The sequence below is a fragment of the Quercus robur genome, chromosome 6, assembly GCF_932294415.1.
Source record: "Quercus robur chromosome 6, dhQueRobu3.1, whole genome shotgun sequence".
In the NCBI taxonomy this organism is placed as follows: domain Eukaryota; kingdom Viridiplantae; phylum Streptophyta; class Magnoliopsida; order Fagales; family Fagaceae; genus Quercus; species Quercus robur.
Genome location: NC_065539.1, coordinates 15,999,478 through 16,071,566, shown reverse-complemented (window position 1 = coordinate 16,071,566; position 72,089 = coordinate 15,999,478). Strand labels below are relative to the sequence as shown.

General features: G+C 37.6%; 1 protein-coding gene and 1 pseudogene across 2 annotated transcripts; both read left to right on the top strand.

Moving 5' to 3' along the window:
• Window positions 1-28,509: 28,509 nt before the first annotated feature.
• On the top strand, window positions 28,510-32,340 carry LOC126732983 (transcription factor bHLH18-like). 2 transcript variants are annotated; one of them, XM_050436081.1, is made up of 5 exons: window positions 28,510-28,612; window positions 29,184-29,265; window positions 29,384-29,962; window positions 30,802-31,173; window positions 31,716-32,340. In XM_050436081.1, exons 2-5 carry the CDS (start codon window positions 29,230-29,232, stop codon window positions 31,788-31,790), a joined length of 1,062 nt encoding a protein of 353 aa, XP_050292038.1. In that variant the 5' UTR covers window positions 28,510-28,612; window positions 29,184-29,229; the 3' UTR covers window positions 31,791-32,340. The 2 variants fall into 2 exon arrangements, with proteins under 2 accessions (XP_050292038.1, XP_050292037.1); XM_050436080.1 differs by having other exon boundaries at window positions 28,578-28,668.
• A 20,881-nt stretch (window positions 32,341-53,221) lies between these two features.
• Window positions 53,222-70,588, top strand: LOC126689908 (hexokinase-2-like; annotated as a pseudogene).
• The last annotated feature ends 1,501 nt before the right edge of the window (window positions 70,589-72,089 follow it).

Genomic DNA, 72,089 nt, shown 5'->3' with positions numbered 1-72,089 from the left:
ATGGCATGACATATTTGAGAAATACGCTTTTATCAGGATTGCCCTTGGCATGGATCAAGTTGATTTTTGAAAAGATACACGATCGAATGCTACTGTAGGAGTAGGATCCATATGAAGTGAATTTTTTGGAGTCAATGAGTAATGCTTATAAGTTAAATAGGGTTGAGTTACCTTTAGCGTTTTGTATTTATTTATTCTGAATATAGTTTTCTATTTATTTGCTTTATTTTAAATGAATCAAATTATATTTAAAGGATGATATATAGTATAATGCAACAAATCTTAATTGGATAGCTTTTTTATAGTTTTCAAAATTTTCTTTTTCATATTTTATTTGTGTTCTCACTAATATCAACTTTAGGTTTTGTTCCCACAAAATAAAAAAAATGAGGTCCACACCTTTAAGAAAATTTGTCTGGCTATGAAGGTCAGCAATGGATTAGTTAGAATGCTAGTCCAAAAATCATGTTTTATTAGATGCGTTTTGGGCTTTTAATTATATGCAAATTTCGTTTACACCTGCCAACTTGCATACTAAATGTCAAAGAAACAAGGCAATATTAAACAACCACGAAGTTTGAAAAATAAGCATGGGTTTCCAGGATAAATAAGTTTAATGGATTTCTCAAAAAAAAAAAAAAAAAAGTTTAATGGGTGCGAATTATATTACACTTGACAGGAGGCGCTAGGAGAACAAATCAAGGAGAACAAATCAAAAACGAAAGTGACATCCTGGGATGTTTTTTAAGTGATGATTACTTCGGCTACACGTATAATGACTTCACCATCATTATTTTACATTAATAATTAGATATAGAGTTTAAATTCAATCCGAATGTGGAGTAAAACAGAGATTTTACATTCTCCAATTTCAATATGTCACAATAATATTTTATAAATTAATGAATAGGTAATGCCACACACAATCAATGCTCATCAACCCACTAACTCATCACAAATTTGCTCCTCTCTCTCATTCTCTCTCTAAAACTGTACCTCGATGGTCAAAGCTCTCTTTGACCTTTTTAGCATCACTCACCAATCCTCACTGCTATTCTATGGCGGTGATGCATTCTCTCTTTCTCTTCCTAACTTTTACCATCTCACTCGAGTCTCTACTCCCCTAGATCAAAACATATGGCCAAAATTATACTGTAAGCTTCTATTACCATCACTCACCACCGCCACTGCCACTACTAGTGGTGGCTCCTAAGTTTATGCCTTTCCATATCTTGGATTCATCTCTCTCTCTCTCATAGGTAAATTTAAGTAGGTACTGGAAAGTAAATATTGTGGGAACTAAATTTATAAATTCAACATCAGAGAAATATTGTGAATTTAAGTAAATATTGGTGACCAAACACTATGAAATGGAAAGAAATAGAAAAAAAAATTGTTGAAAATTATATGAGATGATAAATAAAATAAAAAAAAAAAAAAAAAAAAAAAAAAAAAAAAGCACAGTGAGGAGGAATCAATGACAATAGCTATTCCAATAGCAAAGTGGCGGTGTATCATTCTGTAACTCCCGTTCTTCTTCACTTTTTTTCTTTTTAATTTTTTAAAATTTCTTTTAAAGGGAAAAGGGCTTTTAATTCTGTGTGATGTTCCTTATGTTAGTGTTTTAAAAACACCACCCACGTTTTACGCCATATCTATATCAAATTTGAACTCTTATATGACAGGTATTTAAGTAATAATCCACTAGTAATAATATCTTTTTTTGTCCTCTGTATTTATTCCATGCATCCCCTTGACATATATTTAATGGGAATTGATTATTCAGAGTGTTAGCCCGACTACTTTAGCAAAGAGTTATTAGAATTTACATTTTATGAAATTAGCTTTCATATGTATAAGAATAAACAAAAGATTAAATCATTGACTCAACGACTTAAGATGTAGTAACTTATACAATGAAAATAATCTTTAACTTTGTTTCACACTGGATAATTTCATAGAGGGGTTAAAATGCAATTTTAATAGAGTCTTGGGATACTTATTTAATTAAATAAAAGCCTAGAGTGCAACCATACTTTTTTAATAAATTATGGTTAATTAATGGTAACTTTGGTTCTATTATGAGTTAATAGGAAGCTCAAGACTTATTGGAGCTAGTGTTTTTATTTTCCCTTTGATTCTATTTTAAGTTACTTGTGCTAGTAACTCATTAATTGATCCATTATGTGTTAGACATATAAAACTATAAAAGAGATTAGTCAATTGATAAAACCCTAAGCTTTTAAGAGAAAGAGAATTGTTCTCTCTCTCTCTCTCTCTCTCTCTCTCTCTAATTGAGCTACATTATTGCATAAGGGGGATAAAAAAGAGTTTTTCAAGTTCTCCAAGGGTACTACATAGCTAGGGTTGGAATCTCAACTAGGAGAGTCCACACTTACGAAAATCTAGTGGTCATTGAGGTGAAGATTTGAGAGTTCTCAAGCTCGATATAGTTGCTGCAATCTTGTTTTTGTTTTGAGATTTACTACATCAAAATGAGTATCCTATAAATTAATACAAATATTTTTTTTTTCTTTCAAACTTATAGAAGCAAAAGTTGAGCATTGGGTAAATTTTCCAAAAAAATAAAAAAATAAAATAGAGAGAGAGAGAGAGAGAGGCCTACTAGGAGTTCTGAGTCTTTTTGACCAGAAAAAGTGAACATCTAAATATTAGGTGAACTAGGGTTTAAAGTGACAAGAGAAAGAGAAGCCTTTTTTCCGCTTGCATTTGTAATTTTGGTTAAATAGATAACTATGAGAGAATACGTGTTTGTGGCCCCAATAACAAATTTAATATTTTTCTCTATTTTTAACCCTATCATTTATATTAAATATTTGACTATAAAAGATATGTTTTATCTCACTTTCTTTTTCAGTATTAAGGCCATTAACAATTATCAAAAATCAATGAACAAAGTAAAAAAAACACAAATTCTCTGCCTTATTTGAGTTCAATCATCAACCGCGTTTCTTTTCGGTACTCTATTGAAAGAAAATATCAACCACGTTTATCACGAGATTGCACCATATTTCTCCTTGTTTCTTATTGTTAAACGAATGAACGTCTCAATTCAAAGCTTCTTTTGGACTTCGCAACTCGCTAAGCTTTCTGATTTGGGTTAGATCCAAATTTGGAAGTTTTGATTTTGCCTTTCTTTTATATATATATATATATATATATATTTCCTTTCTTTCCTTTCTTCTCGGCAGAATACCATTAAATTTCAACAAGCAATATAATATCATCCTTGACTAAAGATGATTATAATACTGACAAGTGCCAATCACATATTTAAAATTGATTATTAATTCTTGGAATTGTTAATTAAATTAGGCACAGCAGCGTCGTCATTGAGGCATCAGGATTGTGACATTTAGATCTTCATGATCTCCTGTTAATCATTTGCTTCTGAAAACAACAGCTTGTCGTAAAAGACAACAAGTGACAAAAAAATAAATGTATAAATAATATGAGTGAATAGAGATCGAAGAAAAAGAAAAATTAAAGGGTCGTACCATAGCTGAAGAGAATTAGATTCTTTGGCAGCATTGTGTTACAAACCAATCCTGAATCAATTTCCTAGTATTGCACTGTTAATTTTGTACTCTTGTTGCCTCTAATGAACTTATTATTTATTACTATCCATCCATGCAATGAGTTTGCCTTGGCATCCCTATGATTTTAAGGAATTAATGCCTAGCAAGCGTTTAATAAATCGAAACTACAACACTTAACAAGAAAAAATGCAGCAAATCACTTTTGGCTTGTCATTGTGTCCAAAAGACACAAATTTTCTTTGAATAATTTGATAGTTGAAAGAAAGAAAATTTGAATCTTAAACATTTTTATTACAAACACTAAATATCAATTGGTTGAATTACAGAATTCTTATTAATAGATATGAGTTTTTCAGACTTCGAACTTTAGATTACAAGTTATACTAAACTCACTTTCCAAAAATAGTTAGGGTAGATTCCTTTACTTAATTCGTCACGAGAGAATATATAAATGCTTTGCAATTGTTATACAGAAAAGTGTGCAGTATCAATCTTAATCAGACTTTTGGATTCAATTAAGTGAATGAAAAATCTTTAATTTGTTTGTTTTTCAAATTAAAATTATTTTTCCATCTCCTCCTTATTTGAGTTTCTCTGTGTTGAAAGAGCATGACGTAGGAGTGATGTGATTGATTGATAATAGGGAAGGAGTAGTAGTGTATATATATAATATAGTAGGGAAGGTGCCAACGTGTCGAATCATGTTTGACTTGCAACAAAAATGTGCCGAACCATGTTTGACCATCCTCTTTCTCGTACCTGGGCAAGGGCCAAGGAGCCATATTTTGACTCTTAAGACAACATGGCTGCGCCTTCACTTGAGTTTCCAATTTCGCCTGTGCCCCAACTGACTCCATGGATAAATACTTGCAGCTTTAGTGCCAGACACGTTTACAGATCGTTGCCTACGATGTTGTCTACTGTCTACCATTTCTTCCGTTTAACCTTTTATTTTATTTTATTTTTAAAATTTTTTTTACAGACTTTCCCACTTGACTGGAGCCTTGGGGGCCAAAAAAAAAAATGTGCAGCTGGCTTTCTAAACTCAATACTCAAAAGGCTGCAGGATGATTAAGGTTAAATACAAATTTGGACCCGTACCCAATAATCCGTTTGAACTCTTACGTGGAAAAAAAATGTTGCAATAAGTAATAGAAATGATTAAGAGGGCGTTTGGGCTCTGCGTCTTACGTCTGTGTTTTCTCCAAAGCACGTTTTCTCTTTTTTTTTTTTTTTTTTTTTGGCCCGCATTTATTGACTTTGGGAGACAAATTTTACTGTTATGAACAGTGTATGCACTGTTCACGCACTGTGCTGACACTGTTCACGTATTAAAAAATATTAAAAATAGGTCACACGGTACTATTTACACATTTAAAAATTATTGTGCTATAGTGTTTTCAGTTTTCAGTTTCAGCAACAATAAGTTCAATCCAAATGGACCCTAAGAGGGCGTTTGGGCTCTGCGTCTCACGTCTGCGTTTTCTCCCTTTTTTTTTTTGGCCCGCATTTGTTGACTTTGGGAGACAAATTTTACTGTTATGAACAGTGTATGCACTATTCACGCACTGTGCTGACACTGTTCACGTATTAAAAAATATTAAAAATGGGTCCCACGGTACTATTTACACATTTAAAAATGATTTTGTTACAGTGTTTTCAGTTTTCAGTTTCAGCAACAATAAGCTCAATCCAAACGGATCCTAAGTCTAAAGACCATCCCAAGTAAGGGTTTCAAAATTCGACACAACCTACAAATACGATACGATACGAAATTAGCAAGTTATGAATTGAAGTATAATGGGTTTATGTCATATTTGAGTTGACATAACTGACTCGATAATAAATGTGTTTTGTTCATGTCCCACCCACAGAACCCATTTGATCTGTCCAACCCGTTTAATTAAATATCATTTTACCAATATACACTTCAAAATCCTAGGTTTATAAGATTATTAGTTTTTATGGTTTATTTTCTTTGACATATTGTGATCGATTATTTGTGATATTGAGATATGATTTAGTTTTGAATAATTATTTGTTATGCAATTATTCGTTAGTTCTGAATTGTATTTAAAAAAAAAAATCTATTTGTTTGGTTTTTTATAATTCAAATCAATTTGGTCAATAATATTTTTTTCGTTTTGATAAAATCTAATAAATGGGTTAACACGACTAACCTGTTTAATAAAAATGTTGTGTTAGGATTAAGGAAACTTAACCCGTTTAATAAATGTATTGGGTTAGTGTCGACCCATATAGTCGAATACTCATGAATTAACACAACATGAACCCGACACACGAACATGAATTGTCATCCCTAATCCCAAATACACATCCAAAGCTAAGTGTCACCTGGTAATTGGTATACCTTTTTTCTTTTCTTTTTTTTAACAAGTACCTATGGTAGTCTCGTATGTAAGTACTAAAATTCAATCACAAATTAATATCTAAGTAAGTTGTGAAATTAAGTGTGAGTTTGAATGCATTCGTAAGTGACTAAATAGAAATACAAAACCATTTTAAGCCAACTCGTTCTTTTACAAATAATAGATTTTGACTTGATCTCGTTGATTCAATCTAGGACTTGACCTAATTTGGCTCAATTACCAAGTCTTTTTTATAACATTTAAAACTAACTTTTTTTTTTTTTTTTTTTTTTGAAAATGAACTCAATTTCAATTAACCAACAAAGAAACAGAGTCCTCATACAAAGCTCTTTGAGCTGGTAGAGGGGTTTCCTCCAGCCATATACAATCATCGTTAATTTGTCTAGCATAACGGGCAAGAGAATGGGCCACTCCATTTGCGGATCGTCTAATGCATTTGAACTCCACAAAGCGCAGCCTAGCAGCCAAGTATCGAATGTCATCGTAAATGTTTCCCAGTCTTGACCAATCCGGCTGAGCAGAGACAATAGACCGCAACACGTTTGAGTTATCACCTTCCACAACTAAATCAGCAAAGCCGGCATCAATTGCAAACTCCAAGGCTCGCCGGCAAGCTAGAACCTCTGCCTCTTCACTATCCATAACAGCAGGACCCCTTGACGCCAACGCTGCCATCACCTGACCATCCCCGTTCCGGATCACCACTCCAACACCAGTAGCAGGCAACTCATTGAACACTGCAGCATCATAGTTCATCTTGTATGTCAAGCCTAAGGGAGGTTGCCACTTCTGGGATGGACCGCTTGACACATGGGGCATGGAAGAAACCAGCTGAGTCCGAGCCCCCAGATACTCATCTAAAAGACTGCTTGCACGTCCAACCAGAGCCCCAGGTTCCTGCAAAATTCCCCCATGAACAACTCGGTTGCGGCGATGCCAAAGAAGCCAGCAAAGCACCAGCGAGAAATCCAGCACATCCGGAGGCAGCTTATGCAGAAAATCCTCCACCAAATTGAACACAGAAGCATGGACTGTCAGCCCCTTTTGCAGCAAACGATTGGAGCAGCCAGCCCACACATCTTGGGCTGCTGCACACTCCCACAAAGAATGCAGAATTGTTTCGGGGGCTTGGTTGCAGACAGGGCAGAGGTCAAAATCAATGATTCGTCGCTGCCTAAGCTTATCATAAGTTGGGAGAATATCGTGGCAGGCTCGCCACACAAAGACTTTGATCTTAGTTGGGATGTGAAGCCCCCAAACCTTAGCCCAAACGTCACTGCCAGCCCTTGGGTTAGACCCCTCACCCATATGTTTTGACTCCCTAGCCAACAACCTTGCTGTATAGTAACCAGACCGCACCGAGTATCGCCCATTTTTGTTATGCAGCCAGACCAACACATCTGAAGTATACCTTCTGCTCAGGGGGATTCGATAGATAGCTTCAGTATCAAATTCGCTAAATGCCCTGTCAATGATAGAGTGGTCCCATTGGAAGTTATTCCCATCAATTAGCTCTGCCACATACCAATCTTCCTCTACTTCATTCGGTGGAGCCAGGATTTTATTTGTTGGGTGGTGAGGCAGCCACTTGTCAGTTAACACCCGGATAGAAGAGCCCGAACCAACACGCCAACAACACCCCTTTCTCAAAATAGATTGCGCCGCAATTAAGCTTTTCCAAACTAAGGAGTTGTTAGGATGATCAGCCGCCTCCAAGAAGGTGCATCGGGGGAAATATTTTGTTTTAAAACATCGATAAAGAAGAGAGTCATGGTTGGTCAACAATCTCCACCCTTGCTTTGCCAACATGGCTAAGTTGAAACTCCGGATGTCTCTGAAACCCAAACCTCCCTCCTTCTTTGACTGGACAAGAGACTCCCAACTCTTCCAGTGTATCTTTTTTTCATCCCCACTTTGGCCCCACCAGAACCTAGCACACATCATGTTCAATTCGTTACAGAGTTTCACTGGTAGTAGAAATACTCCCATCGTGTATGTAGGGATTGATTGGGCCACCGCTTTTATTAGGACTTCCTTCCCCGCTTTGGACAGTAACTTCCCCTTCCACCCTTGGATCTTCTTCCACACCCTCTCCTTAAGAAAAGCAAAAGCATGATATTTTGACCAGCCAATCAAAGTGGGTAAGCCTAGATAGGATTCGAATTTGTCCACTTCCTTCACCTTCAACACACTCTTTATCCAGTCCCTATGCCCCTTTGAAGTATTGCTGCTGAAAAAAACTGAGGATTTTTCCAAGTTTATACATTGACCGGAAGCTGCAGCATACAAGTTTAAAACATCCGAGACCACTTGTACTTCCTCCTGTTTAGCTTGACAAAACACAAGAGAATCATCAGCAAAAAGCAAATGGGAAATAGAAGGAGCAGACCGACAAATGGGCACTCCATGAAGCCGGCCCACAACCTCTTCCCTAGTCAACAGAGATGAAAAAGCCTCAGCACAAATCAAAAATAAATAAGGGGAAAGCGGGTCTCCTTGGCGGAGTCCCCTAGTAGGTCTGAAATTACCATAAGCCTTACCATTGAGGCGGACGGAAAAGGACGGGGTAGTTACACAACCCATGATCCGGTCAATCCACCCATCCGGAAAACCCAATTTGTTCAACATTCCTTCCAAAAACGGCCATTCGACCTTGTCGTATGCCTTACTAATATCCAATTTTAGTGCAATAGCCCCTTTCTTTCCCTTTTTCCGGCCATGCATAGCATGCAAGGTTTCATAGGCCACAAGAACGTTATCAGTTATTAAATGACCCGGCACAAAAGCGCTCTGAGAGGGAGAGATTAATTGAGGCAAAATCAACTTTAATCTATTAGCCAACACTTTAGAAATTATTTTATATATAACATTGCACAAACTAATAGGTCTAAAGTCGGACATTTTTTCTGGGTACTTTACTTTAGGAATGAGAACAATATGGGTATAATTTAATTCAGGCATCATAAGACCAGAGTTCAAAAAATCTAACACAGCATTAGTTACATCATAGCCTACAATATGCCAAAACTTCTGATAAAAGAGAGCATTCATATCGTCCGGTCCAGGAGCTTTAGTCGGGCCCATCTGAAATAGCGCCGTCTTCACCTCATCAACACTAAACTCTCCTGATAAAATATTTAGCATATTAGGTGACATCCTGTGATTGACCGCATTAAGACATTCCTCCACTCTGTGACTTTCCCCAGCCGAAAACAAATTTTCAAAATATTGGACTGCCACCCCAGCCACATCCTCAATCCTGTCAACCCACGCCCCTTCAGCATTTTTTATCCCCTGTATGAAATTTCTACGGCGTCGTTGCGAGGCCTTGGAGTGAAAAAATTTTGTGTTTTTGTCCCCCGACTTCAACCAAGCCAGCTGGGACCGTTGAGCCCAATAAAGCTCTTGCTTAAGCAGAAGATCATCAAGCTGTTTACTGGCTGCTAAAAACTCAGACCTGGTCGCTTCGTTTTGAACGCCGTTATGAAGCCTTTCAAGCACTTTTTTCAATCTTTTTATTTCCGCCACCTCAGGCTTTGTCCTCGACGACCCCCACACATCTAAAGTAGCCCCACAGTGATTAATTTTAGCACTAACAGTGGCCATAGGAGAACCGGCCCCACCCATCTGAGCCCAAGCTTCATCAACCACATTTCCACAATCCTCTTCTAAAAGCCACCGTTCTTCAAATTTAAAGCCTTTAGCTATTCTACCATGGAAATTACATCCGTTCCTGTCTGTAAAATTAGCGGCATATGATCCGAAGCATGTGAAAAAATATGAGACACACAGCTAGCCGGAAACATATCACGCCACTCCTTGTTTGCGACTGCTCTATCTAGCCTTTCTCTAGTATTTGCTGTACCAGGCCTTTTGTTATTCCAAGTGAATTTATAACCACAAAAACCCAAGTCAATCAAATTACACTCTTCCAAGGCAGCCCCAAACTCTTCCATCTGTTTAACCGAAGGTGGGTGGGAGCTAAGTTTTTCAGAAGCATGTAAGAACGCGTTAAAATCACCAACACAACACCACGGACCATCAACAAAAGAAGAAATGTGTTTTAAAAGTGCCCATGACTTACATTTTTTATTTGCTTCCGGCCAGCCATAAAACCCCGTTAAAAACCATTGGAAGCCATTATCCTCCACTACTTTTGCTAGAATATGATTATCAGTGTAATTTATCACCTTTAGCCTAGTCTCTTCTTTCCAAACTAAAGCTAACCCACCCCCAGAATCAGGCTTTTTAACGATCAATTTATTCGGATAAGCTAACTCTCTACAATGATGCATAAACCCTTCTTTGTCAAGTCTAGTTTCCATAAGAAAGTAGACAATGGGAGCTTGATCCCTCACCAAATCATGAAGGCTTCGAACTGTCCAAGGGTTCCCAAGCCCTTGGCAGTTCCAACTTAAAAGCCTCATTGTGCTCGGCAGAGGTGTTCCGACACCCCCGCCGCTTCAGTTGAATGTGGAGCAATATCAGTTTTTTGTTTCTTACCTGTTTGCTCTTCTGGACTATCACTTCCCGCCAGCTGCTGTGTTGTGTTCATTCTTTTGCCCAGAGTTAACTTTGCATTCTCCTTTAAGTTCTCCATAGGCCCATAATCCATGCGGGCTCGCCTGGTCCATGTCCGTTGCTTCTCAACTCCTTGAGACTTATTTTTCCCACTTTCATCTATAAGCCCATTTGATGCTTTCAGCCCATCCAAGTCTGGCCCAACTAAATCATCCAGCGTGTTCTTCTCCATCACATCCTTGTCCGTACTCTGCACTGCCTGATTCACGGGATACGCCAGCGATACTTCCGGACCAGACCCCTGATTCACGTTAGCCTCATTAAAGCGCATGTCTCCTCCATCCTTGATCACTGACTCATCCCTTCCGCCATCGCTTACCATCCCAAATAACTCATTCTGATGTTGCTGCATTGTTCTCCTCTCAGCGTTCCCTTTGTCATCTGCCTCACGAACTTGGTCTCGTCGATTTGGAGACCGACCACGACTTCCTGAGGCCTTCAGCCATTCCCCATACTGGCAAGGAACTTCTCTACCTCCCTTTGTTATCGCGAAGTGTTAAGCACAATGCTTGATGTCGTGGCCAAGCAAACCGCAGTGATGGCAAAACAGAGCAAGCCTTTCGTACCTAAATGAGACCCATGTCCTCTGTCCATTTGATCCAGCAACAAACGCCCCTCTTTGAAGCGGTTTTGATATAGTCAGCGCCACTTTAACTCTCATAAACATGCCTGGAGTATCCTGTTTCAGCCTCTTCTCCACTTCTTCAACAACTCCCAACCGACTCCCTATTTCCTCTGCTACTTTTGGAGAGACCATATCAAACGGGGCTCCCCAGATTTGCACCCAAAAGGACGCATACTCAAACTTGACATTGCTAGCAGTCATCCCAGCTCTCCATCGAACTAGTAATAAAGCTTGGTTGTCGAAAGTCCACGGTCCATTCTTCAAAACCCTTTCCAAATCAAATTCAGTCGGAAACTTGAACTGAAAAAGATTTGCTCCGACGTCCACAACCTGTACTTTGTTTTCCAATCCCCACGCCCTCTTCATTGTGCTTAGAGCAGCTCTTTTATTAAAGGGTTTTCAGGTGAGGAATTTACCGATTAAACTTAGGACACATCTCTCAATCTCTTCTTGCCTACCCTCATCGGAGATAGGTATAACTTCCTCCTCTTTTGTAGTCAGTTTCATACCCTCCAAGCTGTGTATCACTTCATCTGCCATATCCAGGACTAACTAAGACAGCACCCAAATGGAAAGTCAAACCCTTAGTGATAAACTAAGGGAGAAAGAGACTCGTACCCCAACAAGAGAGAAAAGCTCCTACCCTAGAGGAGAGAGAGAAAAGCTAAAATAAAACTAACTATTTTTATTAACTCATTTTTAATATATATACTAGAGTGTAACCCCGTGCATATGCACATGTACATTTAAAAACAATTACAATTATAGATATATATGATTTGAAATCTAATTGGATCTAGACTCTTTGGTTTTTGCCCCCAATAATTTACTTGCCACAAAATTTAACAAATTAGATGGGACACATGACGCAAAATTGAACTCCAATTAAAATTCAATTTAAAATCTAATTGAATTTAGACCTTTTGATTTTTGCACCTAATAATTCACTTGACACAAAAATTTAAAAATTAAATGACACGTGACACAAAATTAGACTCAAATTTAGAATTTAATTAAATTTTCTCTCTACTTTAATTAGCTATTAATATATATATATATATATGACTTATAAATTTGAATTTTTTTAGTTATATGATTATGTTTTTTATGATTTATTATATTGGACTTCTCGTTTTCTACATTAAATTAACTAATTTGGCACAAAAATTTAAAAATTTAGATTAGATGGAACACGTTGCGCAAAATTAAACTCTAATTGAAATTCAATTTTTATCTAAATTAACTCACTTGGTACAAAATTCTAAAATTTAGATTAGATGAGACACATGACGTAAAATTAGACACTAATTGAATTCTAATTTGAAATTTAATTGGATTTTCTTTCTACTTTACCTATTATTATATATATAGATTTGTGTACTAAAGTTATATTATATTTTCTATATTATAGATGAAAATATCAATAATATTAGTTGTCAACTTAATGTGAAATTTCCAAATATAAATATTTTTAGTATTAGATCTGTAAGGACCAGATTTGACTTCTTAGCCCAGCAAATAGATGGACTTAGGCCCAAAAAACCCAAAACAATGAATTTATAGAGAGTGAGTTGGAAAAAATGAGCTTTAATGGATTAGACAAACACAAAAGCAGATTTGGATGACAAGAAGATGTAAATGGACAGGTTTGTAATGAAGAAAATCGTCCTCGGCAAAGTCTGCGGAGATCTGTTCTTATATATTTCTTTCAGATTTGATTATAAAGTCAGTTCTTGATGCTATTGTTATTTTCTCTTTTTCTTCTGATCCTCTTGTCTCATTACCCTTTCTTCTTTTATATTGTCTCCTCATATCATCTCCACCTTCCACTTGCATGCCCGATGGTTGGTGTTGATACTTGTCCCATTAGCACCTCCCATAATTTTTCATGTAGTAGCTGTAAGGCTGATAATCACTTTTCAGGTATCACCTCCACATTAATGCGGCCAGAGAGTTAGCTGCAATACATTTAATGCGGTGGTAACAGTTTTCTCCTTAGATATTTTAGGACTTCTCCCTTTCCTATGTCTCTACCATGCCTATCTATACTGACCGAACTTCCTGGAACGTTCCCTTGAACAATGGATCACTCCTCTTGACCTCGGTCTCTATTAGCTGAGAAGGTATTCATCCTCGGAAAATCCTCCCGAGCCACTATGACCAAAACCAACTTCTTTATTTACTAACACAGTCTCTTTTGTTAAAGATTCTTCCTCCTCAGACAACTCCTAGTCCTCAACTTGGGCTACAGGCCCAATATACAAATAGATACTAGACCCCTGGGCCCAATGTCCCTACAGGATCCACTAAGTAGTGTTTTAAAAGTTCATTATAAATTTTTTTTCTATACTTGCGTGAGTTTGTTGTTTGTTTTGTTTTTTTTTTGTTTTCGTTTTTTTTTTTTTTAATTTCTAGTTTATTTGCTTATATATAGCTTTTTATAACCTAAATTTTTTACGTGAAAATATACTTTTGCCAACTTTAAATATATAAGCAAATAAGGTTTTAGTCAAATGAACTAATATAATGCACACTTATTTTTATAGGTGATTTAACTTTATTTCATGTTTTATATATAACATTTATATGAATTTTCTTTTTGTAGAATTATTAAATTAGTATATTATTAGAATTGATTGGCGAACTATAAAATTATGATTTATATATTGTACGACACCTAACATCCAAGTCCATTTGGGCCTTGGGCCATGGATTAATAATAGGGGCCAGGGTTCCAACCTCCGCACTGCTAAGGATCCCGCCCCAAGCCCACAATAACTACGAGTCTAAGCTGGGTGTTGTCTGAATACTTGAAAAGCAGATTGTGGGTGCCCCGCTCACATACTGCTTGGAAAATCATCCCCGGACAATATACACATGCTCGGTCATATTGCCATTTGAGTGCTTGGCAGAACCCTAGGAAACTCCGCTGCCGAACACACTTGCTGCAGTGGGAACCATTTTCAAAGCCACTCATACCTAAACATCCACTTAAATTTATCAACATTGGACCTCTCTTTTCACTAGCTAAAAAGATAATGATGATCCCCTCATTAACAATGGGCTATAAATAGGAGAAACTAATGAATGGTAAGGGGATGCAATTTTGTGAGGAGAAAAGAGAGAGAAAGAGAGGGTCTGAGAGGAAGAAAACATAGAAAAAGAGAGAAAAGTGATCTCATTGAGTCTCTAAACCTAGAACAACCCAAATTAGGATACCCAGACCCACCATACAAATAAGTTGTGAGCCTAAGTAGCGGTTTGGCCCAGCAAACCTGTCTTTGGTGCGCACATATATTATTCAACTTTTTATCTTTGAGTGTTTTCTTTTTTCCTTATATTTGTATTGAAAGAAACATGAAAAAAATATAAATTATACTATTTCCCCCCCCCCCCTTTTTTTGTGAAACTTTTATAGGTAGAACTCTACTTTTTATTGAAATCCCAAATGGGTATAACTCGTTGAGTTCTAACTAAAAAGATTTGTAGCATTTTGACTATTTGGCAAACTATAGTTAATAGTGTTTTAAAATTTTGGATTTTGTGTAAGCTACAGTGTTCCCCAAATGTAGGGAGACACTATAGCAGTAACTTATTTCAGGAAATGGGAAGGGAAACCATTGTGCGGTGGGTTTTTATTAAACTTCTTTACTTAAATTGATGTCTTATTCTATTTTAGGGAAATCAGTGTGAATACTCTAAATCACTTTTCTCTTTCTTGCATATATATATATATATATATATGTGTGTGTGTGTGTGTTATTTTACTAATATATACTGTGCGCACCAAAGACGGGTTTGCTGGGCCAAACCGCTACTTGGGCTCACAACTTATTTGTATGGTGGGTCTGGGTATCCTACTTTAGGTTGTTCTAGGTTTAGAGACTCAATGAGATCATTTTTCTCTCTTTTTCTACGTTTTCTTCCTCTCAGACCCTCTTTTTCCCTCTCTTTTCTCCTCACAAAATTGCATCCCCTTCTCATTCATTAATTTCTCCTATTTGTAGCCCATTGTTAATGGGGGGATCATCATTATCTTTTTAGCTAGTGCAATGAGAGGTCCAATGTTGATAAATTTAAGTGGATGTTTAGGTATGAGTGGCTTTGGAAATGGTTCCCATTGCAGCGAGTGTGTTTGGCAGCGGAGTTTCCTAGGGTTCTGCCGAGCACTCAAATGGCGATATGACCGAGCATGTGTATATCGTTTGGGGATGATTTTCCAAGCAGTATATGAGCAGGGCACCCGCAGTCCGCTTTTCAAGTATTCGGACAACACCCAGCTTAGACTTGTAGTTATTGTGGGCTTGGGGCGGCATCCTTAGTAGTGCAGAGGTTGGACCCCCGGCCCATATTATTAATCCGTGGCCCAAGGCCCAAATAGACTTGGATGTTAGGTGCCGTACAATAGCCCCCCCTTGATTCATTCATGACTCCTGGGGACGAATCAAGGAGCCAAAGAGGCAGCAGTTTGCCCGAGAAATCCAACGGGTGCGTTTTGGGTGGTTACAGTGGTCCATTAATGCGTTTCTCAAAAGGCGCATTGCTTCAGACCTTCTAGTTCTGCCATCATTATTATCTGTCGGTTCACAAATCGAGGCGCGCGTGTTGGTTACTCTGGGTATTTCTAAGGCCACTCCTTTTTACTTCATCATTTACTAATTAATACCAATTATTGCTTATTAACTGATGCTCATTTCCCTTGGTTCCTATAAATAGTTCATCATAATCCATCTTCTCACTTTTAATTCTTCATTCTTCTGAAATTTCTCTCTGCCGAGCATTCACCTGCGTACCTGTCCACAAACCCAGAATCCTCCTCTCCCTTAGAGCCAAAAGTAAGTCTTCTTCTCCTTTCCTTTGCTTTTATTTCCTTTCCCAGAGTTCTTTCTTAGTCTTAGGCTTTAGGATGGTTTTGCTTATCTTTTGAATGCCGGAGCGCCCTTAGTTGCTTTTAGGCAAAACTTTAGCGTCCCTGATGATGTGGAGATGGCGTATTGCCATGAAAGCGAGATCGCTCTCCACAAAGGGGAAGGCACGGCCTTTTTCCTGTTGATGTCTATTCTAGAGGGCGGGGTTAGGTTTCCTATAGACTCACTTTTACTTAATACCCTTAGATACTATCGATTGAGTTTCGACCAACTTTCTCCTAACTTTTTCCGGGTAGTGAGTTGTGTGAGTAGGTTAAACCAAACGTTTGGTTTGCAATTAGACCATCATGACATAAACCACATGTACAGCCTATGTGGAAAAAAGAAATCCAATTACTATTTAAAGACTAGAGACACGAGGGTACGGCTAATTTCATGTTTGCCGGACTCTAATAGGAACTTTGCCGGGGAATACATCTGAGTGCGTGACAATTGGTTTGCCGGTGGTATCCCACCCCCTTTATCTCAGCGCGAAATTGGTTCATTCTAATCTTTAATTTATTATATCCTTTCTGTTCGTAACTATTTTATTTACCCTAACTCTGACTCGCCATCTTTTGCTGCAGATGGTTCGGTGTTTACCTAGGACATCAGAACGATTCACATTCGGGACCTGAACTTTGTGCTCAGGTCTGAAATTTTTGTGCACCGGGATGGGCAACTCCGTGCATCTCACCTCATCCTCGACGTAGATCCGATGTACTCTACTTGGTAACCTTTCTGCCAAGCCCTTATTGTTGACAGTCCTTTCCTCTCCTACATAGACGTTAGGCATACGAACTTTCTTCCTCTCAATTTTACCGTAGGCGAAGCCCGAGACCTCGGCCCGCGATACACCTATTTGGATGAACTCGCGCCTATAAGGGACGAATCAGCCGAAGCAGCCTCCAGATATCTCCGGGAACGTGCTCACGAGGCCATTCAGCGTGCAGTTGTACTTGCAGAACCCGAGGCTCCTGTTCAGGTAGCAGAACAAGAAGCCGCAGAATCCAGTGACTCTTCCAGGACGCATTCTGTTCCTGAAGACATGGTGACCCATAAGACTTTGACCGTTAGCCGTTTTATTCTTGGGGCAAGTTAGGCCGTTCAGCAGCAGCCATCCCAAGGGCGTGTCAAGGCTCCTCCCTCTCATCCTCTACCTCCTTCTCCTTCCGAGTGGACTCGTAAGAGATGACGGGTCACTGACCTAACCTCCACTAGCCTGGGAGACGCTCAGGTTCAAACTCCCCACCAACCGTCCAGGGGTGTCACTATTTGGAAGCCCTTGGCCCAGGTTGGGATAAACGTGGCCTCATCCTCTAGACCGGCGCAGTTATGGTAACCCACATTTGAGTTAGATGGCATGCCCTTCCCGACTAGCGCTAGTGTTCGGGCATGGGAGAAAGGAGAAGGGGGCCGTGTTGCCCAAAGCTTGGTGCACGGTCTCCTTTTACCCAAAGACGTGAACGCTTTTGCTGATGGGACCGATAAGTCCATGGGTAGAAGACTCCTATGGCACACTATTGCGGTAACATCTCTTCTTTTGTACACTTGCTTTTTACACATATTCTTATTATTGCCGTATATGTTGCTCCTCTAAGTTACCGTGCGTGAGTAATGTCGTCTCTAACAGGCCGCTCAGCTAGCCCATATCCTGAACGAGAGGGTGAAGGACCTTACTGTGGAGGTTGACCGGGAGAAAGTCGGCAGGGAAGAGGCTGTAAAAAGGGCTAAGGAGAAAACGAAAACCGCTGAGTCTGCCGAGAAGAGGGTTGCTGCCGCGGAGAAATCCCAGGCGTCGGCTGAGAAAAAGGTCGGTGGAGCTGGTGACGTAGCAAAATGAAACAGAAGTGAAGCTGGCCAAAGCAGCGAGTTTAAATGCTACCTTGTCCGAAGAAATTGCTGATTTACGGGCGGCCCTGGAAGCTTGTGAGAGTAAGTGGTATGATAAGGGTTTTACCGATGAAGAGAAGGGCGTGGAGCCGGTAGTAATGCAAGATCTACAGTTGTCTTTTCAGGAGGGATGGATAGCTACCTTACAGGCCTTAGAGGTGCCCGAGGACTCCCTTCTTAGGGACCCTGGTCGGATCCCCTTTCCAGACCCTACCCCAGACGCACAGAACCTTGCAGGACCAAATGATGAGGAGGAGACGGATAGTTTGAGGGAGCTGGTGGGGCAGATTGACGCTTATGTGGAAATAATCGGGACAGAAGCCACCAGCAACCCCCCTACTGACGGCCCTTCTGGTGAAAATGTTCATCTCCAACCCTCTGTATCTAAGCACCATTCTACCGAGATGGCCTCTGAGACGCAGCCTGTGGATCTTACTTCCTAATTGCTGAACCTGTTTTACTTTATCTTTTATTTGCTTCTATTTAGTAACTTTTATTTTGAGTTGGTTTGCCCATGTCGTCGGGCTGTGGTGACTAAACAGTTAATTTCTGGTTTCTTTACTAAACAGTGTAGGGGTCTTTTTTGTGTATTGTGTGTTGGGCTGGGCTGCCTCCTACGGTAATGGGCCCGAATGTTTCTAAGTAAGGGAGTTGGGGCCGGTCTAATTGTAACTCAATTTGGGCCGGTTTGTGCACAAACTTATGCCTTGTCTACCAAGAGTAAGCTTACGGCAAGCAGAACTGTTTCAGACGAGTTACGGCAGGCAGATATAATAATAATAACCAAAACAAAGTATTTTGACTATTTAAATAAATGGCTATGTAATCCCTACTTATAAAGCACGATTACAGTCATGATGATGTCATTCACAGAGAAAGTAAAGGAGAAATAAAATAATACGAACTAATCAAATGGGCATAAATCAAGTTTTAAGTTTAGTCTGCCGAAGCAAAGCCAAAGAGGGGAGAACGCCTCTTCTCAATGTAAATAATCTCCCAGAAAAAAGATCCTGTCATGGGGATTAATGGCTTTGAGGGAGTCGGACCTGAATGGTTATTGCCCAAAAGAGGTCCTTGTTACGTTTTGGAAGAGAGCAGGATTTGAAGGGGGCAAGAGGGAAACCGATCTACTGGTGCATGCCCACTGTATTACCTCTCATTTTTTCCTTAATTTTCTCTCTTTTTTTCTCTGTTTTCTTTCTTATCTTTTTTTCTTTTCTTTTTACTCTGTTTTTCCTTTTACTCCCAGAATGCTTTGTTTTTCAGTCCTTTTTTCAGGGCACGGCAAGGGCCCTTTTATAGTGCCTGCCGTGACCAATGTTTTACCATTTTGCCCCTTAACCGCCTTTGTCTGGTCTGGGCGTACTTGCCGACCACCAAGTCTGTGCGACATTCACTCTTGCCAGACAGAGGCAGGTTTGTTTCGTTCCTCAGTATACCGTAGCACTTCTTTCCTGCCACGGTATAAATACTTCTCTCTCTTTCCCTCAAGGCATGCACCTAACGGTTCCCCCTCAAACTTGCCTCTTTTGGGTGGTTTATCATCCCAGCAAGACGTACCTTCCAAAAGGGCTTGGGCAGGAGCCGCAAAATAGATCTTTTCCCCTCTCCCCACCACCAAACCATACCCCTTTTATCTCTTACCTCTGGCCTATGGCCCCACCACGTCCTATATTGGATGGGTACAGGCTGGTGGTGCCTGGACCTTGCGCATGCTTCCTTTTCAGATATGTCCAAGAGTCTGCCTGCTGCTCATGCGTTTGCCGTGATCTGGAGACTCTCCGTCTATGTTTTCTGACCTTTCATGTGGGCTTTTCTTTGGTTTCCCACTCCATTCAGGAGCTGGGTTTTGTATGATGATGGGCCTTACATTTCTTTGGTCCACTCTTGATTTTCTTTATTTCCTGCAACGTTGGACTGTTACTCCTGCCGTAATAACTTAATCCTGCTGGACCTCTTTTGGGCCAGCCGTTTATTCCTTTTCTCAGTGGCTTGTCATGGGCACTGTTTTGCTTTTACTTATGGGCTCCTATGTCCCTTTGAGCTTTCTTTTGGGCATCCACGGCCCGATTGCTTTCTTTGGGCTTTCTCGACCCGTTTGCTAATTCCACACTCCCATGGGCTTTTTACTAACTTCATTAGGCTTCCCCGGCCTAATAATCTTATTCTTATCCTTGGGGTTCATGGGCCTGCTATAAACGCCTTACTCTCTTAGTTTGCATTGCCTTGGGCCTGCGGTGGCCCTTTCTCGCTTTTCTACCTCATACACTACCCATGGGATGCTATTTCTTTCTTTCCTGGCTTCTTTGAGCCCGCTTGCCTCTTTAAGACCCATTTGTTTATTCATTAGGCCTGTGATCCATTACTCCTACCGCTTGGGCCTAATGGGTTTTTACTATCTATTTTGTCAATTCTTTGTTGCCTTCATTATTGGGCTTTCTTTCTGTCTGCCTGGGCTTCCACAAATGGCCTTCAACAAACAATTACTTAATTTCTGGGTTTAAACTTAATGTCACCGGGTTTTGGTGATGAAGTAATTGATTTTTCATGCTTGATTTTGACTAAGGTTTATTTGCCGACCAGTTACCTTAATCGTTTTTATGACTATGCATCTATATTTTAACCTCTTTGTAAATACTTCAAAGTTTCCGTGCATGCATGTTTCACTAATAAACAGGGTATGTTTCCGCCCTGGAATATAATATTTTCTTTTGTAATACTTTTGTCCTTAGAACGTTTTGAATAAGGTTCTCACTTGCTTGGTGATAGGGATCGAACTGAGAAGCAGGCTTCTGTCTTTAGAAATTTTTGAATAAGGTTTCCACCTGCTCAGTGATAGGGATCGAATTGAGAAGCAGACTTCTGTTTTTAGAAATTTTTGAATAAGGTTTCCACCTGCTCGGTGATAGGGATCGAACCGAGAAGCAGGCTTCTGTTCTTAGAAATTTTTGAATGAGGTTTCCACCTGCTCGGTGATAGGGATCGAACCGAGAAGCAGGCTTCTGTCCTTAAAACATTTTGAATAAGGTTCCCACCTGCTCGGTGATAGGGATCAAACTGAGAAGCAGGCTTCTGTCCTTTGAATGTTTTGAATAAGATTCCCACCTGCTCAGTGATAGGGATCGAACCAAGAAGCAGGCTTCTGTCCTTAGAAATTTTTGAATAAGGTTTCCACCTGCTCGGTGATAAGGATCGAACCGAGAAGTAGGCTTCTGTCCTAAGAAATTTTTGAATAAGGTTTCCACCTGCTCGGTGATAGGGATCAAACCGAGAAGCAGGCTTCTGTCCTTAAAAATTTACTAACTGCTTGAATCTCTTCAGCTTCCTCCGTGTTTATCAACCAGACGTACTAAAAAAAATAGAATTGGTTAGGCCTACACGAACTAGTTACATCGTTATCATATTAGTTAGTACAAAGTACATTTTTTTGTGCATGGACGGTCATTAATAAAACTTCTTAAAATTATAAGCATTCCAAGGTCGGGGCAACGGTATCTCGTTCATTTCTTCCAGATAATACGCTCCTACACCTGCAATGACTGTAATTCTGTATGGTCCTTCCCAAGTTTGGGCTAGCTTCCCGGTGTTTGTATCTCGCATGCTTTCTACTGCTTTCCTCAGTACTAGGTCTCCGGCATTGATTTCCCTCACCCTTACATCTTGGTTATAACGCCGTGCAAGCTTTTGCTGATACTCAGCTAGTCGTATAGTCGCTATGTCCCGGTATTCTTCAAGTAAATCGAGACGCTCCATCAGATGACCGTCATTCTGGGACGTGTTGAATTCTGAAACTCACGCGTTACACAAATTAACCTCGGCTGGTATCACGGCCTTCGCCTCGTTCGTGAGAGAGAATGGGGTCTCCCCCGTAGACCTCCGAGGAGTTGTCCAGTATGCCCACAAAACATTGGGTAGTTCCTCGGCCTAGTTACCCTTTGCACCTTTCAGTCTTCTTTTCAAGCCATTCACGATTACCTTATTCACGGCCTCAGCCTGGCCATTACCTTGGGGATATGCTGGAGAGGAATATATGTTCCTGATATCGAGTTTGCTGCAAAATTCGCGGAAAGCTTGGCTGTCGAACTGCAGTCCATTATCTAATATAAGGGAGTCCGGAACCCCAAACCAAGTGATTATATTCTTCCATACGAATTTCTTCACATCTACGTCCCGGATATTAGCCAGAGCCTCCGCCTCCGCCCATTTGGTGAGGTAATCCACGGCTACCAAAACGAATCTTCGATTTCCCGTTGCTCGGGGAAATGGTCCGAGTATATCCAGTCCCCATTATGCGAAGGGCCAAGGACTACTAATCGGGTTCAAATGGCCGGCAGGCTGGTGAATCAGAGGGGTATGCTTCTGACATTGCTCACACTTTCGAATGTATTCTGCGGCATCCTTCTGCATTTAGGGCCACCAGAATCCCTGAGTCATTGTTCGGTGCGCCAATGATCATCCTCCTACATGACTACCGCATACCCCTTCATGCAGCTCGGCCAAGAGTTGGCCTACTTTCTCTGGGTGTAAGCACAAAAGATACGGTCCCCCAAATGACCTGCGATAGAGCTTCCGGTCTTTGGACAACCAATACCGGGCGGCTACCCTGCGGATCTTGTTGGCTTCCTTCTCATCGTCCGGGATTCGGTCGTCGGCTAAGAAGTCAATGATGGGATTCATCCAGCTCGGTCCAAGTGTTGTGACTGTTGTGACTTCGACCTTTGCAGCCCCCTCATCTCCCGCCACCTTAATGCTAGGCTTGAGGACAAGTTCCACTCTGATTAGTCGGGGAATTTCCTCGGCAATTGACGATGCCAGTGTGGCGAGGGAGTCGGCATGTCTGTTCAGTGCTTAGGCCACTTGGATCACCTTCACCGTACAAAAGTTACTTATGGTCTGCTTTACCAATTCTAAGTACGCTTTCATCCGAGGATCTCGAGCCTCAAAACTCCCCTGCACCTGGTTGACTACGAGTCGTGAATCCAAATAAATTTCCACATCCCGGGCTTCTAACCTTGAGACTGCCCTCAATCCAGCAAGTAAAGCTTTATACTCTGCCTCGTTGTTGGAGGCGTTAAACCCCAATCTAAACGAATGCTCCAAGAGAATACCCTTCGGGGTAATTATGACGATCCCGACTCCGGCCCCTTTGGCGCTGGAAGCACCGTCCACATACACCTTCCATGGGCAATGTTCCAACTGACAGACCATTTCCCCTTTAGGAGAGAATTCCGCCACAAAATCAGCTAATACCTGCCTTTTTACTGAACTTCTCGACTTATACCTTACGTCGAATGCCCCGAGCCGTGTCCCCTACTTAGCTATTCGCCTCATGAAATCAGATCTTTTCAATAATGACTGTAAGGGGTATTCGGTCAACACATACACGATATAAGCCTGAAAATACTGAGGCAACTTCCTGGTGGCATGTACTAGGGCCAACACCAATTTCTCTAAAGGCAAATATCTGGTCTCTGCGTTGACTAGGGTCTTGCTAATATAATACACGGGTTATTGTACTCCCCGATCTCTTAAAAGCGCGACACTTACAACATGGTCGGATACCAAGAGGTACATAAACAGCTCCTCTCCAGGCTCTGGTGTAGTCAACATCGGCGCCTGCGTTAAGTATTCCTTGAAATCTTGGAAAGCCTTTTCACATTCATCATCCCACTGAAATCCCTTCCACTTCTTTAAAAGTTGATAAAATAGACGGTAGCGATCTGAGAATTTTGAGTTGAACCGATTAAGAGTGGCCAACATCCCAGTCAACACCTGTACGTCTTTCAGATTACTCGGCGACCTGAGACACTTCACGGCCTCTATCTGGTCGGGATTAACCTCTATCCCACAGCTGGTGATCAAGTACCCCAAAAATTTGCCAGCTCCTACTCCAAAGGTACATTTTTCCACGTTAAGGCGCAATCTATATTTCCGCAATACCTCAAACACACCCTGAAGATCCTTTACATGTCGTGCCTCTTTCTTGCTCTTCACCACCATGTCGTCAATATATACTTCAACCGAATGCCCAATTTTATCCCGAAACATTCTCGTCATCATTCGCTGGTATGTCGCCCCGGCATTCTTTAGCCCAAAGGGCATCACAGTGTAATGATAATTAGCGTCGGGGGATATAAATGCTGTTTTCTCCTGGTCTTCGGCGGCCAGGGCAATCTGATGGTATCCTTGAAAGGCATCCAGGAAACTCATCCTTGGGTGCCCGTAAGTGGCGTCCACCAATTGATCAATTTTTGGCATGGGAAACGGGTCCTTTAGGCATGCTCGGTTTAAGTCCGTGAAATCCACACAGACCCTCCATTTGTCGTTCTTCTTCTTGACGACCACGGTGTTTGCTAGCCACTCCAGGAAAATGGTCTCCTTTATTGCTCCGACCTCCTTCAACTTCTCTACCTCTTACTTTACCGCCTCAACTGGTTTTCCGAGGCAATATGGATAACTTAAATCACCCCTACAGGGGGTGGGAGAAGGTTTCCCCTTTGCAGAGTATCTTCCCTTGTGATTCTGTCGCCCTAGTCCAGCACGAAATCCTTTAAATGCCCGACCTTAACTAATTACCCAAGGTGATCCTTCAACACCCGGCACTGTTCGGTAGTGTGACCTTTGTCCCGGTGATAAGTGCAGTACAGATTCTGATTCCTCCTGGATGGGTCCCCTCCCATCTTGTTCGACCACCGAAAATACAGCTCATGTTTGATCCGGTCAAGAATCTTGTGTACTGGTTCCTTAAACGTCACATTCACTTCTCCCATCTGTGCGGTCGGCTCTTGAATCGTCAGACCCCCCCCCCCCCCCGAGATCTGAATGGAAAACCAGTTTGCTAGGGACAATTCATCATTAGTGCTTTACCTTTGCTCTGCAGCTGGTCATCCTCTAATCGTTTATATTCCTCAATGCATCTCATAAGCTGTCGCATGCCTTCAGGAGGCTTCTTGGTCAACAACTCTCGTAACCCGGAATCCTCGGGCAACCTCATCCTAAAAGTTCTTGCTGCGACTCTTTCGTTATCCCCACCTATCTCATTGTATGGCTCCTAATACTGACTGGTGTAACTACGGAGGGTCTCTCCCGCCCTCATTTTCATTGACAGAAGTGCATCTACCGGCTGAGGTATTCGGCTGTAGGTCACAAACCGAACGCCGAACTCCTGAATTAGCTCAGAAAAACTACGTATGGATCCTTTTCGTAACCCGTTAAACCACCTCAAAGCAGTTGTTCCCAGACTCGAAGGAAATACCTTGCACATCAGCGCATCGTTATGAGTATGCAAAGACATCATCTGAATATAATGATTGACGTGCTCTACTGGATCAGTTTTCTCGTCGTAGCAATTGAACGGTGGGCGGGTAAACCTGTTTGGCATTTCGGCCAGCTCGATTTCGTCCGAAAATAGGGACCGAGCTGCTTTTCGTAAAGCACGACTTATAGCATCCATGGCAGCATTTCAAGGCCGCCTTTCCTCCGAGGAGACTGAGTTCCTAATTTGATTTTCCCTAGAACGTGAGCAGTCTCGGCATTGCCTCGACTCTCGGGAGAGAGACCGGTTCCTATATCATCGAGATCCCCGCGAATGTGAACGGTCTCAGTACTGATGGGATTCTCGGGAATGTGAACGACTTCGCCGTACCCGAGATCCGGACTGATTAGATCCCTCCCCATATCTATTTCCCCCGATGTCGACCTCCCGTTGTTAGTCATCTCTGTCTCTTCTCCGACGCCTACCACTTACCTCCAGCTCCAAACCCCTGACTAGTCTGCGCAGCCGTTCAAGCTCTTCATCTCGTTCCTCCCTCTACCTACATCCCGTAGCACTAGAGACTGTTCGTTGGGTTTGGTACGATCCTTCTCTCGTGCTGGACATTTCTTCTCGTTGGTCATGCTCCCTATCTTCTCGTTCCTTCTGTCTGTGCTCTCGCTAGCTAGACCCCCGAGAAGACCCTACGGATCCACTTTCCGCGTGACCCCCCGAATGCCTTTTAGACATTTTTCCCGAGCTCGAGTCCCTCTAGAACCACAACATCGTAGGAAAGCCCCACGGTGGGCGCCAATTGTGCGCACCAAAGACGGGTTTGCTGGGCCAAACCGTTACTTGGGCTCACAACTTATTTGTATGGTGGGTCTGGGTATCCTACTTTGGGTTGTTCTAGGTTTAGAGACTCAATGAGATCACTTTTCTCTCTTTTTCTACGTTTTCTTCCTCTCGAACCCTCTCTTTCTCTCTTTTTTCTCCTCACAAAATTGCATCCCCTTCTCATTCATTAGTTTCTCCTATTTATAGCCCATTGATAATGGGGGGATCATCATTATCTTTTTAGCTAGTGCAAAGAAAGGTCCAATGTTAATAAATTTAAGTGGATGTTTAGGTATGAGTGGCTTTGGAAATGGTTCCCATCGCAGCAAGTGTGTTCGGCAGCGGAGTTTCCTAGGGTTCTGCCAAGCACTCAAATGGCGATATGACCGAGCATGTGTATATCGTCCGGGGATGATTTTCTGAGTAGTATGTGAGCGGGGCACCCGCAGTCCGCTTTTCAAGTATTCGAACAACACCCAGCTTAGACTCGTAGTTATTGTGGGCTTGGGGCGGGATCCTTAGCAGTACGGAGGTTGGACCCTCGGCCCATATTATTAATCCATGGCCCAAGGCCCAAATGGACTTGGATGTTAGGTGCCATACATATACTTTGCCACAACTTGCACATTTATCAATTTGTGATTAGATTACATCACTTACATATAAGACCACCTTTGTTACTAGGTGAAAAATAATCCAATTATCACTTGATAGCATTCTCATCAATGTTGCTAAAATAGAATTTAGTAAAAAATATAACTAAGCTCGGTTTTAAAAACAAAATATAACTAAACTCACCCAAAACATCAATGCATTAGGCATTTAGGCTCAATACTTTATTCCTAAAATGTAACAATGAATAATGTCATATTAAGACATTGTTCATTGATTCAAAAAAATTATTCTCTCATTCTCTCTCTCAACTAATTGCTCTATGACTGTCTCTTTCACACCATAGAAAGGAAGGAGGAGATCGAACATGGATGGAGCCATGGTTTGACTTGGGGGTACCACTTACATTATTTTTTACTTACCAATAACTCATCACATCAATAATTTGTAAACAAATTTGTAAATCTGGCATTTTCCTCATTTTAAAGACCAAATCTAAAACAAAATATACAAGCCCAAAAAAATTAGTCCAACAACAAAATTATCAATAGTAAAACTAAACAAAATTAAGCCTAGTCAACCAATTTTACCAAAAACAAACAATCTACTCCTTTAAACAACTAGCAGCTAAGCAACAGAGTCAAAAGCCGAAGTCATTACACACAACCAGCAGTAAAACCGCCCTCCTAACTCTACGTTTTGACTTTGCCCCTGAGCTTGAAGTTGAGTAATGCTATCACATTGGAGCTACTGGAAATGGCCCAATTGCTAGATTCAATCTTCAATATGGGTCATGATGTGAGGTGGCCATGGAGCAGAGTGGAATATTCAAGCTCCAAATCCAAGTTCGATTTGTTCAACGGCAAGAAACGTTGCAGTGCCATCTTTGTTAACGAAGAGGGAAGAGGGGATTACATCTCAGCCGTGGGATCATCATGTGGTGGCCACAATGGAAAAATGTGGACAATTGGATTGGGATGGTGTGGCATCAAGTTTTGGGGGATTTGGTATGATACTAATCCGGTTTGGTGGGAAGGGGGGAATAGGAAAAAAAAAAAAAAATTAAATAGAATAGAGAAGCAAATATTAAGTCCTTTTTAAATGTATGTGAATTTCAGTTTGTTATTTTAGATTAAATTTTGACTATAATTGTATTGAACATGATATGAAAGCTTTGAACCTTGTACAATTTTTGTTAAAACTTATGTAACACATGGAGTGTAGCTCTAGCAACTAGCAACAACGAAATAGGTATCTTCTGCAATGAATGTCTCATGCCAAGTGTTGCTTTCCGTGCAGCCAGTACAGACACCGGTCCTACTGGACCAAGCATCAACTTAAAAAAATTGGCAATTTTGTTTTTGTGATTTTCGCAGATATGGAAAGAAGTTATGATATAATCCACCCAACACCGCCCACTGCCATCCCCAATATCATGGATTCATGGCTCTGTTTTGTCCGTGTCAGCCCCACATTCGTGTATTTTTTTTTAATATAAACAAAATAGCCTAATTAAAATGATCCTAATCAAGTTGAAGTTTCACACTTCCAGTACTAATGGGTGTCTCAAAAAAATAGAGAATAAAAGAAGTTTCACTTAAATGGGGCCAAAACCAAAGCTGGTGAACGTTGAACAATTAATAGAGAAAGTCTATAAGGAAAAAGTTGACATGGGAATATTATAGTGACCAAAAATGCAGAGGAGTCAGAATTTGACCAATAGCTGAGAGACAGAGAAAGCATTTTTCTTTCTTCCCTCTTGGCTTTTTGTGAGTGAGAGCCATCATATGAACAGTGGTGAAATAGAACACAACATATATTTTCACATGGGCGAATACGAGTTAAATTATATCAATTATCAAGCGCGTACGGTACACTTATAAAGACACAAAATTATACGCTTTGTCGAATCAGAAAAAAGAAAAGCTAGCTCCAGTCTTCTTTGAACTTTGAAGGTAAGCTAAGCTTTCAAGTTTCAACTCTTACACACTGGTTTCCAGTTCTCTTGGAGGTGCTATTTTCTTTCTCTCTCTCTCTTTTTCTAAAACAAAAATTCTTGAAAACGTTAGAAGAACCAAATATCTTGTATAACCTATAGCTCAAGGTCTTATTTTTCAGCTTTTATCACCATCATTGTTCAATTACCAATGCTACTTTTGGCCTTGAAATATGAAAATTGTTCTTAGGGTTTTGGTGGATGTTATACTTTTTTTGGACTATAATTTCTGAAACTAAGGAATTTTATGCAAATTCTTGAGTTTTTTGCTTTAGGGTCTTGGGTTTTTTCTTCCTCTTTAATCTTAGTTCCTATTTTCCCTATCCTTACCTCCGAACTTTGGTACACAAAGTGATTTGTACTTAATTAATTAATCTTTCATTTACTGTGTAATTTTTGATTTCTTTAATAAAAAGCAAATATACTACTTGGAATCATTTTCTATTATCAAATATATCTTAAAATCTGCTATAGTTACTACCTTGGTGGCTCAAAATCTAAGATTTCGGTGCCTTTTTCAACTTTCCCAGGGTCCTAGATTTCATCTTTAAGGAAACAAAAAGGGTGCTTAATTTTATGGAAAGCTCATCTGCCAAATGGATATCTGAACTGGTAATATTCTTATGCAACTTATACCAATTGTTCTTGTCTTTTTTCTTTCATTTCTGTGCATGGATAAATCTTCACACTTCTCTTGGTAATACTTATATTTTTCTTTTTCTTTTTTCAGGAAATGGAAGATCCTGCCTTTATCCATCAATACGAGATCAACTCTTTCGGATACTCACTTGATGATCTTGATTTTCATTCTTTTTCTGGTGAGAGCTACCCATCCAACCCAGATCTCAATCCCAAAAGCGCATACAACTTTCATGCTTCAGTCATAGAAAATCCTCAGACTGACCTTGGGAGACCGGCAAAACAGCTCAAGACAAACAGCTGGAATTCTTGCGCCACTGACCATATTCCTTCAAAGGCTGCTTCTTCATCTTCCTCACATTTGATTTCATTCGAGAACTCAAACTCACCCCCAGCCATTTCACAGCAATTTTATGGTCTAGACTGCACCATGAAACCAAAGAGCGAGGCGGCTTCTGATAGAAATACGAATTTCCCAGCTATGATTTCTGAGAGTTCCTTTGGGATGCAAAATTGTTCATCAAAACATGGACAGGTCCCCAAGAAGGTAGCTACAATGCCTAGAACTCCTTTACATGCACAAGATCATGTAATAGCGGAGAGAAAGCGCCGAGAAAAGCTCAGCCAGCGGTTTATAGCACTTTCTGCAGTTGTTCCTGGCCTAAAGAAGGTACTATTTTGTTAATCTCTCTCACAAGTTCTTGAAAGGGTCTAATTTTATTTAAATATTACGCATGATTTATCTTTCAAAAAGATCAGTTATTGTTGCTTCTTAGTTAGATGAGATCTAAACGGTTATGCTGCTTAATCAATTGCTTTCAATTTCTATCAATGTTGCCCTAACAATGTAAAGTCCGAATTAGTACAAACAAAAACAGAATATGACAGTATACTGTGTGCGTTTGAGATTTTCTGGAAAAAGTTTTGTTGCTTTTAACTTTTTATTTTTGATTTTTTTACAAATAATCTAGCTTTTAATTTTTTTTTTTTTATAAAAATAAACTAACTTTTAACATTTTATAACACATTTAACATAAAAGTTATCAAAAACTATATCTTTTTATAAATATTAGTACATTAATTAATTGAACCTTTGTTGGATTTGAATCCTTAGCATTACTTCTTGTGAATTGGTAAAACATGATCCATTGAGTGTGGAGATCGAGGGGCTACCCTTCTGTTTTCCGTTAACAAGCGATAGAAGAAGCACTAACCCAAGAAATCCCACACCTATATATATGCATGGTTGATCAAACTTCAAATATTTTGCTAAATAAGTGGGCAAATATCACTAGGCTATGGTATGAAGATAGACACTTAAAAAGATTTCCTACATGCAGATAATGGAACCTAGTTTATTTTCCTTAGTATATACTATACACTATAATTTCGTGTAGCCACCTCACATTTTACTAAAAAAAAAAAGAAAAAGATTTATAGTTAGAAATAGTACAATCAAGATTTATTAATCAGCATATCTTTGTGTAACACCCTAATATTTGTATGCAGATGGATAAGGCTTCTGTCCTGGGAGACGCTATTAAGTACTTGAAACAGCTTCAAGAACGTGTACAGACACTAGAAGAGCAGGCTGCAAAGAAAACGATGGAATCAGTGGTTTTTGTGAAGAAGACTCGACTCTCAGCCGCTGATGACACATCTTCATCTGAGGATAACTCGGATAGCGAATCCAATGAACAGCTCCCCCATATTGAAGCTAGAGTTTTGGAGAAGGATGTACTTATTAGAATCCATTGTGAGAACCGCAAAGGCTATGCAGCAAAAATACTAAGCGAAATAGAGAAACTTGATCTAGCTATCTTAAATAGCAGTGTCTTGCCATTTGGAAATTCGACACTTGATATAACTGTTGTTGCTCAGGTAATTTCACTATCCAGTCTATCCTTCTTTGAAGTCCTTCATATTTCTATACGACATATTCAATGACACTTTGATGCTTCTTAATTATAATGTGTGTTTGGTTAGCTTATGTTACATCTCCATATAATTTCTCTCAACAGGACTGATACTACAGTTATTCTTCTTTTAGGAGAGGGAGGGGGTTGTTAAGCAATCTTTATTCAATGAGCCTAATCATACAAAAATTTTCAAAAGTAATATTAGTGGTGCGATCTAGTGAAAATTGTATTGCACTAGTATTATAACCTCGTTGATTATCAGGGAAAAAATTAATACTTTGATAATTTGTGAGTCAAGTTCATGAAAAATATCATTTCCCCATCTTTACTCATCATTTCCCCATCAATACTTTGATATTGTATCACTCATAATTTTAACATTTTAACAAATTATGAAATAAGTTGTTTGACAAGATTGTGTCACATCACAGCACTAAATATTATACTCATCTTTATTTTTTGAATTTAGACTCATCACAAAAACTTGTCAATTATTTCTTGCAGATGGACATTGATTTCTGCATGACAGTGACAGATCTTGCGAGAAACCTACGACAGGCATTGCTGAAACTCATTTGACATAGCTAGCAAATCACAAAACTTGAAGGATTGTCTATGTTTCTTAATTTCTCTTCTTCTTCTTTTTTTTTTTCACATCAGAAGCGTGGGATGACTATGAATAAGCTCCACTTTTAGACTTGTCTTTTTTATTTACAGTGTTTTTCTAGCACCATTTCAGAGAAACGAAGGCCTGTCAATCTCTCAGAATAATTTTTGTTGCGAGTTTCACATTTTCCTTGTTCCTTTTTTCGTGGTTGACCCTTGGACCACGTTCAATTACCCACGTGTTGTAAATGAAACTCGCAACTTCTTGGAAGGGTTTTTGAGAGGTTTTGACTTTTCAAACATGACCTCTTTCTTCCCTCCTTCCCTTTGTAAAAGGATCTTTGTTATTATATTGAGAGACAGATAGGTAGATAGGCACTTTCTTTCATAGAGATTGGCGTTAGTTTTTTTCAAAATGACCTTCAAATACTATGATGTTGTCCTTTGTTTAGTACAAAAATGAATTCCTCTGTCTTTGCTTCAATGACTCGATGAGTAATAATCGTTGTTTTTGTTGGATATTGTCAATTAATCCATGTCTTCCTACTGTTTGTTCTTAGTTTTACTCAATCAAATTTAGAGATTTTCCTTCTTTTTATGACAGCTTCACGCAACAATGAAAGGGCAGTATTTTATAATATGGGTGTCGTATATTTTATATATATAGTAAGCTAATTGGGTGTGATCGATGCAAACGGCCATTTAAGCATGTGGACATTGGGAAGAGGTCACTGTTGATGATTAATACAGCTATATGAAGCTCAACGTGTCAACGTGAGATTTTTATTAAGTGAAATTATAGGTAGGGTTGGAGAGTGGAGACAACCCTTGTCCCACAAGAGATTCGTAATCTTCGCAATTAGTAGACTTTTTTACTCTTTCTTTCTCTATTTGCATATTTCTGTTTATTAAATTATATAAACCCTCGTTCCTTAATAAAAATTGTAATTCTTATATAGCTTATCAGGGAGGAAAAAAGAAGGGTAGCGTAGAAATTGTGCACATCATTTGCCGGGTTCGAAATTTATGACCTTTCCAAATACTCAAAATTAAAAAATAACAATAACAAAAACCAGTGGGAGCCATGTTCGTAATAGCAATCCAAAGCTTGTAAAGTACGAGTTGATTCAGACGGATAGAATTATGGTTAAGTGATTAAACTTACCATTTTTTAATAGCGTAAAATTTTTAGACAATCGGTAATTTAACATGGTAATTTAATCGGTAATTTAGAATTATGGTTAAGTGATTAAAAAGTTTTATTTTAGATAAAACTTTTAATATCGCTTTCATGAAAAATATAAAAATATGTTAAAAAATCAGTTTTTTTTTTTCTTTTCTTATAAAAAAGTTTTAAAAATATTTTCTAAATTAATATTTTTAGGGCATTCTTTAGTTTTTTCTTAAATTTATTTTAGCTTACGAGGTGTTACAGTTCTTTGAGCTTGAAACTTGTAGTCCCCTCATCCCACTTCTACCAAAGTCAAATTTGTTTTTCTCAACTTTCCACAATACTTATTACCTCATCCCACTTATACCAAAGTTAAATTTGTTTTTCTCAACTTTCCATGATACTTATTAAGAGAAATCTTAAGTATATTTCTTTAGGTGGAGTATATTCCGTTTTTCAATTAAATTCAAACACATAGATGTATTGACCAATAAAATATAAAGAATATTTTCTTTTTCAAAAATAATTAAATTCAATACAATCATAAAATTTATTTGGGAAACCTAATGTACTGCACTTAAGTTTTGCTCTACCTGTTATTATATTAAAAATCAGCACCCTACATAGTAACCAACTATAATTGTTGCCACCAAACCTTGTGTTGTGCAATAGTAGAACCTATAATATCAATTGTTGTGAATTGTGGTTAACAATAGCGCATTCACACGAATAAGAAAAATAAAATATCAACATGAGACAACAATATTTATGTGATTTGCCTAACTCTATGCCTACGTCTACGGGTAACACCAACCAAAATCCACTATCAATGATATCAATTACAACCATACTTAATCAAACCTCACAGCACTCACACAAACAAACTGTGAAGATCTTGATCACTACATACTGCATATGCTGGATGGAATTGGCAATGATCAAAACGAACAATCTTTTGGCAAAAATTTGCATACTCTAGAAACTCTTTAAGGTCCTCAATAAATGGTGGTTGATGAAATGAAACCGACCAAAATTGGCAGCATATGAAGGTAACGAAATTAGTACAAGAGAATCGGTTTTTCACATCCTTCCGACGAGAATTATACCCATCAAATGGGATAGTCAAAGTCAGGGCAACAAGTGTTAATTGAATATCAATTGCTAATAAAATCAAAGCTTTTTGTATTGTTTTTCTTTTTGCTGATGTACTCTATTCATACCAGTTTCTTGGAATTGGTTGGACTTCTGAGTTCTGACCCAAATGGTCCAATTAATGGTCGGTGGTCTTAAATTTAAGGGGTCGATTACTGTTTCTCTTTGTTTCCCACCTTAACAAGCTCATTATACGCCAAACTACGTCTACATTAATAAAAGAAAGTCTCTAAACCTACTCTTCTATCCTTCAGTTTTTAGAAAGTAATCGATTACTTAGAAAGAAAAAAGAAAAAGTCTCTGTTCTCATTAGGTTCCCTTTCTTCAAACGAATGACATATGTACATGCACACGTTGATGTTGTTTCAAGCCGGATTAAAGTTGATGATGTGCCAAATTATAAAAGTTTGATTTGACTTTTGAGTCTATGAAAAAAGGTTCACTTTCATGAAAGTATGGTAACACCACGTGATTTTGAAATACTGTTATTTAAGTTCAGATAGGGGTATTTCTGACCATAGCCCAGACATGTCATGCATAGGCATTGACGACGCCCTTGGGTCCGTCAGTCCCACATCCGCTATAAATCTGACGAACGAAAATCTTGATGGACGAAGGAGAGGCTGACGAGGCAAGCAAAAGCCCGATGGGGCGAGCATGAAGCCAACGGGTCCAACAGAGTCTTGGTCCCCACAAAAATCCATATAAGGGAAAATCTTGCGTATCAAGCAAAGTGAATCTGTTACAAGGTTGCATCTCGCTCATATGGAAAGACACCTAACAATCTTGGAAACCCTAAATGCCAAATCTTCCCCAAAAGGAAATATCCCCACACTCAAGGAATCTTGTCCTACTACTAAACTACTATATAAGCATGAGAACTCCTCTTTTCTCGGGTACACAGAAAATCCCTAACTCTCTCACTAAAGAGTTTATAGAGATTTCTCATTTGCTAACTTGACATTTGGAGGGTTTTTGGCCGGTCTCACACCGATGCCTTCTATTTTGTTTTATTGGTCTTATTCACAGATACCCATTGGAGTGACTTGGAGTCTACAACTCACTGATGATTTTAGCACATCATCAGTTGGCGCCGTCTGTGGGGAATTGCGAGTGATAAGCCATATCGCCGTTTCAAAGACAAAGTTGTATGGTTCTAACACGATCAATGGTCACTACCAACCAAGAGACTGGGAACCTGCCGAGCGCATTGGAGAGGCAGTTACAAACCCTTGCCGCAACGATTGAATAGCTCACTCAGCAAAACCATGAGTTGGAACGATAGCTGAAGCAACAGAATGACTAGGAGCCGAATGATTAGAATGACAAACAAGACAGGGACGAACGTGACAACAATCGTCTCCTGACGAATGATCACCAAGAAAGGGACGACCAAGAAGAAAGCAATGTCGTCAACAGATGTGATCAGTAGGATACCAGTCATCCCTCTGAGCTGGAGGTTGGCACGTTGCGCCTGGCATAGGAGATGTAGAAGATGAAAGAAAAGATGGACATGATGATGAGGACCTTGAGAGGACGGGTATCCACTAACTTAAATGAACTAGTCCAGTGGACTGACTCACCCTTCACTGCGCATGTGACTTCCTTCCCCCTTCCGGCCAAGTTTCGAATGCCGTAGGTGGAGGCATATGATGGTTCGTGGGACCCACTAGACCATTTGGAGTCATTCAAAACCTTCATGCACTTGCAGGGCCTTCCTTACCACACTAAAGGGGCCAGCAAGGATATGGTTCAACAAACTTACCTCGAACACTGCCTTAACCTTCAAGGAGTTGAGTGGGCACTTTGTCACACACTTCATCGAGGGACAAAGGTACAGAAGATCCTCAGCAGCCATACTAAGCACTACACAACGAGAAGATGAAAGCCTAAGGTCATACATGACCCGTTTCAACAAAGAGGCCCTCCTAATTAACGAAGCCAACAACAAATTCCTTGTTACTACCTTCACCTGTGGGCTGGGATTGAGGGCGTTTCTCTTCTCCCTCTACAAGAATGACCCAAAGATGATGGCCGAAACACTGTACAAGGCCACGAAATACATGAACGCCGAAGACGCAATGATAGCCTAGGGGGAGGGGCCAAAGAAGAGACAAAGACAAGACGACCATCATCTAGACAGAGGAGGGAAGTTGTCTCGAACAAATGAGTGAAGGGACAAAAGGAGATCGAAACCCTTATTAGGAAGGACGACAAACTTCGCCCCCTTGATTACTTGAACACCTCGCTAGATCAATTCTTTATGCAAATAAGGGATGACGTAGCGCTAACATGGCCAAACAAGTTGAAGGGTGACCTAAGCAAAAGGCCCCGAAACAAGTATTGCCGTTTCCACCGGGACCACGGGCACGATACCTCCAGATGCTACGACCTCAAGTAGCAAATCGAAACCCTTATCAAGTAGAGAAAGTTGCAGTTAGGGGTGTGTAGTCAACTCGCCAAAACTAACCCAACCCAACCTAACCTGCAGGGTTGGGTCGGTTTTTAGGCCTTGGTGGGTTGGGTTGGGTTACAAAAAATTTTTTGATAGCGGGTCAGGTTGGGTTTAGGTCATAAAATTTCAAACCCGCCAAACCCAACCCGACCCACCCATATATTTAATATATATATATATAATATTATATAATTAATAAAATAACCAACTCTTCATATCCTATATAAAACCCAATTAGTTCATACAAACCCTAATAAATTACTATTGTTGTTTAGTTATTAGTGTTGTTTGCCTTTAAGGAGTTACATTGATACTAATCTTTGGATTTTTTTAATATATTAATATTAATATTTTTTTTCTACTCAACTTAATAATAATAATAAAAAAAAGTTTGCCAAACCCATAGGTTCAACCCGACCCGTGTAGGTTGGGTTGGGTTGAATTTTTTTTCACCCACCATGGTGGGTTGGGTCAAAAAATCCCCCCAACCCAACCCATGCACACCCCTAGTTGCAGCGGTATGTCAAGAATGGAGAAAACCCACCAAAGGACCTCGAACACAACCGACGAGCCGAAGAAAGACCCAGGGCCCCACTCGGAGAAATAAGGGTAATCTCTGGATGGCCTTCTAAGGCAACAAGGGTCGACAACCTCGTCATTAGCTTCACAGAAGATAACGCTAGATGACTACACCACCCCCATGACGATGCCTTGGTTATCAGTCTGTTAATTGCAAATTTCAATACCTGACGAGTTCTGGTAGATAATGGGAGCTCGGTAGATATCCTTTACTACCCGGTGTTCCAGCAAATGAGGATTGACAGAGAACACCTCCTACCCTTTGACGCGCCGTTAGTAGGGTTTGGTGGTACCAAGGTCTTCCCCATGGGAACCATCACCTTGCCGGTAACCATTGGGACGTACCCTCAATAGCTCACCAAGGAGGTTAATTTCCTTGTCGATGATTGCTCCTTTACCTACAACGCCATCATTGGTCGTCCCACACTTAATGCATGGCGGGTGGCCATATCCACATACCACCTGCTAGTAAAATTTCTAGCGAAGTACGGGATATGAGAAGTGTGAGGAGACCAGATGACCACTCGCGAGTGCTACATAGCTATGCTTGAGATGGACGATCACTTACAAGCCTTGAACATCGAGGAAAGAAGGGTCACTGTAGAATCGACGGAGGATCTGGAAGAAATCTCTTTAAATGATGATACCCTTGGCCGAACTACCGATATCAGCATGTAAACCGGTCCGTAAAGAACTTGCCCTCTTCCTAAAGAACAATCGAGATATCTTCACTTGGAGTCACGAGGACATGTCAGGAATAAGTCCCAGTACCATGGTACAAAGGCTCAATGTATGTCCGTCTGTCACCCCCGTTCAACAAAAGAAGAGGGTCTTTGCCCAAGAAAGGGACAAAGCCATAGCCGAAGAGGTACACAAGCTGCTGGAGGCGGATTTCATCAGAGAAGTCTACTATCCCGAATGGTTGGTCAACGTGGTCATGGTCAAAAAAGCAAATGGCAAGTGGAGAATGTGCGTAGACTTCATCAACTTGAATAAGGCATGCCTAAAGGACAGCTACCCACTCCCACACATCGACCTCCTTGTGGATTCTACAGCGTGTCATCAACTTCTAAGTTTCATGGACACCTTCTCTAGGTATAACTATAACTAGATCAGGTTGGACGAAGCAGACCAGGAGAAGACTTCATTTGTCATAAGCCAAGGACTCTTTTGCTACAAAGTCATGCTATTTGGATTGAAGAATGCAGGGGTGACATACCAAAGACTTGTAAACAAGATGTTTGCTAAGCAGATTGGGCGAAACGTGGAAGTGTACGTAGATGACATGCTTGTGAAAAGCGCACGAGAAGTTAGCCACTTGGATGACCTTTGGGAAACGTAGCTAACCCCGAAAAATTTTGGGCTATAATAGAAATGGCCCCTTCAAAAAACATCAAGGAGGTGCAAAGTCGTAATGGCAGGATTGCAGCCCTTAACCGTTTTGTCTCAAGGGTAACTGATAAGTGTCTACCTTTCTTCAAGGTGCTAAGGAGAGCTTTCGAGTGGACCAATGAGTGCTAGGGGGCATTTGAGGAACTGAAGGCGTATCTCGCGTCCCCACCACTGCTCAATCTGTCCAAACTTGGTGAGGAACTCTCCCTCTACTTGGCCGTATCCCCAACGGCCGTCAATTCCGCTCTTATACGGAAGGAAGATTGAGTGCAGTTACCCATATACTACACCAGCCGGGCATTTTGGGGAGCTGAAGGGAGATATCCCCCAATGGAGAAGCTAGCCTTTGCACTAATCACTGCAGCCTGAAAGCTCAGTCCATATTTCCAACTGCATACCATAATGGTTTAAACAGACAAGCCACTGCGAAAAACGATGAACAACCTAGAGGTAGCAAGACGATTGGTTCTGTGGGCGATTAAGCTCAACGAATTCGATGTCCAATACCGACCAAGGACCGCTATCAAAGCGTAGGCTTTAGTTGATTTCATTGCTGAGTTAACAATAGGTGAAAACGAAGAGGAGAAAATGATCGCATGGATGATATGGACAGACGGTTCGACTAACCAACAAGTCGGAAAAGCTGTGGTCCTGCTATGGTCACCAGAGGGAGATACAATAAAATGTGCGATCTGCCTCCAGTTCTCAACGACCAATAATAAGGCCAAATATGAAGCAGTCCTCTCGGGCCTTGGCCTAGCTAAAGTAGCAGGAGCTAAGTTAGCTGTCATACACTTCGATTCACAAGTTGTGGTCAAGCACATCAAACTACAAGGCAAAAGAGGAACGGATGAAAGAATACTTAATCATGGTCAAAAGCAAGATGGGCAAGGAATTTTCGGTTAAGTTCATACAAATCCCCAGGGAGGAGAACGAACAGGCAGACCGTTTGGCCAAAGCAGCATCCGTCGAGTATACGGACGTCCCCGGTTAGGTACTATTTTTCATCCAATATTCCTCTGCAATTGACAAAGTGGAAGTACAAGTCATCCCTTTAGGGGTCGACTAGACGACACCAATCATATCCTACCTTAGGGATGGTTCATTGCTAGAAGACCGCAACGCTTCCCGTAGACTGAAGGTACAATCATCACGTTTCGTCATGATGGGGGATGTCCTTTTCAAAAGGGGTTTCTCCCGTCCATATTTGAGGTGCTTGACCCTAGGCGAAGTGAACTATGTCATGAGAGAAGTACACGAAGGGGTATGCGGGAACCACTCGAGGGCACGCTCACTGGTGCATAAGCTAATATGGGTTGGATACTACTAGCCTACTATGTAGAAGGATGCCCAGTCCTATGCGAAGGCGTGTGACAGATGCCAACGCTTCAGCAACGTCATACGACAACCGACGGAGGAACTCACAACAATGAGCGCCCCCTGGCCATTTGCCCAATGGGGATTAGACATAGTAGGTATTTTTCCCATGGCTGTGCGGTAGCTCAAGTTCCTCGTTATGGGGATCGACTAATTCACCAAAAGGGTCGAAGCCGAACCATTAGCCACTATCACGAAGAAGAACGTCTAGAGCTTTGTCTAGAAAAGTATCATTTGCCGCTTTAGAATCCCCAGAGTCCTCATCTCTGACAATGGTAAGCAATTCAACAATGATGCATTCAGAGATTTCTGCTAACAAGTTAGGGATCAAGAACCATTACTCCTCTCCCGCTCACCCCTAGGCCAACGGGCAAATTAAAGTCACAAACTGATCCCTACTCAAGATGATTAAGAGTTAGCTTGAGGGGGTAAGGGGCAAAGGGCATATGGCTAGATGAGTTACCCAGTGTCCTATAGGCGTATAGGACAACGACCCGCACTCCTACAGGAGAGACACCTTTCCACCTCACATATGGGCACAAAGCCATTATCCCGGCAGAAGTGGGACTAACCAACTATCGAGTGTCCCACCCTGATGAAGGAAGGAATGAAGAAGGGATGCGTTTATAGTTAGATCTTCTTAACGAAGTCAGAGCAACAGTAGAACAGAGAATGACTCGTTATCAGGACCTTATGGCGAAGTACTACAACACAAAGGTCAGGCCTCGTCACTTTCAGACCGGGGACCTGGTCGTAAGGACAGTGATAACAACCACTAGAGATCCCTCACAGGGTAAGCTGGGCCCCAATTGGAAGGGACCCTACAAGATTGTTGACTGCCACAGGAAAGGGACTTACTACTTGGAAACCCTCAACAGGCAGAGACTTCATCACCTATGGAACACCGAGCACTTGAGGAAGTACTACTAGTAATAGTTAGATGCAACTTATGTTATCGCTTTCTTTTTGTTTTTCTATTTTTTATATCAAAAGTTGAATGTCAAAGACTCTAAGGATGTCAATTTTTTTTCTTGCTCTTTCTATCATTAATAAGATTTGGATGCATTATCAGAAACGTTGCTCTACTCTCTACCGCACCAAAGTCCTACCTACGGGGTGGATGGACGACTAGGGATACCGATGGGTACCTAGTCTTGAAATTTCACTAAGGCCCACCTATAAGGTGGATGGACGATTGAGGGGTACTTGATTTTAGAAATTTTACCAAGTCCTACCTTCGGGATAGACGGATGACCGAGGATACCGACGGGTACCTGGTTTTAGAAATTTTATTAAGTCCTACCAACAAGGTGAATAGATGACCAAGGATATCAACGGGTACTTGGTTTTAGAAATTTTACTAAAATCCTACCTACAGGGTGGATGGATGACTAGGGATACTGACGAATACCTAGTCTTAGACTAAGTCCTACCTACAGGGTGGACAGATGACCATGAATACTGACGGGTACCTGGTCATCAACAATTATCCTAAGGGTATGTTTGGTACACTGAATGTAGATTATATTAGAAATAGTAATCTTTATTACTGGAATAGAAGACATTGTAATGGAATAACTATTACTATTCATAAGTTTGGTTGTTACATATGGAAAGTTTGTAAAAGATGATATATAAGGAAACTTTATATTTTTGGAAATATATTAATTTTAAAATCTATTATATATACTAAGGAATAGCTATTACATCCATTTTAAAGAGGAATAACTATTCTTCAATTTAAAGAATAGTCATTCCAATGTAATAACTACTTCATGTAATAAAGATGCAACCAAATGACCAAATTGTTATTACACATGAATAACTATTTCATTACAAGAGTTATTACAGCATACCAAACATACCCTAAGTTTTATAGGGTAGGTGGATAGAACGAAATATTAATAGTTAACATATGAAGAAGGCATATTCAAACAAATAAAACCAAGGGTAAGAGACGGATTAAAAAAAAAAAAACCCATAGAGGGTAAAATGTTTACATAAAAGCCCAAAAACAAAAGGGCATTCTCTATTGTTTGAAAAGTGAGATAAAATGCTTAAATACTAGTTAAAAATTAAAAACTAAGACAGTGGGGCATCTGTGGTAGTTAGGTTCGTGACGTTTTGGCCACCCTCAGCAAACGAATCCACAACAAACCAAACAATGGGGGCAACAGGGCCTTCAGGAACAAGCTGGGCAATGACCACGCCGTCGTCCTTCGACTCTGTGTATGCAGAATCATTAGACTATTTACTGACGGTGTCATCTTCCCTAAGAGTCAGCAGTATCGTGTCGTCTATGGCGATCCGAGATATATAGGTCCAAGTCACTCAACTTGCTTTAAGCAGTCATCGAATCCCACGCCATAATAGTCGCCACAAGCATCAAGGAAGGGTTGAGAAACCCGAAACTCCGCTACGGCGATGACTTTCGCCTTATCCACTTGTCTACGGAGGGTAGTCAACTCTGTCGCCAAATCTGCCTTCGCCTTCTCTGCCTCTTCCCTAAGGTGGGATTCCTCCTTCAGCTTGGCAGTTGTGGTCGTTAGCTTCTCGTTGAGAATATGGACGGCCTCTTTGTATTGATCCCACTTCTTATTCTCAATCTCTTGACACTTACGGTACCGACGGATCATCTCGTTGTTGGTAACACACCTATCTTGAAGCGCCCTCATCCATACCAATGCCTGAATCAATACACTTGTTAGAAAAAGAATGAATAAAAGGTAGGTAAAACCATAACTTTAGAGGAACGTACCCTCGACAGGTCGAAAAGACCAGACACCCCTAAGTCCTCCGTGGTCTGGTCAGCGCAAGGATCCAAGTCTGTCTCTTTGATGATCGAGTCGACCATCTCGACTGCATAATCCTTGTGCGTAAGTATTCTGCGGACGACGCCAAGAGCAACAGGGCCTTTCCACGTCATCAGGCCTTTCCTAACTCCATGGAAAGATTTGGGGGGCAACAAGTGCTTTGGCTGCTTGTCACCGATGGAGGAGCCTGTCCCCTCCTTGTTGGGACAATTGTCTTTGCCGTCGTTTTTTTCTTTTTAGTGTCTCCTTAGCGATGACCTTGGAGGCCAACGCCGAGGATCTGCCTTGCAGCGCCCTCTGTCTTACTGCTTTCATTTTTGCCAAGGAAAGGAATAGACGTTAGAGAGAAAAAAAGACAGACGGCTTGGAGTAGATAATGAGTTCAGAACTTTCGTCAACAGGAGAAGGCATGCAGTCGTTAAGATACTAGCATCGGTTTAGGGCTACCGCAGTACGCGTGAAGGGTGTCAAGGGTGACAAGGTCCTTCCACTTCCTTTCACCAAGAGGAATCTCCAATATGCGATGAATGAAGGCCTCCTGCTCGTTGATTATTTGTAGACAGACCTGGGCTGAAAGAGAAAATAGATGATGTTAAATGCATAACAAAGACGAGTAAGGTAAGGGTAAAAGGACGTAGATGACGGCACACCTGCCTCCCTCACAATGCCCCATGTTTTGTCAAAACTGTCGGGCATGCTATCCCACTCCTCTCGTCTACACACCAAGTCCATCCCTTGGATGAAAAATACCTATTTTTCCAATTTTTGTTTGAATCAGGCATGCATGACACTAGCCTAAGCGACATCTTCCTCACTAGAAAATGGTAAATCCCTTGAGACGAGGAGATGTGCTGGGGTTTGTAGCAATAGAAGAACTTGTCGAGAGTAAGCCGGCGGTTCCTACCACTAAGCTAACCTTAGATTACTTCAGCTCCAATAAATATATTCCAAGTATTGGGAGCGATTTGGCTGACGGACAGACCCAAGTAGTTGGCTAATTGATGATGTAAATCTGTCAGTGGCAGCCTCAACCCTACGACGAACATGGCGTCATATATGCCAACGTCTGTGATCTTCCCTGAATAGCACCTTTCAAATATTTTTAGGTAGATAGAGAGGAATATTCTCAAGAATTTGGTAATGGTCTCGAAGGGTGTTGAACACCTTATCAGTTATCTTAGGGTAGAAGTCGTTAACTATCCATATCAAAGGGAGAATAAAGGGACGGGCACCCCCGTCCTTCTAACCTACTGACTCTACTCCCTCGGATTGGTTCCCCTCGTCTTCCTCATCGTCCTCGTCTTCCTCATTCTTATCTCCCTCATCGTCTTTCTCCTTATTCTCCTTGTCATCATGGAGGGAATGGGTAGACAGTTCCCTTTCTGGAGACTGAGAGAAATCTTCCTCAATCTCGCGCCCTGACAAATAGATCTCTTCGTAGCCCGCACCCTCACGGATTGACAACGACAATTCACTCATTGCTTCTTTAACTGACATCCATCCACCTACAAGCGACGAGAGTTTTCTAAGAACCTATTTTGACGAGTCTCAAAACACAAAAGACGATGGGCTAGAAAAATAGAAATAAAAAATATAATAAAAATAAAAAGAAGGGAACTTACTTGAAGAAATGGACGAAGGATTGAAGCAACGGTTCCCTCGAAAGTTGACAAACAACAAGTGACAAGTAACTTGGATGATGGTGTGGCAACTCTAGGTCTCACAAAGCTCTCAAGATGAAGTAAAGGAAAATGAGGAGGAGGTGAAGAACTATTTATAGAACAAGGGGGCACGGTATACGAAGCGACGCCTATGATTAGAAACGAGGCCAACCCACTAGTACCACGTGTCACTTGGCATTTAAGCTCAAAGCTATTTAAAGCCATTTAATGACACCTCCTTTGAGGAAAGTCATAATTAATGGCCATAAATATTCATAAGTACTCCATAGCCTGTTAGCTAAGGCTAATAGAACCATGGAGTAGGGGGTAGCTAATAAGGGTATTTTTTACCATAGTCCAGACACGTCATGCATAGGCATTGGCAACGCCCTTAGGTTCGTTAGTCCCACATTAGTAGACGAAGGATCCAAAATCATTCCAATAGACGGGACCATGCTATAAAGCTGACGAATGAAAATCCTGATGGACGAAGGAGAGGCCAACGGGGTAAGCAAAAGCCTGATGGGGCGAGCATGAAGTTGATGGGTCCAACAAAGTCTTGGTCCCTACGAAAGTACATATAAGGGAAAATCTTGTGTATCACGCAAAGTGAATCTGCTACGAGGTCGCATCTCCCTCATATGGAAAGACACCCAGCAATCTCGAAAACCCTAAATGCCAAATCTTCCCCAGAAGGAAAGATCCCCACGTTCAAGGGATCTTGTCCTACTACTAAACTACTATATAAGCACAATACCTTATCTTTTCTCAAGTACGCAGAAAATTTCTAACTCTTTCACGAAAGAGTTGATAGAGATTTCTCATTCGCTAACTTGACATTTGAAGAGTTTTTGGCTGGTACCACACCAGTGCATTCTGTTTGATTTTATTGGTCTGATTCACAGGTAACCATTGGAGTGACTTGAAGTCTATAACTCACTAACGATTTTAACATATCATCAAGTTCATTTGACAAAAATACCCAGGATTTTCATATTCTATTTAGGCAAAAAGACATCTAGAAGATTAAAATATATATATATAACGTACATACTACATACACGATTAACCAATAGCCAAATCGTGACCTTCCTAAAAATTTAAAAAAAGAAAAAAAAAAGCCATATCTTGACACAGCTAATTACAATAATGACAGGCAATTCTAAGATGAGTAGAATTTCTTGTGTGATAATTGATGGATGTGGACCTTTGAACAAGAAGGAAAAGATATAAAGGAATTATTGTTTTATTCTTCCCAGCTTGAAAACGAAACGAGCTGGGAAGCCTAGATTAGTGAGCCTTAATGAACACAAAACTGGGGTCCATTATTGCCCCCATCATCCGATATTACAAATTTTTATCATAAAAATTTAAGTTATATATATTACACACAAACTATTAGTCTATTAACAAATGTTCCATTTTTAATTTGAAATTATGACTTAATGTCACAATTTTCTAATTTAAAAACTTTAAATAATAATTTTAGTTTAAAAATAAAGTGTTTATAAAATTGTACGTGAAAAGCATGTGTACAATAAGTATTACTCAAATTTTATCTTATTACCAAATAAACGAATGAATTATTTCCTTTTATAATTACCCAATCAAAGTTTTTTTTTTTTTTTTTGTTGAAAATGAGAATGACAATGATCCCCAATCAAAGTTAGGTGGCCAAAAATGCACAGACGTGTCTCAAGCTTCTACCTATTTCTTTCATTGGTCATCCTTCTCCAAATTATTTCTGGCTTGACTTAGGGAGGACTAAATGGTTCACCTCCCACTCCTGTAATCATTCACAACTGGCCATGTCTGGGCCGGTGAGTTTAACTTGTGGCTGTCAATCACTAATAATTATTTAGCTCATCGATCATTCATCAAGGGGGGGCTTCAGCTTCACATAATAAGCCCGGCTATCTTTTTACAGTTGATTTGGCCTGTCGGTTGTGGCTCACATTCTACATGGAATGTTGACTATATTTGATAAATTAAGTTGACACCTACGCTACCCAAATTATCCCTTCACAAAGATCCAATAATCAATTTTAAGAGCACGACAAAATTGACTTACGATGGACCTTTAACCACAAAACTGTCAAACCTTCTGTAAGCCACATCTAGACTTTATGGGCTTTGGGGTCATATCAAGGGCCCATTTCGTCTTTCTGTGATTGTGGGGTATGGGGATTGTTGACAATTTTGCACCGTCAGTAATCACTGAGGTGGAGGCAACATGTTTTACTACACATGGACAAAGTAACATCATTTTAAGAAATTTTTTTATAGAAAAGTAAAAAAGTGAATAACTTTCTTAATAATTATTTTAATTTTTCATATAAATTTTTTTAAAATAGATGATTAATATATATCATAAAGGTACATATTAATTGGACTTTTTAAGAATTTAGCTTTAGGAGTTTGTTTAATTGTAGTGATTTTAGGAAGGATGGAAACAAGAGAGAGGAAAATAGGGGCGAAAGTTTGGTAAGGAGGAAAGAGGAGATAGATTTTGACGAGGTTCAGATATTTTTTTTCAGCCTACCAAAATCTTATCCCTTTAATTTAGAAAGATTTAAGGAGATAAAAATCATAAAATAGGAGGAGGGGAGGGGCTTTGAGAAAATACCAAAATTGCCTCTCCCCCCCCCCCCCCCCCCCACCCCCACTCACTATGCATTTTAACATTGCTGTTGTTTTTCCTCTTCTTTTAATTTTTTTTTTTTTTTTGGTTGAATCAAGAGGTGGTTTTTATTTATTTATTATTTAAACAAAATGGTGGCTTCAACTCAAATAAAATTTTCTATTTATTTATTGATTAAAAAATAGATTTCTTATACCATGTGATAGGGCCATGTGTGTAAATTTATACAAACAACATTTTCTATACTCTTATTTTTCTTCACAGCCAAATAAATGAGTTTTTCAGTTCTTCACTTTTTCATCCTTCCAATCAAATACCATAAGAGAAAACTAATTTTTTTTTTCTATCCTCTTACTTTTCTATTCCATTCCTATTTTTTATTATCTCATTTTTCTATCCCCCAACCAAACAAACCTTTGGTGACAATGTATACGACAAACAGAAGCTTAACCATGGACTCATGGACTCACCAGATTAGGGACTCAAGCACTTCCTCTAGCGTAAAAAGTAATGTAGCAAAAATAAAGGCTGTGTTTGGTTGCTGTAAAACGTTTTCCGGAAAATACATATTTTCTGGAAATGCTAATTTCCGGAAAAGGAAAATGTTTCCATGTGTTTTGTTGCATTTCAAAAAATTTTCCGGAAAATATTTTCTAGTGTTTGGAAAAGAAGAAGGAAAACACAAATCTAGAAAACACAAGCCACAACCCAGAAAAAAATCATCAACGATCGCGATCCGAGATCGCGATCTCGCCGGCGCGATCTCGCAAAGGTGAGATCGCGATCAACGTCACGATCTCGCGATGGCACGATCTCGCGTTCGCGAGGTCGCGATCGACGCTTCGCGAGGTCGCGATCGACGCTTCGCGAGATCGCGCTGTCGATCGTGATCTTGATCCGGCGCGATCTCGCCAAGGCGAGATCGCAATCGACGCTTCACGAGATCGCGCCGTCGATCGCGATCTTGATCCGACGCGATCTCGCGAAGGCGAGATCGCGATCGACGGCACGATCTCGTGAAGCGTCGATCGCAGTCGTCGGACTGGAGCTCGCGAGATCGGCGCGGACTGGAGCTCGGAGTACGCCGGCGATCGTCGGACTGACTGGAGCTCGATCTTCTCCTCTCGCGCGCGCGCGCTCTCTCTCTCTCTCTCTCTCTTTTTTGGAAAATACTTTGAAGTGAAAATGAGGGGAGAAAATCATTTCCGGGTCAAAGGTGAAAATATTGGTCAACCGGAAGTCATTTTCTGTGACAGCCAAACACATGGGTTTTACAGAAAATGATTTCTGAAAACGATTTTCACCCAATTCAAACACAGCCAAAAAGACAATAGGCAACATATAATATTGTAATTAATTTCTATTTTCCCTCAAAGTCATGTGATTTCTTTGAAACATAAGCAAATTACTAATAAAGTATTGACGTTGGTCCCTCGAATTCTATCATAACTATTAAAAATAATCAATTTCCTAGTTAGAATATAAGTATGTTTTGCATTTAAATTTAACAAAAAAACGAGTACCGTCGAAAGCCCTATAGTTGTAAGTAACCTAAATCATAGGCAAGTTTTAATACTTTCAATAAAGATATTCAGGATTCAATTTTCCCACCCACCAAACATCAAATTATAAAACAAATACAAAAACAACAACCAACCAGTGAGTACCAAAATTGTGAAATCTAGATGCCTGAATTTGTCCTTCCCATCAATCATTGTGCAACTAATTAGGTCCACAGTAGAAACCCAAAAGGCGTGTTTTTAGAACAGTGCTGTTTCTTACCATGCTGATGTAATCACTTCTTACCATGATGACTTAGCTGGTATTTTGTAATTTATTGCATCATCGTGCTGTTTCTCACGACGACGACGACAACAACAACAAATAAATAAATATATAATAAATAATAAATAAATAAAAGCGTGTGTTTCAGGTCTTAAAGAAAAGTGCTGTAACAGCGGAAGCTTTTGGGTCCGTTTGGATTGAGTTTATTGTTGCTGAAATTGAAAACTGAAAACTGAAAATACTGTAGCAAAATAATTTTTAAATGTGTAAATAGTACCGTGGGACTTATTTTTAATATTTTTTAATACGTGAACAGTATCGGCACAGTGTGTGAACAGTATATTTACTGTTCATAACAGTAAAATTTGTCCTCCAAAGTCAACAAATGCGGGCCAAAAAAAAAAAAAAAAAAAAAAGCAAAACGTAACTCTGGGAAACGTGGACGCGGATTTATCTGAATCCAAACGCCCTCTTTATGTCAATTCCCTGAGGTTAAAGTAAAAGCAGACCATGTAAATGATAAAAATAAAATAACACATTATATATTAACTTTCTTCCAGCTAGTTTGCCCATAAAACCATCTGAGCACACATGAGCCAAAGACAATGCATGTTCAGAAAGTTTTTTAACACAAAATAAAATTGTACCCTTAAGCTCAAAATGCATCTGTAAAACACCTCATTTTACAATGAAAGAAAATTTAAATTTTTCAAGGAAGCCAAGATCTAAAAGTAAAACTATTATTTCACAAATTCAGGGGTCAAACAGGTTATTTCATACAAATATAAGAACTCTGGTTTGATAGATAATAGAAGATCAAATTTCTACCGGAGGCAGACATTTATGAAATTGTAGTTTGGTAAATCTTTCAAAGTGAAGGAAAAAATTGTTTGAAACAGTACTATTACTGTAGTAGCAAAATCCATGTGTTGGGTAGAAAAGTTCATAGGAGGGTGAGTAGGTTCTATTTTGTACTAAACAAGGTAATTTGGTTGATTTTTAAGGTTCGTTTGGGTAGTGCGGCTACGTCCACGTTTGTTACGTTTTGGGCGTTTTTTTTTTTTTAAGTCCAGCGTGTTATGCACTGTTCATTGGCCATGAACAGTGATTTTAGGCCAATGAACAGTGCTGAACAGTAATAAATAGAAGAAATTTTTATTTTTTATTTTTTTTTTATTGTTTTCAGTTTTCAGCAAAATAAACTGTATCCAAACGTATACTTAGTATTTGTTTGGATTCACGTTTGTGGATCCACGTTTGCGTTTCTTTTCTCTTTCTTTTTTTTTTTTTTTTCCCCAGTCACATGTTTTGACTTTTAAGCAGTGAACAGTGCACTTGTGCACTGTTCACGGGTTTTATAAACTTCACTTTTCAACAACTTTTTTATTAAACATGGGTCCCACGATATTATTCACACATTTAAAAATTATTTTGCTACAGTATTTTCAGTTTTCAGTTTCAACAAAATAAGTTCTATCCAAATGGATACTTAGTTGGATTTGGTTTGTTTTAAAAGGGGATTTATGGATTTTGGAGATGTTAAATTTGTAGGTTTACGTGATTAGGCTAGCATTTTTTAATGAGGATTCGAGGTTACGTTGCAAACTTATGTTCAACACGTACAAATATGTTTCGCTTGCATTCGGCCTCCGCATGCGCAACACACCTTTCTTGGGCTTAAAGACTATACATACCTCCAAACCCATTTGCTTATATAGCCCAAAATAGGTGAATAAAATTCATCTTTTGCCTTCCAACACCAACCCATGACTCCCACACTTTTCCCTTTCGGCTTACACACGGGCTTGGTCCATGCATTTGTGCTTCATCTATTTCTTTTAACTTGTTGGTAGCCCATGCGGAAAGTTCAACAGCAACAACAACAAAAAAATGTTTTTTATTTTATTTTTTTTTATCTAAATATGAAATTTAATAATTATGATAGTTAATTAATACACATCTATTTTAATTGTGTTTGTATCTGGAATTATTTATTTTAAAGGAAATATGATGTGATAAGATTTTAATGGAAGTTTAAATATAGAGTAAAGTTTAAATTCAATTTAAAATATATATTAGAATAATAATGTGCAAAATTGTAATGTTTCAAAATTTTAAGTGGCAAAATATTAGAAGGCCAACAAAAAATTAAACTGTAGTTGCACGATTTTCCTGGCCCAACTTCTGTTGATCAGGCCTCGGCCCAAAGCACAACCCACAATAAATACTTGTAGAGAATGGGTTAAAGAGCTTGGCCTCAGTGAAACTAGCAAATCTGATGCATGTAGTGACTGTTTGCAGAGAGAAATAAGAACGTAAAGAAGGATTCTTCAAGTCTGATTTTATTTCTTTTGTTCCTCTTACAATTCTGCCGTCCCTTCTTTGAGGGACTTCATTACATTATATATTTCTCTCCTTTTCATCCCAGCCTTACACCTGTTAGTCATCCAAGCATCCACTCGAGCACCTGTCCCATCAGACGCCCTCATCAGACCCTTTGTGAGTTGCAGAGGCCAAGGCGGTACTGTTCAGGGGTCTTTTCCTCATTAATGCGGCCAAGAGGGTGGTTGGGGCGCAATTAATGTGGTGGTAGCCTTCCGTGAGATATTTTGAATTTAATTCGTTTTTTATGTTGGGGAAGGTGAGCTGAAATGGCTGAGCAGAGTTTCTCGTCTGGGCTTCGTGATGTCCGAGGAGGAGTTACTCCTCGGACAGGTTTCCTTGACGCTATTGGGGTTGAATAGCGCTTCATATGAGGCTTTTCGTTGGACAGGACGCTCCTCGGACGGGCCTGAGCTTGGAATAGCCCATCATTTTTGGGCCGGGCCCCACATAAACATTTTTAGTTTTATATATACATATATCATCAACAAACACAAATAATTGTGGCTCTCAATTAGCTTAATTGGTGAAGTTCTTGTTGTCAAATAAAGAATTTGTGTTCAAATCTCATAAAAAAAAAAATTGATATCATATTGTTGTTGGTTTTACCTAGCCATCAATGTTAGTTTCATTGTGAGTTCCAATTAGCTTAACTTATAAAGTTTCTTGCCATCGAATAAGAAATCTGGAGTTCGAACCCTCACCAACAGTAAAAATCAATTGTTGTCTTGGTCCGATGATAAAAACCAATAACTATGGAATAGATATCCTAGGTTGATATTAAATTCTATCTAGAGAAGAAAAAAAAAAGTTAGTTTCAAGTTTGTACATATCACCAATTTCATGTTTTAAATTTTAAACGCTGCAAGCATCCATGAAATTATAGATATTTTGTGTAAGTGTATAGTAAGTCAACAATGAAGGTGGAATAATATTTTCCATTTTTGACTATGTCTTAGCCCATTGCAATCCTAAAGAGAATTGTTATATTCATAACATTTTTATAATATTTTCACAACAAATTATAAGTGATAAATTGTTACTAATTCTAATTTGAATCTACCACTTAAATTAAAATTTTACCTATCCATTACCGCTGCTAGTAACCATTTATCACTTAAAACTTGTTATCATTTCTCAATCAACTTTATCCAACAGCTTCCAAACAAAGGACCAACATACGTCGTGCATGCTTCCCTCTTTTCCCTATCCATGATACTTGTTCCTCTTCGCAGGTAGAACAGACTTTCTGTTATTTTGTATCCTTAAGAAAATTAAAACAAACTGAGAGAAAAAAGTAGATTTTGTTAATATATACATTTTCTAACAAAGAGGAAGAGAGATGAAGAAGAAGGTGGTGGTGGCAGCAGTGGCCGCAGTAGCGGCTCTAGGATTTTTTTAGGGGGATCAGTAGTGGTGGAGCTAGGAATTTGTTATGGGAGTGATTAAAAAATAAAATGATTATTATTTTTTGTATATACAATTTCTATATTATATACAATAATCTAAAATAAATACAATTTAGTACACAATACAACTATATCATGTAATAGTCTAAAAAATTTATTAATAGTTTAAAGATCAGTAAGACAACAACTATTGAATGCATAATAACTTATTATATTTATATGTAATATTAATTAAATAAAAATATATGATAAAGAAGAATAATAACAAACCTAGGAATGGGACTAGGAATAAATGAGAAGAAAAAAAAATAAACTGATATAAATTTTTGCTTTTGAAGTGTACGGTTTTTTAACCATACAAATGGTCACTCTCTTAGAATTTGAGCAAACAGAGATAAAAGCTAAGAAAACTACTTGATCAAACAAAGATAAAAGCTAAGAAAACATAGATTGGAGAAAGAGAGATAGAGAGAATGAAGAAAGAAATCATAGATATAAATATAGATCAGTTGGTTGGAACGATAGTGTAATTTTTTGTTGATGAAGAAGAAAAATGCAAAGAAAAACAACTTCGTTTTTGTTGTCTAATGGAAAAGTAAGTTATAGTCCCAGATAGAAGCATTATTTATTTATTTATTTATTTTTAACGAACAAACAAAAATTTGAAACATTTTTTCTTTATTATAAAATTAAATATTTTAAGAGTAGTGTTGTTGACACAACACTTGCACAAAAATTTCACAACAAAACATAGGTAGCAAGTTGTTAAAAGTAGGTAAAAAAAAAGTGACATATTAGCAAAAAAGAAAAGTAAAAAAGTGATGTAAGGTGGAGAAGGAGAAACGAGAGACAATGGAAGCAAACGCAACGCATTCTACGTAAATTTGCAAGGGACTGTGCACTCCGGTCCCCAAGCTTAGCCAGGTTGCCGATGCCTTGGTCTCCGATATGCAAGCCTCTCTTGCTTCAAACCACACCACCAACCTTAACATGCTCGTTTCATACGTTGCTTCACTTCCCACTGGGTACTCAAACTTTCTGCCTTTCACTATTTTATAATTTTATTTGATATGTTTATGGTGGTGACTAGGGATGGCCATACCCATTGGATAATGGATATCCAACCCTACCCGATTTAAATGTTTCGGGTAATACCCGGTTCTTAATGGGTAGAGCTTAATCGGGTAGGGTATGGATATTACCCAAATTGTTCGGGTAGGGTATGGATATTATCCAAACCCGACCCGTAAAAAAAAAAAAAAAAAAAAAAAAAACCCTAAGCATAAAATCTATGAAGTGTTTTTTTCTTTAATTTGATTAGGATTTAAAAATAAGCTACACCTTTAAATGCTTTAAAAAGACCAGACCAGATGCTTGTCTAGCTAAGCATAAAATCTCACCTAAAACAATTCTGCCCAGTCACTAGAAGAAGAATCTGGGGCAATTATTGCAACTCAAGCGTAATTGTGCTAATTTTCTTTTCTCTGTTAAAGCTTGACTCTATCAGTTTTAACAAATGTAATTTATTGTAATCAATTGTGTTGAAGAACTAAAGTTACATATAAAATTATATTTTAAACATAGTTCTACGTTGTCCCCCAAGTGGATCAATCTTATTTAACATGTTGTACGACAAGCATTAAGCTCTTATGCCTCTATGTGGTCTTAAAGGATGCCAACAAAGATTCTTACTGTGCTTATTTTTGCCTCCGTGCTGCTTCATCAAGTTCTTGGGGTTGATTTGTTGCTCCTGGAAAATGTAACCATTTGTAAAAGTTATAGTACAATTGCCACAAAAGAGATTCGAGTAGTAGATTGTTGAGAGTAGTTCATCCAAATTTGAAACACTTTTAAGAGTGGCATTGGATTTGAAGAGAAAGAAACAAAACTAATATCACATGGAACATAAACAGATATACTCCACCAAATCGGAAATGGTACCAATTAAGCCCCAAAACATGGTATGATGGGGCTGGCTTATATAGCAAATTGCTATTTTATAACAGGGACCCAAGCTGTAAAAAGTCATGGATTGCCTATGTCATTTGAATTTGCTGTTTTATAGTGTGTGCATGTGTGTGATGTCTTATATTGTTGTATTGTTGAAATAGGATTATTGTGTCGTTTGTATTAGGTTTTTCTGTGACAAATGGAGCTTAAATAGATAGAATCAATGTTGATAATTTACAGAAGGTATTGAATAGCCTCTTACTCTCAATGAATGTTCCTTGTCTTCAGTAATTTGTTTTTTCTTCGTAAGAAGTGCTGGTTGTTAGTAGTTCATGCTATGAGTAGCGTTCTGATCATAATATAGTTAAGTAACGAGATGTAGTGTTATCTTATATTTACCATAAAAATCTAATGAATCACTACATTAGATTTTTAATATTATTTATGTTTGTTTTGACAGGTCCTGCACTGTTAGAGTTCATGATGGGAATGCAATGTTACATGCTAATCTTCACTACTATGGAAATAGTAGTATTTTGTGATTTATTTTAGGAGTTGGCATTTGCTTGACAAACAACTGAAGAGGCAGAGGAAAATGTTGCTTCTTTATTTTATTTTATTTTTTAAATTTTTTTATCTAATTCTTGATGAGGCTCACGAAAGAACATTGGTGATGTTCTGTTTGGACTTTTGAAGCAAGTGTTGACAAATAGACCTGATCTGAAGCTAGTTGTAATGAGTGCTACTCTTGAGGCAGAAAATTTTCAGAGTTATTTTGATGCACCACTTATGAAAGTTCCAGGGAGGCTTCATCCAGTGGAAATATTTTACATTGAAAAGCCTGAAAGTGACTTTTATTACTATTACATTGACCTTGATTTTGTAAAATTTATTTTAGGAGTTGCCATTTGCTTGACAAACAACTGAAGAGGCAGAGGAAAATGTTGCTTCTTTATTTTATTTTATATCTAATAAAATTTCTATCAATCTCAAAAAATAGAAGAAAAAAAAAAGAAAGAAGCATAAACAAACTAATCAATAAATTTTTTTTTATTGTTTATTGATTAGTTTTTTCTTTTTTAAGATTGGTTAGTTTTTACATTAAAATGTTTTGAATTAAAAAAATTAAATTAAATGGGTTTCGGGTAGGGTATGGATATCCATGATAATATATTCAGGTAAGATTCGGGTATAGATATTAACGGGTATTAATAATCGGGTATCCATGGGTAAAATTTTTGGATCGGGTATAGATATACCCGATCCATACCCTACCCATGGCCATTGGCAGAAATGAGGAAGGTTTATACTATGGGGTGAATTTGTGAGGGGCAAATTTTTTGATTTTGTGCGCACGACTTGGAGGGAAGAATAAACCTTTATCTGATTTACGTTGAGAGGAGATTTCATTCCCGTCCAATGTGATGCTTGGTACTACTCAGGTTTGGTTTTAAAGAATTAAAATCTAGTTCTTTCATATGCTGCTTGTTTTGTTTTGAAGGGCAGATGGCTTTACTGGCACTGCAATTGTATATTTGGATTGGTTTCTATATCAATGTGATCAATCTAAATAAAGGTCTTATTAGGATTGAGTTGGGAATTAGGTATTAGTATAGGCGTGGCCAATGATTTGAACAACATGTTTCTCTTTTTCTTTTAATTGATTATTAACTAGTTGCAAAAAAGACATGCTGCTGTTGAATCATTGTGTCACATTCTCTATCATGATTCCTGATGTATCTTTATTTCATGATTGATCCCATTCCCACCTCACAATTCCACCATTCTTGTCAGCAATACTTTCACTTAGACTTTAAGAAGCTAGTCTCTCTAAAAGTTGGATTTACTTGTTTATTTAATTAGTGAGTTTTAGAAACTATGGTGGGAAAACACGACTGAATTTTCTTGTTGATCAGGAATTGTTTGACTTCATTGCTTTGGAGCTCGCAAAATTTGTTTCAGCACAGCCTGAGAATGATAATGATGTTCCAACTAACCAGAAGAAATTGGGTTTCACTTTGTCATATCCAGTGGACCAAGGTGCAGCCTCCCCTGTCACCGCTATGAAATGGAAGAGTTTCTCAGCTGTCAGCTGATGACATGGTTGAGTGACTTGAGTCCCTATATTTTACCTACGATTGCATTTTTCATTTTCCCCTGTTGATATTTTGACTTCTACTTTACTACTTTAAGTATAGAGTTTAGACATAGGCTCCATTCTCTGTATTATTTGCATTTTTTTTTTTTTTTTGGATTCATTGATATCATTTTATTATCTATCATTAACAACTTGTCAATTTAACAACTATAAAATATTTTATGAAAATTGTTGTGAGAGATTAATTTTATTTGCCTTCAAATAAGTTTACTTCATTAATTCTTCCAGATTTAAGAAAATGAGTTTTATATTAAATAAAAGGAAAGTTATTAGTTTAAATAAAAATAGGTTTGTTCACCAACAAAGTACACACAAATCATACCCTATTAGACGGGGATGGTAATTTGCTACCAAAGTAAGGCAAACACGCTTCACACACACAGCCTAGAAAATATTTGGAGAGATAGAGAAATTGTATGTGTCAAGATTCTAAAGATCAGAAGAGAAGGAGAGGAGATCAGAAGAAAGAAAAGGGTTCTGAAAATAACAAGATAAACGACAAGAATTGTAGATAAACGACAGAAAGCTATTAGTTGTTAACTAAGCTGCAAGTAGTTTAGGCAGTATATTTATCTACACATCTAAAGCACACGTGGCCTATCACACGTGCTAAATTAACTTAGCCTATAGTTTGGGAAGTTCGTATTTTTTTTTTTTTTTTTTGGGTACATAAACCAGAGGTTCTTTTACAGATCAATTCAATTCAATACGTAATAGAGAAAATTCCCAAAACTCTCTCTAGCTTCCTTCACATTTTCTTGTTATAATTCTTATAGTATGAATTTGTATTGTTGGGGTTGAACTTGAAATAGAAAAGCTGCCTCTGCCCTGTATATATATATGATGATGATTAATAACATTAGATAAAACTTAAACACCTTATATTTTCTAATTAAATTTAAACACGTGGTTGTATTAGCCATTTAATCTTTACAGTAATGATTATGGAAATTTTGATTGAAAATCTATTTAAGTGATCAAGTGAGCCCAATGAATCATATAGTTGAGTTTAATTGTCATTAGAAGAAGATAAGATCTTTTGTGTTGTATTGGTCAATACAATTATATAGTTGATTTAAATGGAAAACTTAAGTTATAACATCTCTGGAATTGTAAGTTTGTAACTAAGTTTTGCTTAATAAAGTACACCCTCTAAGTGTCAAGCCTTGCACATTATAACCTTGACTGTGCCAAAAAGATCAAATAATTGCCCAAACTCCTACCATCATTATACAATTTTAAGGAATAATCATTACATTTTATGGCCATACAGATACAGTTTAGCCTTTTCTCAAAAAAAAAAAAGGATACAGATTAGCCCAGGAGCTGAATGCCAATGCCTCTAGTCAGCCTAACAAGAAGAAATTCACTTTCTAAAAAGATATTATGCCATTCTGTGTTTGCATATTAGTTCCTTAAAGAGACCATTAAGGATATACCATTAGTCACTGAGAGTTATTCCTTGCATATATGTGGTCTTATAAAATTTAAATTTTATATGTCGTACTCACAGGAATAACTCCTTGTCTGAAATTTGAAATAATGAATCAGGTTGGAAAAGAGTTGGTGAATGACATCAATGATCTCTTGAGAAACATGTTGTGAACTTCGTGTTTATGCATTTGTAAGCAACTCTTCCCATTTCTTATCTTCTGTTTATCTGATTGCTTTATAATTGAACAGGATCTGACTTAAAAACACACTAAAATATCATTCCTTATGATAGAAAAGCCTTTATGGTGAGTTTCTTATTTGGCTATCTTCTTGATCAGGTTAATGATACAATTGGAAACTTGGCTGGATATAGATACTCTAATAGAGAAACTGTGGCTTTGGTTACTCTAGGAATGACCACAAATGCTGCTTATGTAGAACCAGCACATGCAGTTCCCAGATGGCATGGCTTGTCACCTAATTCAGAGGAGATGATAAGCAGCCATGAAAGTACTACATTCTTATTGATAATTCGTTGGTTACAATAGTTGAGAGGGGGGGGGGGGAGGTTTGAACCATTGATGTCTCCATTATAGACAACAAGAGATGCTAGTTTAGCTACAAGGCTATATTGGCGAAAGTACTACATTCAAAGTAGTGAACCAACAAGTTAAAATTGTGTGCTTAGTTTTGCAGGTTATAAGCACAGAATGGGGAAACTTCAATTCCATTCATTTTCCTTTAACTGAGTTTGATTCTAGGTTATATGCTGAAAACCCCAATCCTGGAAGCCAGGTTTGGCAACTCTTATTTTTCCTAGTTTCTGGTTGACCTGTATAGTTTTTTGCATTTGTGGTCTAGTTTCTGAATCTTCTTTTTTCTCAGATCTTCGAAAAGCTGATTGCAGGAACATATTTGGGGGAGATTGTGAGAAGAGTCCTACTGAAGATGGCCCAGGAAACAGCACTATTTGGAGATTCTGTGCCTTCCAAACTAAATACTCTATATATTTTAAGGTTTACAAGAATTCCTACCTCAATTTCAACTTTTAATTAATTTAATCATGCTTTTATCCCTCATGATTTTAACAAATATATTAATTTGTGTTGTGACAAAACGTTGAGCAAAATTGAATATGTGAACGTATTTCAGGAGGTTTGTGGATTCATGCGTTCTAAAACAGGACTTTAACAAGTTCTATGACAGAATAGAATGGAAAAATTCAAACTAAAAAATTCACGAAAGATATGGGACAATGATGAGGATGGCAATGTATCAGGCTCGAAACTCTTAGCCACAGATGTAATAAGGTTGCATTTGATTTTGAGGATTCCAAATTAAGAAGCTGAGAAACTTTTGCTAATCTGTTGGTGAAAATACAGAAATACTAGACAAGTTGAAATAAAATCTATAAATATGTGTATATATATATATATATATATATATATAAAAGGAAAACATAAGGTCCTACTGCCATGTGGTACATTAATTTTGCATTTAACTTTTTCTTAATCTCTTTTCATTAACTTATTTTTACTATTTGGAAATTATTATGTACTCCCGGAATACCATAAATGTGTACTCCCTCCTTTCACATGAATGGTGGGTCCCACTAATTAAATTCATAGTGGGACCCACCATTCATGTAAGAGGGAAGACTACGCATTTATGGTACTCCGGGAGTATCTAATAATTTTCCTTTACTATTACCTAAAAATTCACATTAACTTATTTTTATAGTTATGTCATGAATCTCTCATTAATTACCTAAGCTTACACCACACATTTCATGTCTTTTAGCATACCCACAATTTTAGTATTAAAAAAAAAAAATAATAATAATAATAATTAAGGACTAATAGTAATAGGTAACCAGATAAGGCCTTGAAGAGAGATAGAGAGATACGAAAATGTTGTGGATTGTTAAATGAAATGCATTGTTTCACCATTACCAAAATAAAAGACCTAAGATTGACACAACATTTGTAAGAGAGAGAAAGAGGAATATGAGAAACCGCCACTTTCGTCATACTAGCCTCCCACCATTGTCAAGCTGCCGAAACCTCTTTGGGTAAATTTTTTTTTTTTTTTTAATTAGGGGCTTAAATATGATTTTTGTTTAGATAATTTGGTTAGATAGTGTTTGTTTTGGATATATAAGTAGAGAGAATATTTGGTGCGCAATGTAAAATCATATTCTACTATGGTTTTAAATCATTTATAAGACACATGCATATGCATTTATCCACACCATGTCTTAATGACACACTATCGATAAGTGGAAGACAGTGAGAGAGTTTAACATACATTCATTTCATGGTATACAATTTGTGAACACAACATAAAATAGTTGATTTTTATGGTTTTGTTACTCTTTTGCATTTATTTTTGGTTTCATATTTAAAATTAAAAAATAATAATAATCTTACCTTGAGAAAGCTATAAATGTGCAGTAAAGTTACTAAACTAAATATTAATATTTCAAAATGTATACGTTCTTTACTCTAATTTAGTTTACTTTTTTTTTATAATATATGTACAACATTCTTCAAAACCATCTTACATAAAATATTACAAAATTATCCTACTTACTAGTTACTTTCAATAATTCAATCTATGAGCTTGAGTTAGGATTTAGTATCTAATAAAAATATTGGATTGCAGCATAACTAAAAGGTGTAACAATATGAAATAACAAATTCTAGGCACATTTAGCAAAATGCCAAAAAAAAAAAAAAAATCGAAGTACATTTCTCTGCCAAGTTAATGATTATTTTTCTAGATTGAGGTGGATTTGGAACTTAAACCTATTAGTCATTCGTCTGCTTTTCTCATTCTCATTCATTATTTTAACAAATAAATAAACAAGTTGTGTCTGCAAAATCGTAGCACAGGTTTTTATTTATTTTATTACCTGGCTGGAGATATGTCCTCATTGACTCCTAATGTTCATTAATTTGGGTATAATTAAGTAGATATTATTGACCAAGTCATCTAAAAGTACTGAATTCTAAATGCTCAAAAGTCAAAACTCACAGGCCTCCTAGATATGAATCATCTTATACTGACTGAAGTTTGGACTGGTCAATCCCACATAAACTTAAATCTTCTAAATTTTTATGAACATTGGAGGCCCATACCATTACTATGTTTAATCAGCTACTTCCAAAATGTGACAGGAATTGGGAACTTCTGGCACCATGGCAAGGATCAAATATTACTGTCCCAACAAAGTTCATAGTAGGTGATAAATATCGGTTTTGAATCCATTGGTACAAGGGAATATGTGACGGGAGATGTTTTCAAGAGATTTGTCCCCAACCTCAAAGTTGTTATTATAGATGGTGTTTGTTTGATTAGACCCCCTTACAACAAATTGTTTAAATCTAGTAAATTATCCAAGTAGTTACTTAGGTTAATTATGAGATCTAGGTTAAATAGTAGTAAATCATATCATGCACAACAAAAATTAGTAAAAGACACAACAATAGATTACTTAAGAAAACAAATAAAACTAACTATTTTAAGATAAAAATCTAGGGAGGATGTGACCTAACTATCCTCACGGTAAACAAATCCAATAAAAATAGAATGGAAGTTTACAAAAGATTTACCACCTAAATCTATTGCTACCTCTAGTGGAACTTACTAACACAACCACGTGCAGCTCCGACTCCACAGACTCTTCTATCTTGGATTTGCAGAATACAAGTTCCCACACTTATGACTTTGAGATCCCCCTCAAAGGTTTTAGATCACTATTAGTAGTAGATCTTCATGCAGCAACTTGTTTCCACCAGTTCTTGATTGTAGATCTTGTTCCGGTAGATGCTTGTTGAGTTAAAAAGTACAGAAACCTCTCAAATCTCATAGGAGTAACTCACAATTCTTCCAAGGACTTCTAAAATGTAATTAGGGTTTTCCTTTTATACCTTGCAGTGTTGGACTGAAATCCTAAATGTTTTAGCAGGCTTAGGCCTAATTCAAAATCTGCAAAATTAAATTTTCTACGATTTTCGATCAGTTGAGTCTAATTTTCGATCAATCGAATTTCACTGAACTTGAAGTCTCCTTTCTACAGCTTGAATCTTGATTTGTACGATCTTGAGCAATGTTTAACACCTAATCTAGACATGTTTTTGTTCTTGGTTTGTCAACTTACACAAAATAAGAATCTAAACATTTAATCCTAAATATTTAGAACCTAGCATATGGGCACCATTTTATCCAACAGAAGAAAGCTCAAGAAGTCTTCAATGAAATACTTTTCTTCCTTTGCAAATTTACCATGGATTAATGGATTTCCTGGTGTTTGAAGCAGAGTTGTGCATGCCTTAATTTCTTCTTCAATAATTATTATACATGTAGGCAATCTTTGATTATTAGGTATTCTCCATAGTACATGTTTATTCTATACTAGAAATTAATAATTCATGCTATGAAAACTTCCAATTTTTTTGTACTTGTTATGAATAATCCTATCTATCCAAAACAAAACAATTCTATCTATAGCCTAATTTCCATGCAAAAGAAACAATCCTATCTATGCAAAAAAATAAAAACCCTTTGCTAGCTTAATCTCCATTCAAACAAATCCTATCTATAACAAAACCAAAAAAAAAAAGCCTTGGTAAGCAATTTCCATGCAAGCAAATGCTTTCATCAGTACGTATTATGTATCTCATAGTCATTATTAGGAAAGTTCATTATCATCAACGAATAAAAGGGATGCACGATCTTAATTACTACTAGAAATTAATATTTCATGACTATGAAAACTTCCCAGTTTTCAAAAGAAATTTGTACTTGTTATGCGTAATAATCCTATCTAAAAAAGAAAAAAAAAAGCTATGATATGATAGCCCAATTTCAACGCAAACAATCCTATCCTATCTATCAAAAATAACATATCTTGATAGACAATTTCCATGCAGCAATCCTATCTATCCCCACCACCCCCCCACCCCCCCCCCCCCCCCCCCCCAAAAAAAAAAAAAAAAAAAACTGTATTGATAGGAAATCATGCAATCAAATGCTTTCATCAGTAATGGTTAGGGAGGTTCGTTATCTTAAACGAGTAAAAGGGACTCCCTCACTCTCATAATATTAATTATTACTAGAAAGTAATAATGATGAGAAACAAAGATAATTTTTCACACTAATGAAAACGTCAACAAAGGAGTTTATGGATTTACAGGTGCACAAGGAGATAGTGTTTTCTCATTGCCCTCGACATTATAAATAGACTGTAATACTGTTCATAATTTTGCACACTCAACATTAGAATTTAGAAGTTCAAATTCAGTCTCTCTGATTACTTGTTTTCCCCATGGCACTAAATACTAATATGTTAGTATTTGCATTCACAATATTTTCACTGTTTGGTAGCCTTGTCTCTTTCCCTCCTAATGTCATGGTTGCCACTTATGGCACTCCCAATGTCACAGTTGCCACTGATGGCAGTGGTAACTTTGGTACAATCAGTGAAGCCATCTCACAGATACCAGTTAATAGAAATGATCCATACGTGGTTTTAATAAAAGCAGGAACATACAATGAAGCCATTTCTATAGGACAAAATAAGTCAAATTTAGTCCTCATTGGAGAAGGAATGGACAAAACAATTATTCAATTCAACAAAAGCGCTAAAACTGCTGGCTCAACTTCAGATTCGGCTACAGTGGGTAATGCATGTCTTATTCACTTATTAATTTTCAGCTGTTGTTTTTTTTACATGCATCTTCATATTTATATACAACCTTATTAATTTCTACAGCAATTCTTCTATGACCACACCATTGATCACAATTTTTGCCCTAATTTGTTGAAGTGGTTGATTGTAAGTGGTGAACAATTACTTTCACTTGATGAACCCACTACTCACAATCGATTACATAAAAGTTATAATACAAATGTTTAATTCCTAGAATTTTTCTTTTTATTTAGTAAAAGGGATTTTTACCCTCCCCAATTATTGATTATTTTTACTTATGTTTCTTCGTTCAGATATTAGTGCCAACGATGTGTCGGTCAAAGGCATCAGATTTGTGAATTATGTTGGTCCCGATGGTGGCCAAGCTGTTGCACTTAGATTAGCCGGTGACAGAATTGCACTTTATCAATGTTCTATACAAGGATACCAAGATACATTGTTGACTGCATATGGCATTCACTTCTTCCGCGAATGTGATATCTATGGCACAGTAGATTTCATATTTGGATTCGCAAATGTTGTCTTCCAAAACTGTAACATTTATCTGAGAAAACGCTCAAACTCAGGCAACTTACTTGTGATTACAGCCCAAGGTCGTGGAAAGGTCAATGACACAAATGGAATAGTGCTACACAATTGCACTGTTAAGGCTGACAAAGATCTTGAACCCTACCTAAACCAAACCAAAGCATTCTTAGGGAGGCCATGGTATAACTGTTCTCAAACCATTGTAATGGAAAGTTTTCTTGATAAGTTGATAGACCCTAAAGGGTGGCTTGAGAGTGGTGATAAGAAAGCATTGTCCACACTAAATTACATAGAATATGCCAACCGAGGCCCAGGAGCTAATACTAAAGGAAGGGTTCATTGGCCTGGGTATCATATTGTCAAAAACTCCGAAGAAGTGAAACCCTATACTGTTGAAAACTTTATCAATGGAACCATTTGGCTACCAAGTTCGGGAATTCCTTTTGTTCCTGGTATAATAGGATAGTGAATATTGTATATATTAAAATAAAAATCAACAATTGTCCAATAAAATAATTTACAATGTATTGAATAATTTATGATAATTGTTCCCTGTGAATATCTTAAGTTTTTTTTTTTTTTTAAAATTTTTTTGGTTTAATTTCATTATTTTTCTTTTCTTTTCTTTTATACTAGCTTATAACTCATGCTATGCATAGGTATTACTCTCTCTCTTTCAAGTTGGCAAAAATTTGGTTGAATTTAATTGATTTTCATTCTAATAAATATTTATAGAAAACTTAAATGATAATATGAATTAAATAAAGTGATGTAGCTCTATGTGAATAGTTACGAATTAATTTTTTTTTTATTTAAGTAGCACTTAATGTGAATTAAAATTTATAAATTATTGAATGATACAATGATATATAGAAGTACTTTTTATGTACTTTATTAATAACAAATAAGTCCAATAATAAAAATGATAACTAGTTCATTGAAAAAACTAATTAAAATCTTGCATGGATAATCTAGAAATATTTAATAGAACTTTAATGAGGTTAATTATGAGAAATTAATCTTTATTATTATTATTATTATTATTATTATTATTATTATTATACAAAGCCTTTGATTTTTTATGACTTTTTCTAATTTTGCTACATAAACTTTTGAAAGCCCATATTCTTCCATGTTAACATTTTAATTTGACTCTTAGAGTTACAAATAGTGTTGAATAGAATTATGTTAGTTTTAAAAAATAGCAAACCTAATACGAAATCAAATCTGATTAAATTGGATTGATTATGAACAAGGACCTACATCTGATAACCCACTGATTCCATAAACTACAGTGGCCTTAAAAGCCAAGCCAAACCAAGGTCGATATTGGTTCTATTCGGTCCACTATGGCCTTAAAAACTCTTAATGTGATCTATAGCTCTTATGAGTGGGATGTTAGAGTAGAGCATCCTTGATAGATACACCTAATTGAGCATGGAAGTGGGGCCGTTTCCTTTGAGAATAGGGCTAATTCTCTAAATTGTTCATGAAAGCTAGGATCAAGTTCAAGGCCATAAATGTGCTAGCTTAGAAGCTCATGACAGAGTACTGGAATATTATGTGTGTGGTGTAATATCTTGATTCTATATAAAAAGTAATAGTTCAAGACTTAGCTCACTATTGACTTTGGAACAACATTGTTGAAACACTAAATGAGGGTTCAAGCCATTGGCACACCCTTATTATGCATAATATTCTATCTTAACCCAAACATTATGTGCTTATATTTTTATAAAAATTAGTGGGGGATTGTTGGAATATTTTTATAGAAAATACAATAATTTAAATATTAATTAATTGCTGCCTTAAGTGATTTAAAATTTATACCTTTTAAATTCTTTTTATCAGCAAAATCTGTCAAACTTTTATCTTTTGTGTCCCATTAGTTGCTCAATTTAATGAGCATAAAATGCTCAAACGGTTTATCACTTTTATGGCTATCAATCCTTTAGTAATTGTCAAACCCTTTAAATACAAAAACGTCCAAAAGTTTAATTTGATTTAAACATGATTTAATGACCAGTTGGCACATATCTTTTCTATATATTCAGCCCTATATGTCTGGCCATGAAAAAAAAATATAAAAGATAGAGATATAGAAGAGAAACTTTTATCTATATATATTTTCATGTAATAGAAAACTATCTATATATTTACTTTGGTAGTTTTCTCAACTTTTATGAAAATAATATGTCCTTATATATACTATATTTTTGGGTTAAAGACAAGTACTATTGAGAGCTTTCTATCCTACAAGCAGTGTAGGCTTGAAGGATAATCAACGAAGGTGACTGGATTATTGTATACTGGGGGTGGCACGTATAATATTTAGTCTATTACACCAAAAACCCTGTAGATACATGTATCGTTTCAAGATAGTGATATGATCCATGCCTCAACCCCGCCATCTAAAAATGTATATGAATTGATGGTAATTTACTTCTTATTATGAGATCACTTTAAAGTATTATCAAGGTAACATCTCTCCACTATTCTCTAATTTTATGGTAAATTTAATTTATGTGAATTTTAATAATCTATATATATATATATAAAACCGAAACTTTTGAAGCTCCCACAATTTTCCACGTCAGCATTATTTAAAAAAAAAAAATTCTGATTTTTAAAAACCCGATAATACATCAAACCTAATAATACAAAAAGACTAAATTCTGATTTTCTATCTCCCGTTCCCCTTCTCCTTCCCCGCGTCCTCAACCTCGGTATAACCCTAGCCCTAGGCACATCCTGTCCAAATAGCCAAAACCCAAAACTCAGCTGAGCCCCAAAAACAATTACACACACAGAGAAATAGAGAGAGAGAGAGAGAGAGAGAACAAAAAACCTGAGAGAGAATCATGGAACCGAAGAAACCAGCGAGAAGAAAGAGTAAACATAAGAGAACAACGATTGGTAAACCTAAATTAGTTTTCGATCTCTTCGATTTCACTTTCATTTCTCTCTAGAACTGAGAGAGTTTCTTAATCTTAATCTTAAATATTTATGTATGAAATTGTTGGTTTTTAATGAAGGTGTTTTGGTGTTTATTTATATTCGTAATTATTAGTGATTTGTTTTCGATGGATGGTTATGTTTTTTATTTTATTCTGGGTGTGTGTCAGTGGTTGCTGGCTGTGTTTGCCGGTTGAAGTGGTGGCGTGATGCGTTGTTGGCGGGGGTTTTTTCTTTGGTTTGACGTGACTTTTGATTTGTGAATTGTGAGTGTGACTCTCTGTGTGGAATTTGTGAATTGAGTGAGACGAAGATTGTGCAGCATCCACTAAGAAAGCGGGGAAACAAACAAGGATAGACCCCACTTTACCTTTGGGCATTGGATGCTAAAGTCGAGGACAGAGCAAATATATCATGGTACGGTAAGGTTGAGAATTTCAAATGTGATATGGTACCTTGCTTTGAAATCTAATACTTTGTGTAAAATTATTTAAAGATGAAAGTTAGGTATGATGTTAAAAGTTTCCTAGAAGCAAAATAGTTTCACTTTTCATAGACACACACCATCTGTTTGATATAATACTTCCAAAGTATTTTCACGACCAGACAAACTTAATACCAATTCAAGCAGGCTGGGATTTAATTTATGTGAGGGCATTGGATCAATTAAATTTTGGAAGTGAATAATTTTAGACTCAGCCATGTGCATTAGATCAATTAAATTTTGAAAGTGAATAATTTTAAACTTAGCCACATATCTATATCTTAAATTAATAAATAACTGAATTCTAATTTTAAAGTTTGAGTACTATACTATTGTTGCAGATTTGCATAAGCATGTACCAGAAAATGTTAATGGAGCTCTTCATTTCTCTATTAAGGTAAGTTTCTCATTTTTTTCATAAACAATATCAAAAGAAGTTCTTGAATCAATATTCCTTGGTATTGGATTTGGATTGTGAATTTTTGTATCATAATTGTTTTTATAGGTTGGTAGAATTGTGGGCCAATCTGTAAAACCAAGATTAGTGCTATTGCAAGGCCTTTGCTACCTAGCCTATGCAGAAGGTTGGATTTCATGGAGCACAGGATTGCCATTTCATATTCAGATTCACTTTGGTTTTCTTTATTTTACTTTATGTTTGCTAGCCCACCAATGAGCTTAAATATAATTTCAATCCATTGATATCGAACCATACTATTATATTGTTGTTTTGTTATGAAAGTCTAATATCTAGCAACAAGCTTCTTCATTTTTTCCTATTATCCCATTTGGTTATAAAAGTACATCATAAAGGTACAGATCAATGGAGATAAAAGATGATATTATATCATTTTTATGTTTAATTGATACAATGCATGCATATCCTCTAAAAAAAATTAGGTTTGAGCATTATCTTAGCAGGCTAAGACCTGCCAATTTAAAGTCTATGTGTATTATTCTGGTTAGCTCATTAGCTCAAGTGAACAATGATGGACACAAACACATTATGGTTGTTGATTGTAATATATATTTATTTTCCTTTTGACATTGTGGTTGTTGATTGTAATATATATATACATATATATATTTTTTTTTTTTTTCCTTTTCAAGTGTTAGGAAACTGGGAATTAATTTTACCAAGTGAAGCATACAATTTCTTTACCATAAACAGTCCATCTTGGCAAAGCTAATAACTCCCAAGGGGTAAAGTTTAGCTTTGAACGGTATTGGATTCAATTGAAATTTTCTCTAAACCTGTTCTTTCTAATTCTGTGGAGTCAAAGAATTAGTAGAGCTGATACATTGATTGTCTTGAATACTTTTTGGCCTTTATATGCATGTCTTCCACATTCTTAATTCCTTTAGACTAGATTTTAGTATGAGTTTTGGAGTCCTAGAAAAAAAAGATATGTCTCATTAAAAAACATGTCATTGATGATGCAATTTATATAACTATTGATATCTATTTATAGGTATATATTGCAATATTTATGGTTTGAATTTATACAATAAATGTGGTTGCTCATTTCCATTATTGTTGCAACCCAAGATAGATTTCTACTTGTACTTCTTCTTTTTCTTTTCGCATTCATATATGCGATGTTTACAATTACTTGATTCCAAATAAATTTGTCCTTTTCAAACTTCATCCCATCTTAATAATTAGTAGTTAATGATTGTTAGTTTTGTCAACTTTCAACAATAACTTTTTCTTAATTAAATTCAAAAAAACCATTGTGGGTTTGTTAAATTTATTTGTTTTACTTATATGTAATAAAACAGAGGATTATGAGCATTAGAGATCTAATAGGATTATCAAATAGTCATAATATAATTGTAGGATAGCTTGTGTACCTGGAATTTGGTTCTCTACAATCCATCTATTTAGTTTGGTATTGGTCTTTATGACATTCAGAGAATCTTGATACCAGAATTTGTGTTAAGTTTCAGTTTTAAGTGGAACGTGAGCCTAACTTGATGCAAAATATGTATTCTTTCAAGATCAATTTCCTTTGTACTTATTGTAGTGTGCATATATTGTAACTTTTGATATGAAATTGTTGTTCATTTTTAGACACAGGTTTATATATGGCTCAATTTCAAGAATTATGTGTCATTCCTATTTGGTGATCCTCTATTAAGCAAATTCAGCATATTGAGAATTTTACATCACTTCAAAAGGGTTAACATGTCATTGAAGTGAATATTATGTTCTTCAACATTTTGAGAGCATTTCCAAGCCTGAAGATAATTTACAAAATGTTATTTTTAATGAAATCAACGATTTAGTAATCTTTCTCTAATTGTATTTATTACATTATTTATGATGAGAAAAGTGTATTTTTAAATGGCACTGTGAGATAAATTTTATACTTTTGACCAAACTCATTATTATTATTATTATTATTATTATTATTAGATTGGAGAGCAAAGCGTATTTTTAATTTCTCATATTTTATAGCTTATCCGTGCATCGCACGGGTTGGCGACTAGTTTATATGATATGTTGAATGTAATGAAATTCAATTTATTTATCAATTATTATTCTTAGGAACAACATTAACTGTAGAAGGTGAGCTTTATGAGCACTATCGAGTCTTTAGAAACTATCTTAACAGTAGTGTTTGGAAATGCTTGGAAATGATCTGTCAAACAATGTGAATATTGAACATTCTCATGGTGGATCTGGAATTGGTGCTCTATTTCTTGAATCTTCCCAAATTCATTCTTGATTGTTGAACTTTCTAGATACAGAGTTTTTGAGCATGAATATGCAATCACAGTTTTGTCACACTTTTCTTCAATTTGTTTTACTCCTACATTTCTATAACAAATAGAACTAACATTTGTCATATAATTATTAGTAAAAAGATTGCAATTTTTGTTACAAATTTCAATTAAGGAGAAAAATTAAAGACTTGCTTCCTGAGTTCGTTCAATTTCTTGGTATCTTCAAATTTAATGGGTAACTAATTATTCATTTCTCCTTTCCTTTAAGCTAATAATGGGTCATGCTAATTAAATTCATGTTAAGACCCCTAATTCAGGTGAGTTAAGAGAGCAACTCCTAAATTATTGAATAGTTCGAGTAGGAATGGTAAGTCTAACTATTGGCTTTTGACTTTTTTTGTAGGTTGAGGTTTTCCATTTGTTAGGCTATAGTATTTACTGTTGGCAAACCATAAATAAATTGTAAGTCTTTTGTGTCGAATATTTGTACTTTCAAGTTCAAGACTAAGTCCCAAAATTAGTTCAAGAAAAGGGAAGATATTGTTTTCTCGACAAATAGCTTGATACACCCTCAATCGATCAAGTTGTCCCTCAACAGATCAATAGAGACTTGATCAATTGAGTTTCATGAGTCCTGAATTTAAATCATGCCTATTAAGTTGGCTCATATCTTGAATTTCAAGCTCTACTTGCAAAAGTTTATAAGGGATCTTAAGAGATGATTGAAAACAATAAGAGAGAAGCTCCATCATGCATCTGGGGTTATTATACCTTGTCTCTCTCAACTCACCATCATACTTAATTGGTGGTCAAGCTTAAGCCATAATACATCGACACAATCAAGTCGTGAGCATGAAGTTCGGGTTGGATGCCATTTGGGTTTAGGTAAAATTGAGTTCAGGCCAGAAATGGGTCAACCTAAATGGGTTATGAGCCGGGTCGAGCCATAGGTTATAGGTTGACCAATATATTTTACACATGTAGAAAAAAAATGATCATATCATCTTCATCTTCTTTTAATACAAATAAGAGAATAAATAACAAAATAATACATAAGTAAAAGTTAAATAATACGAAAATTCTTATATTTACGCAATTCAAAGTTCACTAATGATATCACTACCATAAAATAAAATAAAAATACTAAATGTCGTGGACCCTATTAAGTTATTAACCTCCTTAGGTACACCTATTTATGTTGTACATAAATTAATACAAAGTTAGATCACCTAGTGTACGTGCAAGTTAGATTTAATCTAATTTATGTGAGTGAAATAAGTTATCTAATAGTATATTTACATTAAAAAGCTCGAAAAGATGCAAGCTTTGACACGACACGCAAACAAGAAATAAAGAAAGCAATGGTAGGACATGAAAAAGATGCACATTTAAACAAGAAGAAGAAGCTGATCAAGAAAACAACACAGGATGTACGTGGAAAACCTTAGAGAAGGGATAAAAAACCACGATTTGAGCAAGAACAAAACATTCTTGCTCGGCTTA

Bases quoted from the DNA above. Each gene is read 5' to 3' on its own strand.
- LOC126732983 (XM_050436081.1), top strand. From the start codon at position 29,230: ATGGAAAGCTCATCTGCCAAATGGATATCTGAACTG. The intron at 29,266-29,383 runs GTAATATTCTTA...TTCTTTTTTCAG, and splicing joins CCAAATGGATATCTGAACTG to GAAATGGAAGATCCTGCCTT. The intron at 29,963-30,801 runs GTACTATTTTGT...ATTTGTATGCAG, and splicing joins TTGTTCCTGGCCTAAAGAAG to ATGGATAAGGCTTCTGTCCT.